At 34.0% G+C, this 72089-nt stretch overlaps 3 protein-coding genes, 1 long non-coding RNA gene and 1 other non-coding gene across 8 annotated transcripts; 2 read left to right on the top strand and 3 right to left on the bottom strand.

Annotated features, from left to right (window-relative positions):
• The first annotated feature begins 10041 nt into the window (after nt 1-10041).
• On the top strand, nt 10042-11604 carry LOC107926638 (bidirectional sugar transporter SWEET5). Its single transcript, XM_016857536.2, has 6 exons — nt 10042-10212; nt 10344-10380; nt 10479-10695; nt 10779-10940; nt 11026-11145; nt 11293-11604. Exons 1-6 carry the CDS (start codon nt 10170-10172, stop codon nt 11419-11421), a joined length of 708 nt encoding a protein of 235 aa, XP_016713025.1. The 5' UTR covers nt 10042-10169; the 3' UTR covers nt 11422-11604.
• Nucleotides 11605-24551: 12947 nt separating this feature from the next.
• On the bottom strand, nt 24552-24658 carry LOC121204074 (small nucleolar RNA R71). The gene has a single exon (XR_005899002.1). It is a non-coding gene; the product is annotated as a small nucleolar RNA R71 (small nucleolar RNA).
• A 14276-nt stretch (nt 24659-38934) lies between these two features.
• Nucleotides 38935-40196, bottom strand: LOC107926675 (uncharacterized). Its single transcript, XR_001692234.2, has 2 exons — nt 40028-40196; nt 38935-39503 (listed from the first exon to the last, which is right to left on the bottom strand). It is a non-coding gene; the product is annotated as an uncharacterized lncRNA (long non-coding RNA).
• A 4518-nt stretch (nt 40197-44714) lies between these two features.
• On the top strand, nt 44715-50596 carry LOC107926695 (ABC transporter G family member 11). The gene is made up of 10 exons (XM_016857589.2): nt 44715-45275; nt 45360-45649; nt 47123-47294; nt 47391-47513; nt 47641-47769; nt 47856-48050; nt 48144-48230; nt 48740-49012; nt 49094-49201; nt 50035-50596. Exons 1-10 carry the CDS (start codon nt 44913-44915, stop codon nt 50377-50379), a joined length of 2085 nt encoding a protein of 694 aa, XP_016713078.2. The 5' UTR covers nt 44715-44912; the 3' UTR covers nt 50380-50596.
• A 4661-nt stretch (nt 50597-55257) lies between these two features.
• LOC107926723 (vacuolar protein sorting-associated protein 26C) lies at nt 55258-64748 on the bottom strand. 4 transcript variants are annotated; one of them, XR_005930289.1, is made up of 13 exons: nt 64558-64748; nt 64382-64474; nt 64214-64278; nt 63057-63111; nt 62463-62552; nt 62285-62369; nt 62104-62199; nt 61735-61919; nt 61536-61624; nt 60228-60327; nt 60114-60154; nt 59028-59127; nt 55258-55542 (listed from the first exon to the last, which is right to left on the bottom strand). XR_005930289.1 is itself a non-coding variant. In XM_041117467.1 (12 exons), the coding sequence occupies exons 1-12, from the start codon at nt 64612-64614 to the stop codon at nt 59097-59099; spliced, it is 987 nt and encodes a 328-aa protein (XP_040973401.1). In that variant the 5' UTR covers nt 64615-64748; the 3' UTR covers nt 58795-59096. The 4 variants fall into 4 exon arrangements, 2 of the variants coding, with proteins under 2 accessions (XP_040973401.1, XP_040973402.1); XR_005930288.1 differs by lacking the exon at nt 55258-55542 and adding an exon at nt 57440-57799; XM_041117467.1 differs by lacking the exon at nt 55258-55542 and having other exon boundaries at nt 58795-59127.
• Between the last annotated feature and the right edge of the window lie 7341 nt (nt 64749-72089).

Genomic DNA, 72089 nt, shown 5'->3' with positions numbered 1-72089 from the left:
TCATTGACATTGCCTATTTTATCGCCCTTACGATTCAACACCAGACGGAGCGGCATCGAAAAGGGGTCATCTCCATTGCCCTCTACGTGACTAGGCTGGCGCGACACTTCGGGCTCTTCAACACCGCGGCCCAAGAATCATCCCTCACCCTTATCGACTAGATTTTTCCACAAGGCATCTCGAGCATGCTTAGCATGAGGATGATCGAGAGGCACCGAGGAACCTACCCTCCTCCAATATCGTCTTGCCCAATCTGCCGAAGAGGAGGCCTACGAGGACATTCCTGATGATGTCCCCCCATAGCACGAGGACCCACCGACTCAGTCGCCACCACCCTCTCGTCCAGTTCATGCAGCGGCTTCATATGCTGACATCTCTGAGCACTTCACCCGATTCGAGCATAAGTGTTTTCAACGATTTGACAATATCGATGCTACCTTACAGCAGATTTGTCAGCATCTCCACATCTCATCGCCAGTCCCACATCGCGAACCATCCAGCGATGAAGATGTTTAGAAATATTTATTTATTATTTTATGTTTTTAATTTTTATTGAAACTACTCTTTATTTTTATTAGATTTTAGAAATTTTATTTTTAATTATCAATTTCAATTTTTCTTTTTGAGTAATTATTTTTCCTAATATCCCCTAAAAAGTTCTTGATTTTATCACAGTTATATAGATCTCTTAAGCTCATCATCACATAGGAACTAAAACTCCAACAGGAAAGGTTCTCCATGACTGTCATGTCCTGCTCGACCACGACCATAGCTACCACTAGATATAATATTCTTTTGGCACAAGACTTATGGCCTAATGAGCCTCTGCGACCGTCGGAGTATCCTCCTCCACTCTTGAATCGATCACTCTCCAAAACTCTAGTTCGAAGAATTCATCATACAGGAAGTTTCACTTCTCTCCCTATCTTATTTTTATACTCTAATATCTATCTTTGTACATTGAGGGCAATGTACATCTTAAGTGTGGGGGGGCATTCATTCATTATCAGAAAAATCCCTGAATAATCACCTTGTTCTCTTGAAAAACTCTCATATCATATTTAGGATAAATTTTAATTGATTTATGATTTTGATTGATATTTCTTGAATTAAACATAGGCATTTATGCATTGATTGTTTAAACTTTAAGACATTAGAGAATCAAGCATGATAAGTTGATTTTTAAGAATTTAAAATTATGGGTTGTTTCCCCAAGTCTAGGTATTACCTTGAATTGGAATTCACGAGTCTAAACATCAAAAAGACATAATTTTTGTGAGATTTTTGAGCCTTTTGAGCATCTATTAATCCTTTCATGCTCACTTTTATTATTACTTTGAGTGCGTCAGTATTGAACTGTTATTCTAGAACTTGCTTGATTATGCATGTCGAGACCACACCATTTGATTTGATATATCAAAATTATTAAGGCAATAGGATTAACCCACTCATGCCATGAAAAGCCTACTTCCACGATTAACCCCTAGTGAGCCTAATAAGCCATTTATTGTATTACCCTTAATATTAACCTTTAACCCATTATTGTTGAAATCCCCTAAATTAATCCATATTTTTGTCGAGATTTGAGTTGAATGGATTACATAGCTATGTTTAGCTCTTAATAGTTAGTTTATATTTATTAACTTGTTCTTTAAAAAAAAACTATGTATACATATCTGTAATTTCATATTCTGAGAAGAAGCTCTGTTGTACGAAAGTGAAGATTAACTCTTTTTCTAGTTAGGCAATTTTTCAATTCAATCTCGATTCTACCTTTTTCTTTCAGCTTATGACCACACCCCCTAACCAAGCCTCACTACAACCCTCTAAAGACCTTTTGATTGATGTATCATCTTAAATTACAGTGGTGGAGATTTGATTTTCATGCAAGCCTATGGTAATGACTTTTCATTATTGACTATTGAGTGTTTCATTTATTGTCCTTAAACACCTCGAGTGATTTGAGTGAATCTTTAGTAAGGATGTGAAACTCTGTGATATTTTGAATCAAAGGTAATTACTTAGATGCGGAGAGACACCTATGTTTGCATGATTAAATACTCAACTTGGAATGTTTGAAACTTTTATGCCCTTTTAATTGAATTCTCAATGTATGACTACCTATGGATTATTTTAAGATATTATCGATAAGAATTATAAGTTGAGAAGAATTTATTTTGATTATGAGTTGAGGATTTTTCTTGAGGACAAGCAAAAGCTTAAGTGTGGGGGTATTTGATAAACCGTAATTTATATATATTTTTACCCCATGTTTAACGCATTTTATGGATGATTTTTCATAAGAATTGGTGAATTCGATGCTCCTAATGCTTTAATTTCATGTTTTATACTTAGGAGAGCGAAAAGAACGAGAAACAGGCCAAAAAGGAGAAAATAGGCCAAGGTACGAAATCAACACGGCCTGGACCTCATCACACGGGCAGACCATACGACTGTGTCAATTTGGCAGGCTCAAGCACGGCCTGAAGTAATCGAACACGGGCATGTGCCATGGGCGTGCCCCTGCCGAGCCTAAGTTAAGTCCAATTCGAAAAAGGCCATTTTTGAGGGCTTCTAGGCATTTCAAAGCCTATAAATACACCCTAGAGGAGGAAGAAAAAGGAGGCGGAGAAGGGGGAGTAAGGAATTACTCGAATGAAGCCAATTGATCCATCTCAGAAGCCGGATTCATCATCAAGAATGAAGATCTCTCCTCAATTTCCCTTCAGGAGTTTTGGGTTTTCTTTATGTTTTGTATTCTTTATTTTTCTAAGATGTTTTCTTATTTAGTTATGAACTAAATCCCCTAAATACCTAAGGGGAATAAAACTTAAGACGAATCTTGTTATTATTTTCTGAATCGTATGATAAATATTTAACTTGTTCTTAATTATGTGTTCTTAATTCTTGTTTTGATATCCCATGATACTGATTCAAGATAAGCTCTTATTCAGAGGAGGAATAGACCCTGTCTAAGAGTACATTTATCATAATTAAGCAGAGTTGATTGCGTGCCTAGAAATAGGGTGACAAGATTTTGCTGGATTAGGATGAAACCTAATAAAGGGATCCATCGAGTTAATGCAACCCTAGAGTGTTAACTAGAGAAAATTTTCGGTTATAAAATCTAGGGATTAGACGTTATTAGTCTTGAATAGGGATAATAACATAACTTAGGGATCTCTACGGAACAAGTTGAATGAATAAATCGTCCGATTCGGAGCCAGAATAACAAGTAAAGTCTAGGTGGATTTTTCCTTAGGTATTATCTTCATTCAATCGATTTCCCAAAAGCAATTCCCTAATTCTTTTCTCTGTGCGTTCTTAGTTTAGATAATTAGTTAATTAAAACAAACCCTATTAGTCTTAGGCTAGATAATAAAAGACAGTCATTACTAGTACTTTAGTTCCTTTGGGTTCGACAATCCGGTCTTGCTAAAACTATACTACTGTTCGATAGGTACACTTGCCTACATCGTGATAATAGTTAGTTCAAAAACGAGTAATTATAAATATTTAAAACCTATCACGAAATAACACGATCATTGTTGTTAGTTAAACTAGTTTTGTAAAGTGATTTTTGATAAAAATGTCAGAAAGGGATTAAATTGTGAAAATGTAAAATTATGTGGGTAGAAGTGTGAATAAATTGCAAATATGGGCTGCTAGTATTATATAGTAAATTCGGCTAAGCATGGGCTGGTACTAAATTGCATGAACTTGCAATTTTATGTGATAAGGACTAAATTGTAAAAAAGTGAAAGTTTAGGGGAAAATGTGTAAAATAGCCCTAAAGTGTGTTTTGGACTAAATTGCATAAATAGTTAATTAAATAAGCTGATTTTGATAATATATAGATCAAGATAAGCTGAGATTGGAATTAGATCGGGGAAAAAGAAAAGTGGACGAATAGTCGATATTTGCTTTCTGAGCTATACGAGGTAAGTTCGTATAATTAGAATCGAACTTTTAAATACTTGTATTTATTTGTAATGAATGTGTATAATTGAGTAATTGATATACTTGGAATACTAATTTTTTATTGATATAGTTTGATGGTTTCCAAGCCTCGTTTGAACTGTAAGAATTCGTAGGATAGAGTGACATGTCACTATGGTTACTGTTTTGGTTGAGATCCTACATGTGTTGCAGACTCACCATAGCTTATATGAGCTTACTAATATATCAGCTCGTAAGAGCTTACTGTTCTTAGCTCGTATGAGCTTACTAATTTAGCTCGTCAGAGCTTACCGTTTTAGCTCAATAGAGCTTACTATCCATCAGCTCAGGAGGAGTTTACTGTTCATAGCTCGAAAGAGCAGAAAATGATAAGGAATTGACGGATTACTAATTTATATATACTGTATATCACCCGAGTATCCCTCAAGATTCTAATAAGTTCAACGAGCATAAATTCTATGATATGATAAAGTACTGTTTATACGAATGAATTACTATTTATATGATCGAAAGTAAAATGTTACAAATGATGTACTTAATGTATGTAAATTTGTTATGATACAATGTATTGAATATTTACATTGAGATAATGGATGATATCATGTATTTAAATGACTAACATGTGATGAATGCTTGTGTTTAGGCAATTGGTAATTGAATTGGTTACACATTGATTAATTGCATTGTTTATGTATAAATGGTAAGTTTAATTCTAAATTATACTGGCTTACTAAGCTATAAAGCTTACTCTGTTTCTTTTTCTATGTTTTATAGAGGTTCGATAGCTCGCTCGTTTCAGACAAGTCAGAGTTTTGCGTCACACTATCTAGTTGCCGATTGGTACTTTTAAATTTGTGGATATATGTAAATATGGCATGTATAGGCTAGTATTAAAGATGATAAGTATGGTTACTTGAGATAATGAATTTTTGGCACATTTTGTGGTATAAGTCTAAGCCATGTGATTTGGCTAAATTTGGTATAGTTTTTTGGCAATTATGGTATGTTTGATAAGTAGTAGATGGAATGGAATTATGCAAATGTTATCTTGATATGTGGTTGGCATATGATTGGAAATTGCATTATGTTAATTAAGTATTTGAATATTATGTTGAATTGGTATCATATATGTATAAAATGTATTGAAATGGCTGCCTATTGAGTTATGAATTGATGAAATTTTATGCTTGTGCATGTATGTGAAAATAGGGTGGAAAAATGACTTTGCAAATAGCCTATTTATGTCCACATGAGCAGAGACACGGGCGTGATGTTACACGGTTGTGTCTTCCCTGGTGTTAAATTAAAATAAAGTCATTATGCTCCACATGATCTCACACACGAGCGTGTGACTGGCCGTGTGGTACAAGTCAGTATACCTTATAGTTTAGCACGGCCTAGCACACAGCTTGGCACATGGGCGTGTGTGGCCACTTCGAAGGGCACACGGGCATGTGGTTGGCTATATGACCCAATTCAGTATGTATGCCCTGTTTCCACACGGCCTGTTCACATGGGCGTGTGACCCCTGAAATGTTGAAATTTTTCTAAGTTTCCAAAATTTTCATATGTTATCAGTTTAGTCCCAAATCATTTTTAAATCATGTTTAAGGACTTGTAATTCCTTATAAGGGACAATATGATTGTATTGAATGGTATTTGATTATGAATGCATAAATGTATGAGTTATGTATGTTAAATGATGTGTATTGATCGGTAGTACCTTGTAATCCTATTCCGGCGATGGATACGGGTTACGGGTGTTACAGAATACATGTGTATTTTGACGTTTGATGATAGAAAATGTATGCTTGCTATTAGATAAGCAACATTTGTAAAGTGATTTTTGATAAAATTGTCAATTAAGGGCTAAATTTTGAAATATTTAAATTTTGTGGTTAAATTGTGAAATAAATGAAAAATATGGACTGCTAGAGACCTCATTGAAATTTGGCTAGCATGGGTTTTGGTTGAATTATATGAATTTGTGATTTTATGAAATAATGACTAAATTGTAAAAATGTTGAAATATTAGGGGAAAAAATATAAAAGTGCCTTAATGTGTGTTTTGGATTAATTGAATAAAGAGATTATTAAATAAGTTAATTTTGATTACATTTAGATCAAGAAAAGTGAAATACAGATTTAGATCGGGGAAATAACAAGGTTTCAGATTAATCGACTTAATTCACTATTTTGCATTCGAGGTAAGTTCGTATGTAATAAGCTCGTATGTAATAAGCTTTGTTATAATTGTATTTTATATGCTTTGATATTGTATAAATTGTAAGTACGACTTTACGGACATGTTCGACGACGATTCAGCAAGTAAGAAATCCCGGTTGAACCTTAGGAATTGTTTAGGATATGAATGACATGTCATTAAGGGTTATGTGATTTGGGTGCTAGTCCGTACGTCCTACCGGTGGCTGAGTTATCCAACATGTGTTGCTGATACTCGTCAACTTGTGTGAGCAGCACCGTGTAGCTTCGTCATGACCGTCAGCTTGTGTGAGTAGACCTGTTGATAGCTCTAGTGTGAGCATTGTATGTGATATGAGATTGAGATAGCTTTGGCTATATTTGTAGCACTTAAGGTGCGAGATTCCCAAGTATCCGATAGTATTCCAAATGGTTCAACGGGTATGTCAAATATGTGGATAAGTATGAGTTTGATACAGAATGGTACAGGTTTGTACATGAACTGAGCAATACATTGAAATAAGGAAAAACTATGAAAGTTACATCTAACTTTGTGAATGCAAATGTGGTAGATTGGTGATTGATTATAAGCTACGCTATGTTATGTTTTTATTTGCTTAATTTGAGCATATATGATAAGTTAATTTAAATGCTATATGAACTTACTAAGCTTTATAACTTACATTGTTGAACTTTTCGTGTTTTATAGTGAATTCAAAGCTAGCTTGGATTTAGGGACCATCGGAGACTTCATCACACTATCCATCTCTCACTTGGTACCTTTGAACTTAAGTATTTTGGGTATATGGCATGTATAGGATTATGGTCATTTTGATATATAGTTTGATAATGAAGTTAGCCATTTGAATTGGCTTGTAAATGTAAATGTTTTGGCTTTGTATAAAGCCATGAGATTTGACTTAATTTGGTTGTTTTGGTTGTGTATACATATGTGTATATGGTTTTGGTTAGATGTTTAAATATGGTTATGTTATGCTTATTAAACATTTGGTAACTATTGGCATTAAATGGTTGAGAATTGAATTTGGTATGCTTGTGAGATTAGGCTAAATGATGCAAAATTGTATTGATGATTTGAGATTATGAGTTTTAGTATGAAATTGAAATGGCATATTGTGGTATTGTTATGATATGTATTGGTTGGCACTGAAATGGTAAAATTTATGCTTGGTTGAGAGTAGATGAATGCCTATATATGCCATGTTTTGATGTCAAATGGATTGTTTTAGGTATGTGTAAAGTTTGGTGGCAAATTGGCTTGGTAAATAGTCTATTTTTTTCCACACAGGCAGAGACAAGGGCGTGTGTCTCAGCAGTGTGTGACACACGATTATTTTACACGGCTGTGTGTCCCTTGGTGTTGAATTAAAAATCAAGTCAGTATGCTTCACACGGCCTAGCATACGGGCATGTGACTTGGCCGTGTGGCATAAGTCAGTATACCCTATAGGTTTGGCAGAACCTAGCACACGGCCTGGCACACGGGCGTGTGTGGCCATTTTTAGGGCACACGAGCTAGTCACACAGGTGTGTGTGTTGGCCGTGTGACCCAAGTAAAATAGTTACACGGGGTCAGACACGGGCTAGAACACGGCCATGATCCCATTTCGAATGTCCATACGGCCTGTGACATGGGTGTGCCTTTGGCCGTGTAAGACACATGTGTGTCCCTTGTAGTTGAAAATTTTTCTTAGTTTTGTAAAAATTTCCTTAGTTCTCAGTTTAGTACTGAACCATCCCGAATGCATGTTTAAGGTTTTGTAGGCTTGTATTAGGGACAATGTGATTGAGTTTGAACGATGGTTGCATGAAATTTGAAAATGTATGTGAAATGAATGTTTAATCGTTTTATAAGTCCAGTAATGCTCCGTAACCCTATTCCTGCATTGAATACAGGTAAGGGGTGTTACACCTACTGTGATACTTCTCATTTGAAAGCAACGAAGAGGATGTTGAGATATATCAAAGGAACAGTTGATTTTGGTGTTTGGTTCGTAAAGGCAAACACGTTGAAGCTTGTTGGGTACATTGACAGTGATTAGGCTAAATTAGTGGATCATATATGAAGTACCTCCGAATATTTCTTTTCGCTTGGATTTGAGGCACTCTCTTGGAGTTCAAAGAAACAATCGACAGTTGCTCAATCTACAGCTGAAGCAGAGTATGTAGTTGCGACAACAACAGTCAACCAAACAATTTGGTTGAAAAAACTTTTGCTTGAATTGAATCTTGTGCAGGTTGAAGCAACCCAAAATTTATGCAACAACCAGTCTGCTATAGCAATTGCGCAGAACGTAATCTTCTATGGAAAGACAAAACATTTCAAGATCAAGTACTATTTTGTGAGAGAAGTCAAATAAAGGAAAGAAGTGACTTTGGTTCATTGCAGTACTGAAGCTCAACTTGCAGACGAGGAAGCTAAGAAACAAAATTGGTGTTTGCAGCATGAAGGCCAAGGAGGAGTGCTGTGAGATGACCATTCATGTAACATGCACATTTGGTGAACCCTTCAAGATTGGCGAACTCACGGTAAGTGGCGAGCTACCTCAAATGAACAGTAAGTAGCGAGCTCATTACTTTGGCAAACTAGAATGTGAACTAGGGTCGCGGGAAAAATGCAAACTAGGATCATGAAGAAGATGCAAGTTGTCTAAAGCTAAACTATGAAGCTATGAAGCAACTGGATTTGAATAACTTACGTGCAAGTTATGTTTTAATATTATGTTTTCCAGATTTTTAGGAGATTTAGTATTTATTAGCATAGTATATTTGATGTTTATTAGCATAAAATCTTTGCTATTTCTTTCCAGAATTATGAGTCTTTTTTTGTTGTTATAAATACCCTTGTTTCATTGTTCAAAAAGTGTGTAATATATGAAACTTTAACAGACAGTTTTGTTGCTAAATTTCTTGCTTCTTCTCTACAATTCTTCTTTTCTTAGTGTTGAAATTTCAACATCAACCACTTGCCCGCCAGAATGTAGCCACCATTCAATCTTCTAGGCATTTAATCTACTGTTAAAAGCATAATCCTTTTGGTCACAAAACCCCCACATGGGTTCAACTACTTCGTACCTCAAATCAGAAAGAATGACACCTATCATAGACATCCTCGTCCTATTAAGGACATCTACCTCATGTATCCTATAATGATGGTCTGATAACGAATCTACCACGCAAATGCTACCCAACACGAGACCTCATCTATAAACACTCCCCAAGATAATGAAGTGGGGATCGACTCTTTAGCACACTTACCTACACTCTTCCAGTTTATTCCCAACTTCCACCTCCACCACCTTCACTTTTTCTACTCTCCAATTCTTTCGCTGGACAGGGTGAATCGATCTCCGTCAGCACCACCACTTCCTCTTCCTTGTCTCCTCCTTGTTGATCCACACATCAACAAGAACCAATTTGATAGAAAATGTAAATATTGAGGGTAAAATTTTTCATTATACCTTATTTTTAATCAAGTTCGGATCACTCTCATATTAGATTTTAGAGCTAAAAAAGATATAATTATGTTAGGATAAAATGAAAGTAAAAGGTTTAACTTGTAAACAATGAATTAGTTGAAGGCGTTTTTAGTATTTTTAACCATTAAGTTATTATATCCAAGGCAAAGCAAACGCACCGCCATCCTTCTCGGTTAGAGTGGAGCTCGCATGAAACTCATTAAAATTAGTTGAATGAAAAGCAACTAGTTCGACGTAAATTGCGTATGACCAATCTTTTCTTTTCTTTTTTTAACCTATATATGGAGAAGTCAAGAGTTTTCTCTCGATCCACAGTTCTAGCAGTACAGCACAGAAATAATCTTATCTAACAACTACTATTTATGCAATTTGTTCACTAGCTAATTTACTCCTTCACATAATCCTACATTTCTAAGCATCATTGCATTCAAAAAAACAAAATAAAGGTTTCAGTCTTTTGTGTCCTAATTTTCTCGACCTACTTTCTTCTCCAAAGTTGCAGTCAAAATGTTGAGTACAAATGCGATTAGAACCATCGTTGGGATCATCGGTTCGTACCCAAATCACCATTAAATCAAATGCTTAGTGAATACACACACACGCACACATATATATATACACGTATGCATGTATTTTGTTATTATTTTTCTAACTTATAGTATATTATCTCTTTTTATTCAGGAAATATCATCTCCTTATTCCTGTTTCTCTCGCCCGTGTATGCAAATTTATGCTTCTAATTTTTACATTTTGTCATTTCTGTTTTTTTAGTAATTGCTAAAATTATTCTTGTTTGTTTGTTTGGTTTACGATTAGCCCCACATTTATTAAAATATTTAAATTGAAATCCGTGGAAGAGTTCAAGCCGGATCCATATGTAGCAACAATCTTGAACTGTGCCATGTGGGTGTTCTATGGTCTCCCCATTGTCCATCCCGACAGTCTTTTGATCATTACCATCAATGGTGTTGGCCTGGTGATTGAGGGCGTCTTCGTAACCATCTTCTTTATCTTCTCTAACAACAAGAAGCGAGTTAGTATAATTACATACATACATATATATTCACCATAATTTTCCATATATTGAAAAGAAATCCCATTCTTTTCCTTTTGCAGAAGAGGATTTGCTTTTATCTTTTGATCGAAATCATCTTCATGGCAGCTGTAGTTTTGATTACTTTACTTGTGTTCCAAACAACCCAAAAAAGGTCCATGTTTGTTGGAATTTTGGCCATTGTCTTCAACATTGGAATGTACACTTCACCATTGACAGTCATGGTACGTATCAATTTAGTTTTCTTTTTATACCTTTCCATTAGCTAAATAAAATTCTCATATTTATTGAATTATTGACGTTTGGCAGCGTATGGTGATTAAGACAAAAAGCGTCAAGTACATGCCCTTCACTCTCTCCCTTTTTAACTTCTTAAATGGAGTTGTTTGGGTGATTTATGCATTACTCAAATTTGATATTAACGTCTTGGTAAACTCTCTGCAAGCTCCTCTTATATATATTTGGAATATATGATACAAGAGTATTAACTTTTATATACAAGGGAAGTGACCATAATCACGTATGTTACATGTCCATGTCTATGTCCTTAATCGACACTTTGTTTTTTTTGTGTAGATTCCGAATGGCTTGGGAACCCTGTCAGGTTTGGTGCAGCTTATACTTTATGCATGGTTCTATAGAACTACCAAATGGGATGAAGATGATAAAGCACCAGCTCAACAAGTTCAACTTTCCGAGATTTGATGATGACGCCATCAAATTTTATTTCTCTTTATCCTCCTTTCAAGTGGATTTGTCGTTCTTGTTTGTCTATCATTCCCAGGTTTTTAGATTTTCGTAGACAAAAAATCTGTACAACAAATATTTTCTTGCCAGTATTTCGATTCCACTTTAATTGCAGAAAATGTTTGGTTCCCGTTCCTACAATATTGAGTTCAATCTTGTTCTTGTTTCTTATTAGTTTACTATAATTCCTCGGCTTCAAACAGGTCTTATATGTGTGTGTGTGTGTGTGTGTGTGTGTGTGGCCTAAGACTACAATCCACCATTTGCAGACATGTTCTTCAACTTAGGCTGTATCCTTGCAGAACATCTTATTGTGCATATTTCAATTTTGAGTGTTATGCAAATTTTATTGTCAGACCTGAATATCTCAAGAGCCGTGTAACCAAAGGTTCCAATCTCTCTTGTCATGTCATTAACCCAAAATCAACAATCCTCACTGTACGTTTCTTGTCTAGCTTATTTACATCTATGTGAATGAAGGTAACTCAACCTACAAAATCATAGACCCCCTCTTAAGCATAAAGCTCAAGAAAATTACAAGACACAGCAGACATGTAAGTATTATGCTTGAGCTATGAAACCATTTCACTACAACACAACAAAGAAAAGAAATTACAAACAACAAAAACAAGACATAGGTACTCTCTTGCAATATCAAGGGAATGTTGAGCAACCACTTTAAAAGCTAGCTTTCTTCTCCTATTCTTTATAAGATAATAGTTCAGAACACCCCTAAGAAGATAATCAAGAACAACACAACACACGCTACTTGGCCTGTATATATAGCCTTGATGAGCTCATTGTTGCCCCTATAAACTATAACGTTTGAACCAGAATTAGTGAGATTAAAAATAATAAGAAACTACAAAGATGATCAACGACCACAAAAATAGTATAATTAAAACTTACAAGCATGCTAGTCTCTTTTAGGATACACAAAACAGCCAAGTCCTTATAAATCATCTGACATAAACCCCAAGATAATAACCCATAGTAACTTAGAACCACTGAGGCTAATGAACTATGAGACGAAGGGACCTCAAAGCATCAATAACGAGATCAAGTATTATAATAGCCCTTGTCTAACATTGCATCAAAAACTAGAGTAAACCTTAGTAGAAACACCTGATTTTACCGTCTGCTTTCAGCTGTGAAATCCTATTAAAGAATAACCTTGATTACACAAAACTAAACTGAAATATTCACTAATGCAAATTATGTGAGAATCTAAAACTTAAATTAGTCAATTCGTCTAAAAGGTAGGGGGGGAATAGCCTTGAAAGAACACAATATTAAGGGAAAAAAGAATTATTTTGCATTTGGGCACTCTAAAAAGATTCTAACCAGCAACATCCTGGCCATCATATTTTCCACGGTGAACAGTACCAAAGGTACAATGAGCAATGATAGTTTTGATGATGAACTTGGAAGATCGATCCCCCACCAATGTCTCCCCTTCTCTAAAGTTGCCTTCTTAATGGTGCTATATTTGGGAGCAAGCCTCATCATCATCATCTCTCTTTCTCTTGTTGTTGCCACTAGTCCTAAGGCCTAACCCTGTAAAGATGCCTGTCAAGTATCTAATCGGCTCTCACAAACCTATCAGAGCTATCCTTCATACTTTTGAAAAGGTAAAAACTTTTTACAGAAACTAAAGGAAGAAAAAACAAATAAAAAAGTGAAAACTGAGAGAGTTGCTCAATAATAAGTGATGGGTGATTGTTACACTGGGATAAAAAAGACCAGCTTTTTAGTCCTTGTTTCTTCTTGTTTTTTCTTCTTTGTTGTTGAAGTTGTTTCCGAAAGAGAAAAGAAAGAGAGGGAAGGCCACATGGACACATGGAATTGCCTGAACATAAGGTGTGTAGCTCACCCACTTTCTTTCGTTTTTCAACATTCACCCTTTTTTTTTTCATTTTTCACTCTACATATTTTTACTTTTCTTTCGTTTTTCAGAAAAAGGCCGATTTCTAAAAAAAATTACGGAAATGAGCCATTTTGCCTGGTATTTAATGGAATGGCCCTTTTTTTATAAAACACGTTGAGCTGGAATCGTTTTTAGAGAAAAATTAGAAAAGCGCCTTTAGCTCAACGCTTTTTTCTCCTCTTACCTTGAAATAGCATCTATGTTAACGCGCTTTACTAAAGCGCTTCCACTTAAGCGGGCTTTTTTCCCTATTCCAACAGTCATTTATAACGACAAAAAAAAGAGAGTGTATAAACCCCTAACATATTTCGTAGCCCGCCATCGTGTAATTTTATCCACTGATCAAAGAGTATGTTAGTAAGGCATGTTGCCTCTACCAAGTTAGTTGACTCTTTAATTTCCAACATCTCATGAAAACGGTTCTTCATGATCTCATACTCTGTCAATATAAGTGAGGCGACAATTACATACCAAAAAATATTTTAAAAAAACAAACGAAATATTACAAACCAAATAATATTGGTGGCGATTAATGTAACAGTCCAATTTCAGTGAAATCAAAATAGTGGTTTCGGGACCACAAGTCCGAGTTTAAAAAATGAAATTTTTTAAATTTCATAAAATGATAGGTATTATGATAGGAATATTGCATGAAAATTTTTATCGAAAAATTTTATCAATTATGTGTATAATTGCAAAAAGGACTAAATTGAATAAAATGTCAAAGTTGAATTCTAGTAGTTATTAGGATTAAATAGCTATAGAATTCAAAATGTGAGGTCCTTATATGACAATTAGGCCATTGATGAAAAATATGTAGATATTTTTAGTGATTCATCCATGAAAAATTGAAAAGATGCAAAGACAAAATTGGAAAGTGAATAAATTAATATATGATAAAAGATTAAATAGAATAAAACCCATTTTATATCATCTTCTTCTTCATAAGATAGATGGAAACCCTAAGAGAGAGAAAATAAATTTCTCAAGCTTGATTTGGTAAGTTCTATGTCCCGTTTTTAGTGATTTTTATATTTTTTAGATCGGGAAAGCTTAATTTCTTTATTTGGGTGATTAAATTGAGAGAAAATCAAAGTTTAGAAAATTACCTATGGATGAATATGCTGTAAATTTAAAGTTTATGATAGGAAATGAAAGGTTATTAATAGAGAAATCACTTTTACAAAGTGATTTTTAGTGAAAGCATGTGTAGGGACTAAATTGCAAAGTAGTGAAGTTCTCGGAAAAATTCTGAAATTTATGAAATACATGTGCTGTAAATTTATATTGGAATTTTGAATAACCTTGGAATAACGAATTTTGAATAAGATTGGAATAAGGAGTAAATTGCATGAATTTCAATTTCCAAGCCTAGGGATGAAATTGGAATTAATTAAAAGTTTAAGGGCAAAATGGTAGTTTTTCCTAAAATATGAAATGGGCTTGATTGAATGTAAAAATCATAAAATTGATGATTAAATTTATTTATATAGATCCAAAAGTGTCGAACAAAGAAAAAGATCGAATGAAAGAAAAAGTCTCGGACTAGTAAATACGATCAATTGTCAAGGTAAGTTCGTATAACTAAATTAAGCATGTAAATGTGTTGAATTGATTGTTGAATTATATGCATCATGATTTGTAATTGGTATGTACTAGTAATAAACCAATGTTGATTTGTGATTTACATGTAAATAATGAAATATTATTGAATCCGTTTGAATATTGATTTCTGATTGGACATGTGATTACCGTGAATATGAGATCTTCCATATGCTGCAATAAAAGTTGTCCCTAAAGGATAATATTTTGATCTCATTATGAAAAGGAAATGTATCCCGAAAGGGTACAACTTGAAAAGGCTATGTACACTTTATGTGTATAATTGAAAAGGTTAGGTATACTTTGTGTATACCATATGAAAAGGAAAGATATACTTTGTGTATACCACTTGAAAAGGAAATGTACACTTGAAAAGGTTATGTGCATGATAAACCATAATTTATACATATTTCTATCCCATGCTTAGCACATTTTATGGATGATTTTTCCTTAAAATTGGTGAATTCGATGCTCCTAATGCCTTAATTTCATGTTTTATACTTGGTGAGCATAGGAGAGTGAAAGGAACGAGAAATGGGCCAAAAAGGGAGAAAATGGGCCAACGTACAAAATCAACACAGCCTAGACTTCCTCACACGGGCAGACCACACGGCCGTGTCCCTTTGGCAAGGTCAAAGCGAGATTTACACGGGTAGATCACACGCCCGTGCCCATTTAACAGCCTTGACCACGGCCTTAAGCAATCGCACACGGGCGTGTCCCTGCCGAGCCCAAGTTTAGTCCAATTCGAAAAAGGCCAATTTTGAGGGCTCTTGGGCATTCCAAAGCTTATTTAAACACCTGAGGAGGCACTTAGACAGGGGACGCAAAGGAGGAAGCAAGGAATTGCTCAAGGGAAGCCGATCGATCCATCTCAGAAGCGTGATTCACCATCAAGACTGAAGATCTCCCTTCAAATTCCCTCAAGAGTTTTGGGTTTTCTTATGTTTTGTTATTTTTATTCTTTTGAGATGTTTTCTTTCATTAGTATGAACTAAAACTCCTAAATACCTAAGGGGAATGAAACCTAAGACGGATCTTGTTATTATTATCTAAATTGTATGATAAATATTTGACTTGTTCTTAATTATGTGTTCTGAATTCTTGTTTTAATATTCCAGGATATTGATTAAAGTTAAGCTCTTATTCAGAGGAGGAATAGACCCTGTCTAAGAGTAAATTTGTCATAATTAAGTGGAGTTGGTTGCGCGCCTAAAGATAGGGTGACAAGATTTTACCGGATTAGGGTGAAACCTAATAAGGGGATCCATAGATCGAGTTAATGCAACCCTAGGGCGTTAATTAGAAAGAGATTTCAATTATTCAAACTAGGGTTAGACGTTGTTAGTCTCGAGAGAGATAATAATATAATTTAGGGATTTCTACGGAACAAGTTGAATGAATAAATCGTCCGATTCAGAGTCAAATAACAAGTGAAGTCTAGGTGGATTTTTCCTTAGGTATTGTCTCAATCAATCGAGTTTTCCAAAAAGTACTTTCCTCAAAATTCTTTTCTGTGATTTCTTAGTTTAGTTAATTAGTTAGATAAACAAAACCCTTTTATTTTTTAGGCTAGATAATAAAAAGAAAGTTGATACTAGTACTTTTAGTTCCTTTGGGTTTGATGGTCCGGTCTTGCTAAAGCTATACTACTGTTCGATAGGTACACTTGCCTTCATCGTGATAATAGTTAGTTTCAAGAACGATTCATTATAAATATTTAAAACCTGTCACGAATATCACGTATCAGTGCACTTTGTGTGTACAAATTAAAAAGGGTATTCACACTTCGTATGTACTACTTGAAAAGGGATTGTGCACCTCGGGTGTACAACTAGAAAAGGAAAGGTCCATTGAAAATTCAAAGATTCAACGAAAATGTATTAACAAATGAAATAAGAAGAAATGACATGATGAGCTCATCTATGCAAAATAATGTTTTAGCTAACCAATTTAGTTGAATAATTGTGTATAGGCCATATTTGCTAGTTTGCTAAGTTGATGGATAAATTGCCTTATGTGTGATTTACTTATTATATATTTATGAATGGTAAGTGTAGTTTGGTTATATGAACTTACTAAGCATCAATGCTTACTAGGTTTATATTTTTCCTATTTTATAATGCTCAAAACTCGTAAAGGTTGCAATTGGGTCAGAGCTATCATCACACTATAAATCCCTTCATTTTGGTAGAAATGATAAATCTATTTTGTTATAATGGCATGTATAAGATTTTGAGGTCAAATGATAAAGTAATATGTTTGTTTAAAATCTAACCATTGGAATGGCTAGTAATATATGTATTTTGAGGTAATATGGTATGTTCATGTTCAATAAAATACAAATCATCTTTCATAAAATATGATTTATAAATCAATGTAAAGGTAAGCTTTAAGGCATATTTAAAAGTTGGAAATGTTAGATTGAATGATGGAAATTGGTTAAATTGGTTGGTATATACTTGTAAGTTTTCATGCAGGAAAATGGTTAAGTTTGGGTGAGAAATAGGGCTAGGAAATGGCCTTATTTCATCCACACGGGTAAGATACATGGGCCTGTGTCTAGGTCGTGTGTGACACACGGACAGCCCACGGGCGTGTGAAATGACCGTGTGTCCCCTGCATCCTTAAATATGAAGTCAGGATAATACACTGAAAAAAGACACGACCGTATATCTTGGCTGTGAAGAACACGAGTTTCAAGCATGGTCGTGTGTCAAAATCAAGTAAAAATGGTTTTAAAATGATGAAAAATCAGTGCACCATACGGCCTAGCCACATGGGTATGTGCCCAAGCCGTGTGCCCCTATGATACTTAAGAAATTGCAAGTCAGAATTCTACACGGGCTGGCCACATGGCCATGGGATCCCCACAGGCTGGCCACACAGCCATGTCCCAAGCCACACAGGCATGTGCCCTTATCTTCAAGGATAAATTTCCAAAGTTACCAATTTAGTCTCGAACCACTTCCAAAGCATGTATTGGGCCCCGTAGGCCCATATTAGGGACTTTTTGATGAAATTTGAAAAGTTTTGATTTGAAATGCAAATTTATGACTCGATTTTGGTACAAATTCTAATGTATAAGTTTAGTAATGCCTCGTAACCCTATTTTAGTGACAGATACGGGTTAGAGGTGTTACATTTAGTAGTATCAAAGCTATGGTTTAACCGATTCTCGGACTAACGTAGCAAGTGTGAATTTAGCTGTACATGTCATTATATAATTGATGATAATATGATATCTCCTGACCATTTTAAATGTGTTTTTCATATATTATATGTCTTCCAATCGAGTAAGAGCAGAATCTGAGGAAGCTGAGAGTGCTTCTCAAGCTTCCGTACGACGAGCTATAAATGATAGTAGTAGTAGAAGGTCCGAATCAGAGGGCCGAAGCGAATATGCTAAAGAGGCTTTTTTTTGAAATGTTGGATAAATGGTTTTCTGAATATTTGAGAAGAAATTCTGCTGCTTTTCAATCACAACCTCCCCCACCAAATACTCAGACTATTATTGAGAGACAATCGGGTACTGAAACTGTTAGAATTAGTAAGGCTCCAGTGGATAAACTTAGAAAATATGGGGTTGAGGAATTTAGAGCTACAATTGATGATGATCCGGAAAAAAGCTAAATTCTGGCTGGAAAATACTACCTGAGTGTTGGACGAATTATCATGTACTTCAGCTGAATGCTTGAAATGTGCTGTATCTTTGTTAAAGGACGTAGCTTATCACTGGTGGAAAACAGTAAGTTCAATGGTTCCAAAATAAAATATTACTTGGGAATTATTTCAATCTGAATTTAGAAAGAAATACATTATTCAAAGATTCCTAGATCAGAAAAGGAAAGAATTTCTAGAATTAAAACAGGGGAACAGGACCGTTGTGGAATATGAAAGGGAGTTTGTACGGTTAAGCTAATATGCTAGTGAATGGGTCAAAACAGAGGCAGAAATGTGTAAACGTTCCAAGGAAGGATTAAATGAAAATATAAAATTACTGATTGGTATTTTGGAAGTAAGAGAATTTGCAGCACTTACTGATCGTGCAAAGAAAGCTGAAGAGCTAAGTAAAAAAAAAGAAAAAGGCATACCGAGAAGCCCGATCCTTTGGGAAAAGACCTATTGGTAGGTCTCAATCATTTTCTTCAAAGAAATCAAAGAGGTATCAAGAAGGATTTACTACTTCAGCTGGGTATTCCGGTAAAGAGCGTGGTTCTCAACGCTTTGATCTTAGGTCATCATCACCGTCAGTGACTAGTGTTGGAAGTGTGGGAAACACGAAGCCAAAATGTAAACATTGTAGCAAATTTCATCATGGGAAATATCGAATGAAAACCGGTACATGTTACAAATGTGGTTCATTTGATCACTTTTGGAAAGATTGTCCAGAAATAGTAGAAAGAGACACTGAACAGACTTCAAAACCAGGTAACACTACTTTAAGAGGCAAACCACCTAGACACCCTGGAAATGTTAGTGGTAGTCGAAGCATTACAAAAGATTCAAATGTTAAATCTGAGGCTCGAGCTCCTGCAAGAACATATGCCATACGAGCCCGAGAAGATTCTTCAACGCCAGATGACATTACTAGTACTTTTTCTTTATTAGATACTGATATTACTGCATTAATTGATCCTGGTTCCACACACTCGTATATATGCACAAATTTAGTAAATGTTAAAAATTTACCTGCTGAATTCACTGAATTTGTGGTGGAAGTTTCAAATCATTTAGGCCAATGTGTGAAGGTGGATAAAGTTTGTAAAAACTGTCCACTTATGGTAAATGGTAAATGTTTCTTAGCTGATTTAATGTTACTGCCTTTTGATGAATTCGATGTGATATTGGGAATGGATTGGTTAACCCAACATGATGTAGTGGTTAATTGTAAGAAGAAGTATATTATGTTGAAATGTCAAGATGGTGAGTTACTTCATGTTAAATCTGACAAGCTAGATGGATTATTTAATATGATTTCAGCAATAGCAGCACAGAAATGTATGAGGAAGGGATATGATGCTTATCTTGCATATGTTTTGGATACTAAGGTAACCGAGTCAAAGATTCAATCTATACCAGTTGTATGTGAGTTTCCAGACGTGTTTCCGGAAGAATTACCTGGCTTAATACCTGTCAGAGAAGTGGAATTCTGTATAGATCTAATTCTAGGAACAACACCAATATCGATAGCATCTTATCGAATGGCTCCTGCCGAGTTAAAGAGTTGAAGGCGCAGTTACAAGAATTAATTAACAAGGGTTTTGCTCGACCTAGTTCCTCACCATGGGGTGCTCCAGTGTTATTTGTAAAGAAGAAAGACAGATATTTGAGGTTGTGTATTGATTACCGGCAACTCAACAAAGTCACTATAAAGAATAAATATCCACTGCCTCGAATTGATGACTTATTTGATCAGTTGAAGGGAGCTACTATATTTTCAAAGATTCATCTTCGTTAGGGTTATTACTAGCTTCGAGTGAAGGATTCAGATGTTCCAAAGATAGCTTTCAGAACTAGATATGGTCATTACGAATTTTTGGTGATGCCATTTGGATTAACAAATGCACCAGCAGTGGTTATGGATTTAATGAATAGGATTTTCAGACCGTACCTTGATAGGTTTGTTGTAGTATTCATAGATGATATTTTAGTTTATTCTTGAAGTGAAGATGAGCATGCTGAACATTTGAGGATTGTGTTGAAAACTTTACAGGAAAAACAATTGTATGCCAAGTTTAGTAAATATGAATTTTGGCTACGAGAAGTTAGCTTTCTTGGTCACATTGTACCTGTTGAAGGCATTAGGGTTGACCCGAGCAAAATCTCAACAATTATTAATTAGAGTCCACCAAAGAACATTTCAGAGGTCAGAAGTTTTCTAGGCTTAGCCAGATATTATCAGAGGTTTGTTAAAGGATTTTCAATAATTGCTTCTCCGATGACTCGTTTGTTGCAGAAAGATGTAAAATTCGAGTGGAATGACAAATGTCAGTAAAGTTTTGATACACTGAAGACTTTGTTGACTGAAGCACCTGTATTGGTACAACTTGAATCGGGTAAGGAATTTGTAATTTTAATTTACAGTGATGCATCTTAAATGGTTTAGGTTGTGTTTTGAAGCAAGAAGGTAAAGTGGTTGCCTATGCTTCAAGACAACTTAAACCACATGAAAGAAATTACCCGATACATGATCTTGAACTGGCAGTCATAGTGTTTGCATTGAAAATATAGCGACATTATTTATATGGTGAAAAATGTCATATTTACACTAACCATAAAAGTCTGAAGTATTTAATGACACAGAAAGACTTGAATTTGAGGCAACGCAGGTGGCTCGAGTTAATAAAGGATTATGATTTGATTATTGACTATCACTTTGGAAAAGCCAATGTAGTGGCAGATGCAGTGAGCAGGAAATCTTTGTTTGCCTTAAGAGCAATGAACACTCAGTTATCTTGTTCAAATGATGGTTCAGTTATAGCTGAATTGAAAGCTAGACTGACATTTATACAACAAATCTATGAAGCACAAAAGAGTGACAACGAGTTGCAACTTAAACAGGAGTAATGTCAAAAGAATTATGATTCAGAGTTTCAAATTGGGTCTGATGATTGCTTGTTGTTTAAAAACAGAATATGTGTTCCGAAGAACTCAGAACTGGAACAAAAGATTTTATATGAAGCTCATAATGGTACAATGTTAATTCATCCCGGTAGTAATAAAATGTATAATGATTTGAAAAAGATGTATTGGTGGCTGGGAATGAATAGAGATATTTCTGAATTCGTAGCTAAATGTTTAATATGTCAACAAGTGAAAGCTGAGCATCAGGTGCCTTGAGGGTTATTACAGCTAATTAATATACCGGAGTGGAAATGGGAAAAGATTACCATGGACTTTGTAATGGGATAGCCTATGTCACCAAGAAAGAAAGATGTCATTTGGGTAGTTGTTGACTGGTTAACAACGTCGGCACAATTCATACCGGTACGTAAGGACTTTTCATTTGATAAATTAGCCGAATTGTTTGTCTCTGAAATTGTTAGATTGCATGGTATATCGGTTTCAATTATCTCTGATAGAGATCCTCGGTTTACATCCCGATTTTGGTATAAATTACAAGAAGCACTGGGGATACAGTTGCATTTTAGTACTGGATTTCATCCCCAAACTGATGATCAGTCAGAATAGGTGATCCAGATTTTAGAAGACAGGTTACAGTGTTGTGTGCTTGAATTTAAAGGTAACTGGGAAAGGTACTTACCTCTGATTGAATTTGCTTATAATAATAGCTACCAATCCAGTGTTAACATGGCACCGTATGAAGCTTTGTATGGTCGGAAACGTAAAACACCATTGTACTGGACAGAGCTCAGTGAAAAGAAGATTCATGCGGTTAATTTAATTTGGGAAACTGAAAAAAAAAGGTAAAGGTGATACAAGACAGCCTGAAAGCAGCTTCAGACAGACAAAAGTCTTATGCTGATCTTAAAAGAAAAGAAATTGAGTATGAGTGATAAACCGTAATTTATACATATTTTTACCCCATGTTTAACGCATTTTATGGATGATTTTCCATTAGAATTGGTGAATTCGATGCTCCTAATGCTTTAATTTCATGTTTTATAATTAAGAGAGCATAGGAGAGCAAAAGCAACGAGAAACGGGCCAAAAACGGAGAAAATGGGTCAAAGTACGAAATCAACACGGCCTAGACCTCCTCACACGGGCATACCACACGGCCGTGTCAATTTGGCAAGCTCGAGCACGGCCTGAAATAATTGCACACGGGCGTGTCCCTGCCGAGCCCAAGTTGAGTCCAATTCAGAAAAAATGCTAATTTTGAGGGATCTTAGGCATTCCAAAGCCTATAAATACACACTAGAGGAGAAAGAAAAGAAGACACACAGAATTGGAAGTAAGGAATTACTCCAAGAAAGCCGATTGATTTCTCTCAGAAACCGGATTCATCATCAAGACTGAAGAGATCCTCAATTTCACCTTCAGGAGTTTTGGGTTTTCTTTATGTTTTGTATTCTTTATTATTCTGAGATTTTTTCTTATCTAGTTATGAACTAAATCCCCTAAATACCTAAGGGGAATAAAACCTAAGACGAATCTTGTTATTATTTTCTAAATTGTATGATAAATATTTGACTTGTTCTTAATTATGTGTTATTAATTTTTGTTTTGATATCCCAGGATACTGATTCAAGATAAGCTCTTATTCAGAGGAAGAATAGAGCCTGTCTAAGAGTACATTTGCCATAATTAAGCGAAGTTGTTTGCGCGTCTAGACATAGGGTGACAAGATTTTGCCGGATTAGGGTGAAACCTAATAAGGGGATCCATAGATCAAGTTAATGCAACCCTAAGATGTTAATTAGAGAAAGGTCTCAATTATTCAATCTAGAGCTTAGACGTTATTAGTCTTCAATAGGGATAATAAAATAATTTAGGGATCTCTACAGAACAAGTTAAAAGAATAAATCGTCCGATTCGGAGCCAGAATAACAAGTGCAGTCTAGGTGGATTTTTTCCTTAGGTATTGTCTTAATTCAATCGATTTTCTCAAAAGTAATTCCCCAATTCTATTATCTATGAGTTCTTAGTTTAGATAATTAGTTAGTTAAAACAAAACCTCTTTATTCCTAGGCTAGATAATAAAAAGACAGTCATTACTAGTACTTTTAGTTCCTTTGGGTTCGACAATCTGCTCTTGCTAAAACTTTACTACTGTTCGATAGGTACACTTGCCTACATCGCGATAATAGTTAGTTTCAAAAACGATTAATTATAAATATTTAAAACCTATCACGAAATCACGCGATCAAGTTTTTGGCACCGTTACCGGGGAACTAAAATATTAGGAACACTCAATTTTTATTACTTTAGCCATTTATTTTTCTTGTAGTTTAATTTTATTTTTAATTTTATTCTAATTTACTAATTTTTTTCTTTCTTCTGGCAGGTTTTTATAGTTTATGACTAGAAGAAACCCATCAGGACCACTACTTTTTGACGAAGAAATCGATCGCACAGTTCACAGAAACCAAAGAGAAATAAAGCGAAGCCTAAAATACATAAAGAACGAGCAAGAAGACGATACTCAACCCCCAACCGAAGAGATGGCCGAAAACCAACAATCAGCTACCTCCTGTGATTGCGGTTAATCAAAATCCTGCTCCACGCACTATGTATGATTATGCTAAACCTTCTTTAACAGGAACTGAGTCGAACATAGTTAGGCCTGCTATTGCTGCAAATAACTTTGAACTAAAACCTAACACTATTCAAATGATACAGCAATTTGTTCAGTTTGATGGGTTGCAGGATGAGGATCCAAACAATCACTTGGCCAATTTCCTGGAATTCTCCGATACATTTAAAATTAATCGTGTTTCTGAAAATGCGATTCTTCTTCGGTTATTCCCTTTTTTTATTGAGGAACAAAGCTAAACAGTGGTTGAACTCGTTACCACTAGAGTCAATTACTACTTGGGAACAAATGACCGAAAATTTTTTACTAAAATATTTTCCGCCGGCTAAAACGGCTAAATTACGTAATGATATCTCTACTTTTGTACAGATGGATTTAGAAACATTCTACGATGCATGGGAGAGATACAATGATCTTTTGAGAAAGTGCCCTCACCATGGGTTACCGCTTTGGCTTCAGGTTCAAACATTCCATAATGGCCTGAATCCTTCGACTTGGCAAATGGTTGACACAGCTGCTGGCGGAACCAGCAATAATAAAACACCTGAAGATGCTTATGAGTTTATGGAGGAGATGTCATTGAATAACTATCAGTGGCAAGTCATGAGGACAAAGCCAACGAAAACAGCCAGTGTTTATAACGTCAATTCGGTCACCATGCTCTCTAATCAGGTAGAACTCTTGAATAAGAAAATTGACGGTTTTATTGGTTCTTCACAGGTTCACCCAGTAATGCAGTGCGAAGCAAGTAGAGGTGGAACAAGCTATTCGAAATATCAACCTGATAGCCACAACATGGATAACGAGCAATTAAATTACATGGATAATAATCTTTGACCTCAAAACAATCCATATAGTAACACTTGTAATGCAGGTTGGAGGAACCACCCAAATTTTTCATGGGGAGGCCAAGGAAATCAGCGACCACCTCCGGGCTACCAACAACCACCTTATCGACAGGAAAAGAAGCCGAACCTTGAAGAGATGCTCTCAAAGTTTATATCGGTGTCAGAAACTCATTTTTAGAACACCGAGACAGCACTTAAAAATCAACAAGCGTCGATCCAAGGGCTTGAAACTCAGATAGGCCAACTGTCCAAACTAATTTCGGAAAGACCACTAGGAAGTTTACTTAGTAACACCAAATCAAAACAGCATGTAAAAGCAGTTACATTAAGGAGTGGGAAAGTGTTAACGAAATCTGAAAAGAAGCTAGTACAAGAAGTCGTGGTAAGCGAAAGGGAGGAAGAAAAACCTGAAAATAGTGATAAACCAGTGCCGAAGGAATATAAACCACCAGTTCCATACCAAGCAAAATTGAAAAAAGATCGCATTGATACACAATTCGACAAGGTTCTTAAACTTTTTAAGCAATTACATATCAACTTACCTTTTGTTGAAGCCATCTCGCAGATGCCTACATACGCAAAATTTTTGAAGGAGCTTCTAACAAATAAAAAAAAGTTCGAGGACTTATCTACAGTAGAACTCAATGAGGAGTGCTCAGCTATACTCCAAAACAAGTTGCCAACTAAACTGAAAGATCGAGGAAGTTTTACTATCCCTTGCTTAATTGGTAGTCTAAATGTTGAGAAAGCATTAGCTGATTTAGGCGCTAGCATTAATTTGATGCCATATAAAATGTTCAAACAACTTGGTCTTGGGAACCTAAACCTACTAGGATGAGTATTCAATTAGCTGATAGATCTGTTAAATACCCTAGGGGTATTATAGAAGACGTACTTCTGAAAGTAGATAAATTCATATTTCTTGTTGATTTTGTTGTGCTTAACATGGATGAAGATGTGGAAGTACCTTTAATTTTAGGGCGCCTATTTTTAGCCACTGCTAGGGCTGTAATCGATGTGGGTGACGATAAATTGGTACTTAGAGTAGGTGACGAGGAGATTATCTTTAAAATTTATGATGCTATGAGGTTCTCTAAGGAACAGGATGATTCATGTTATTTTATTGACTCTATAGATCATATTACTCAAGACTTTTTTTAGGAAATTGTACAGAATGAGACGACAGAACTGTATCCAGCTCAAGAAGAGGAGACAGATAATAAACCTACTGAGCATTCGTCAAGACAAGTAGAGTATGAGTGCATTAAGATAAATGATGAACTTAAGTAAAAACCTTCTATTGAGGAGCCTCCCAAACTGGAACTTAAACAATTAACAAACCACTTGGAATACGAAATAATTCTACATTACCAGTTATTATTGCTTCTAACTTGCAACCCAAGGAGAAAGATGAATTAATCCAAGTATTAAAAGAACATAAAAAGGCCATAGCTTGGAAAATTTCTGACATTAAAGGAATCAACCCTTCTTTTTGCACCCATAAAATTTTGATGAAAGATGAATATAAGCCGTGTGTGCAAGCTCAAAGACGACTAAACCCCAACATGAAGGAAGTTGTTAAAGCTGAGGTAATTAAACTTCTAGATGCTGGAATTATTTATCCTATTTCTGACAGTTCTTGGGTAAGTCCAGTGCAGGTTGTCCCTAAGAAAAGAGGCATGACGGTTGTGACCAACGAGAAGAATGAATTAATCCTAACAAGGATAGTTACAGGATGGAGAGTTTGCATTGACTACAGGAAACTGAATGATGCCACAAGAAAAGATCACTACCCCTTTCCATTCATTAACCAAATGTTGGAAAGATTATCTGGGCATATGTACTACTGCTTTCTAGACGGACTCTCTGGTTACTTCCAGATCCCAATAGCTCCTGAAGATCAAGAAAAAAACGACATTCACATGCCCATATGATACGTTTGCTTATCGTAGAATGCCTTTTGGATTATGTAATGCTCCTGCCACTTTTTAGCGCTGTATGATGGTCATCTTTGACGAACTCGTGGAAGATATCATGGAAGTATTTATGGATGATTTCTCGGTATTCGGTAACCCTTTCCATCTCTGCCTTAAAAATTTAAAACGAGTTTTAATAAGATGTGAGGAAACGAACCTTGTCCTTAACTGGGAGAAATGTCACTTCATGGTTCAAGAAGGTATTGTATTAGGGCATAAAATTTCCAGTAAAGGGATTGAAGTGGACAAATCTAAAATAGAAACAATCGAAAAATTACCCCCTCCTAGTTCGGTTAAGGCTATTAGAAGTTTTTTAGGACATGCTGGTTTTTATAGAAGATTTATTAAGGATTTTTCTAAAATAGCTAAGCCTTTAACCAAATTGCTAGAAAAAGATATACCTTTTAATTTCAATCAGGAATGTTTATAAGCATTTAATACTTTAAAGGATAAATTAATTAATGCTTCAATCATAATTGCACCTGACTGGAACTTACCATTTGAATTAAAGTGTGATGCGGGTGATTTTGCAGTAGGTGCAGTATTGGGACAGCGAAGAGACAAGCATTTTCAACCTATCTATTATGCTAGCAAAACTTTGACAACTGCATAAGAGAGTTATACTACTACGAAAAAAGAATTGCTAGCTGTGGTTTTTGTATTTGATAAATTTCGATCATATCTCATATTGTCTAAAGTTGTTGTTTACACTGACCATTCCGCCCTTCGCTACCTTTTAACTAAAACTGATGCAAAACCTCGACTTATTCGATGGATTCTCCTATTGCAGGAATTTGACTTGGAAATTTAGGATAAGAAAGGAGCTGAAATCTCACGGTTGATCATCTGTCCAGGCTTGAGAACTCCAATACCAAAAAACTAGATGAAGTTGAAATAAATGATTCGTTTCCTAAAGAACAAATTTTCACTATATCTGACTCCAAGGTACCTTAGTTTGCAGACATCGCGAATTTTTTAGCCCTACCATTATCCCAAAAGGGTTAACACACCAGCAAAAGAAGTGATTCTTTAATGATGTGAAAAGCTACTTTTAAGACGACCCCTTTCTTTTCTGCAGATGTGCAGATAAAGTCATTAGAAGATGCGTTACAAGATCAGAAACATCAAAAATACTGGAACATTCCACTCAGGGCCAACTGGAGGACACTATAATGGAACTAAGACCGAACATAAAATACTTGAATCAGGTTTTTACTGGCCCTCATTATTTAAAGACGCTAATAGGTACGTTATTTCCTGTGACAAATGCCAACGGACAAGTAACATATCTAAAAGTGATGAAATGCCTCAAAACTATATGCTTTCATGTGAAATATTTGACGTTTGGGGTATCGATTTCATGGGCCCATTCCCTAGTTCATTTGGGAATAAATACTTCTTAGTAGCAGTTGATTATATGTCCAAATGGGTGGAAGCCCAAGCTCTACCTACTAATGATGCTAGAGTGGTAATACATTTCCTTAAGAAACTCTTCTCGAGATTCGGAACGCCTAGAGCAATTATCAGTGACGGGGGCACTCATTTTTGTAATACCTAATTTGAAAAAACTCTTAAGAAATATGGAGTTCATCATAGAATAGCCACCCCATACCATCCTCAAACTAATGGACAAGTTGAAGTGGCAAACCGAGAAATCAAACAGATCCTTGAAAAAACAATAGAATCAAACAGAAAAGATTGGGCAATGAAAGTAGATGATGCCTTATGGGCTTATAGAAATGCTCTTAAGACCCCCATAGGGACATCACCGTACAAACTTATTTATGGAAAAAGTTGTCATCTACCATTCGAACTAGAGTATAGAGCTTTTTGGGCTATTAAATTTCTAAACCTTGATCCCAAACTTGTAGGAAAAAACAGGTTGATGCAGCTGAATGAACTTGATGAGTGGCGAGCCAATGCATACGAAAACTCACGCCTATACAATGAAGCAATAAAGCAGCGCCATGACAATCGTTTAAAGCAACGAAAACAATTTGAAGTTGGAGATCTTGTCCTCCTATACAACTTAAGACTCAAATTGTTTCCTGGGAAACTTAAATCACAATGGTCAGGACCTTTCGTAATTCAATCTGTTCTGTCATATGGCACAATAGAGGTAAGTCACCCATCACACGGTACTTTCAAAGTAAATGAACCCCGTTTCAAACTTTATAACAATGAGAATTTTAAACACGATGGAGAGGAGCTACGACTCCACAAATCGCCCTAAATAAACCAACAAGGTAACAGTCGAGCTTAGACTATAAACAAGCGCTTCTCGAAAGGCAACCTGAGTACTAACAGTTTTAAATTATTTAAATTTCAATTTTTAAACATCTAGGTCACTAACAGAGTCTTTGAAGCACAGGTTCCCAAATCTATACTGCCGATCACACAGCCGTGCTTAAGGTCGTGTGACCAACACGAACGAAAACACGGTTGTGCGAGACGGCAGTACGAAAACAGGGTAAAAGTTATCTTTCCTAACACGGAATGCGATAAGTGGCCACGGGCGTGCGACCTGGCCGTGGTCAAATCTACCAAATGCACATTGGCGTGCAACACGCTCGTGTCTACCACCCGTGGACAACACTGTCAAAATAACACGGGCATGCTCAAAGCTACACGACCATGGGAGAAGCGAACTACATAACACACGGTCGTGTAACATGATCATATAGCCACACGGCCTAGACACACGGGCGTTCCCTAAGGCCGTCTGACGATATCTCACTTCGCAACAAACACGGGCTAGACACGATCCACACGGGCTGGACAAGATCCACACGGGCGTGTGAACTGGCCGTGCCACTTGAAAAAAAAAATTAAATTAGATTATCTATCTTCTTTTATTTTTCTTTCATTAATTTTTGAAAATTCTTTTGTTTTTTTTAACACGACTTATCATTATGATTACTACCAAATTATTACCCCAATTCTCCTTTTGTTCTTCAGAATCATGTTTGTCCTCCAGCTTTATTTCCAACAACTCGCTCTCGCTAATCCAGGAATTTCATCCATTTTTCACTCAGGAAGTTTCACTTCTCTCCATATCTTATTTTTATATTCTAATATCTAGCTTTGTACATTGAGGGCAATGTATATCTTAAGTGTGGGGGGTATTTATTTCATTATCAGAAAAATCCCTGAATGACTGCCTTGTTCTCATGTAAAGCTCTCATATCGTATTTAGGATAAATTTTGATTGATTTATGATTTTGATTGATATTTCTTGAATTAAAACATAGGCATTTATGCATTGATTGTTTGAACTTTAAGACATTAGAGAATCAAACATGATAAGTTGATTTTTAAGAATTTAAAATCTTAGGTTGTTTCCCCAAAGTTTAGGTATTACTTTCAGTTGGAATTCACAAGTTTTAAACATCAAAACGCCATAATTTTTGTGAAATTTTTGAGCCTTTTGAGTATTTACTAATTCTTTCATGCTCACTTTTATTATTGCTTTGAGTGCGTCAATATCGAACTGTTATTCTAAAACTTGCTTGATTATGCATGTCAAGACCACACCATTTGATTTGATATGTCAAAATGATTAAGGCACTTAGGATTAACCCACTCATGCCGTGAAAAGCCTACCTCCACGATTAACCCCTAGTAAACCCCCTTGAGCCTAACAAGTCATTTCTTGTATTACCCTTAGTATTAACTCTTAACCCATTATTATTGAAATCCACTAAATTAATCCCTATTTTTGTCGAGATTTGAGTTGAATAAATTGCTTAGCTATGTCTTGTTTTTAATAGTTAGTCTATGTTATTTGACTTGTTCTTAAAAAAAATGTATACACATTAGTAATTCCATATTCTGAGAAGAAGCCCTTTTGTACGCAAGTGATGATTAACCCTTTTTTTAGTTAGGCAATTTTTCAATTCAATCTCGATTTTAACCCTTTCTTTCAGCTTGTGACCACACCCCCTAACCAAGCCTTGTTACAACCTTCTAAAAACCTTTTGATTAATATTTCATCTCAATTTATAGTGGTGAAGATTTGATTTTTATGCAAGCCTATGGTAATGACTTTTCATTATTGACTATTGAGTGCTTCATTTATTATCCTTAAACACCTCAAGTGATTTGAGTGAATCTATAGTGAGGATGTGAAACTCTGTGATATTTTGAATCAATGGTAATTACTTAGATGAGGGGAGATACCTATGTTTGCATGATTAAATACTCAACTTGGAATGTTTGGAAGTTTTATGTTCTTTTAGTTGAATTCTCAATGTATGATTACCTATGGATTATTTTGAGATATTATCGATAGAAATTATAAATTGAGAAGAATTTATTTTGATTATGAGTTGAGAATTTTGCTTGAGGACAAGCAAATGCTTAAGTGTGGAGGTATTTGATAAACCGTAATTTATACATATTTTTACCCCATGTTTAACGCATTTTATGGATGATTTTCAATTAGAATTGGTAAATCCCATACTCCAAATACTTTAATTTCATGTTTTATACTTAGGAGAGCATAGGGGAGCAAAAGGAACGAGAAACGGGCCAAAAACAGAGAAAATGGGCCAAAGTACGAAATCAACACAACCTGGACCTCCTCACACGGGCATACCACACGGCCGTGTTAATTTGGCAGGCTCGAGCACGGCCTAAAATAATCGCACACGGGTGTGTCACACAGGTGTGTCCCTACCGAGCCCAAGTTGAGTCCAATTCGGAAAAGGCTAATTTTGAAGGCTTTTAGGCATTCCAAAGCCTGTAAATACCCCCTAGAGGAGGAAGAAAAAAAGACACACGGAATAGGGAGTAAGGAATTACTCCAAGGAAGCCGATTGATTCATCTCAGAAGCCGGATTCATCATCAAGACTGAAGAACTCTCCTAAATTTCCCCTTCAGGAGTTTTGGGTTTTCTTTATGTTTTGTATTTCTTATTATTCTGAGATGTTTTCTTATGTAGTTATGAACTAAATCCACTAAATACCTAAGGGGAATAAAACCTAAGACGAATCTTGTTATTATTTTCTGAATTGTATGATAAATATTTGACTTGTTCTTAATTATGTGTTTTTAGTTCTTGTTTTGATATCCCAGGATACTAATTCAAGATAAGCTCTTATTCAGAGAAAGAATAGACCCTGTCTAATAGTACATTTTCCATAATTAAGCGGAGTTGTTTGCGCGCCTAGACATAGGGTGACAAGATTTTGCCGAATTAGGGTGAAACCTAATAAGGAGATCCATAGATCGAGTTAATGCAACCCTAGGGTGTTAATTAGAGAAAGGTCTCAATTATTCAATCTAGGGATTATACGTTATTAGTCTTGAATAGGGATAATAACATAACTTAGGGATCTCTATAGAACAAGTTAAATGAATAAATCGTCCGATTCGGAGCCAGAATAACAAGTGCAGTCTAGGTGGATTTTTTCCTTAGGTTTTGTCTTAATTCAATCGATTTTCCCAAAAGCAATTCTCCAATTCTATTCTCTGTGAGTTCTTAGTTTAGATAATTAGTTAGTTAAAACAAAACCTCTTTATTCCTAGGCTAGATAATAAAAAGACAATCATTACTAGTACTTTTAGTTCCTTTGGGTTCAACAATCCGGTCTTGCTAAAACTTTACTACTGTTCGATAGGTACACTTGCCTACATCGAGATAATAGTCAGTTTCAAGAACGATTAATTATAAATATTTAAAACCTATCACGAAATCACGCGATCAATGAGATTGGTGATAAGCTATTTTTGAAAGTATCACCCTGGAAGAAAGTTCTCCGGTTTGGCCGTAAAGGAAAAATTAAGTCCTCGGTTTATTGGACCATATGAGGTCATTGAAATAATTGGACCGGTAGTTTATCGGTTAGCTTTACCGCAAAAACTTGAAAGAATTCACAATGTTTTTCATGTGTCAATGTTAAGACGGTATCGATCGGATCCATCACATGTTATCTCTCCAACAGAAGTAGAAATTCAGCCCGACATGACATATAGTGAGGAACCAATTAAAATCTTAGCACGGGAAACAAAAGAGTTGAGAAATAAAAAGATAGCATTGGTAAAGGTTCTTTGGCAGAAACATGGAATTGAAGAAGCTACTTGGGAACCTGAAGATATCATGAAAAGACAGTACCCGAATCTCTTCACTGGTAAGACTTTCGAGGACGAAAATCCTTAAGGGGGGAGAGTTGTAACAGCCAAATTTTATTGAAATCGGAATTGTGGTTTCAGGACAACAAATCAGAGTTTGAAAAATGAAATTTTTTAAATTTCATAAAATAATAGGTATTATGATAGGAATGTTGCATGAAAATTTTTATCGAAAATTTTTATCAATTATGTGTCTAATTGCAAAAAGGACTAAATTGAATAAAATGTCAAAGTTGAATTCTAGTAGTTATAAGGATTAAATAGCTATAGAATTCAAAATGTGAGGTCCTTATATGGCAATTAGGCCATTGATGAAAAATATGTAGATATTTTTAGTGATTCATCCATGGAAAATTGAAAAGATGCAAGGACAAAATTGGAAAATGAATAAATTAATATATGATAAAAGATTAAACAGAATAAAACCCATTTTATATCATCAACTTCTTCATAAAATACATAAAAACCCTAGGAGAGAGAAAATAAATTTCTCAAGCTTGATTTGGTAAGTTCTATGTCCCGTTTTTATTGATTTTTATATTTTTTAGATCGGGAAAGCTTAATTTCTTTATTTGGGTGATTAAATTGAAAGAAAATCAAAGTTTAGAAAATTACCCATGGATGAATATGCTGTAAATTGAAAGTTTATGATAGGAAATGAAAGGTTATTAATAGAGAAATCACTTTTACAAAGTGATTTTTAGTGAAAACATGTGTAGGGACTAAATTGCAAAGTAGTGAAATTCTTGGAAAAATTCTAAAATTTATGAAATACATGTGCTGTAAAGTTATATTGGAATTTTGAATAAGCTTGGAATAAATAGTAAATTGCATGAATTTCAATTTTCAAGCCTACGGACGAAATTGGAATTAATTAAAAGTTTAAGGGCAAAATGGTACTTTTTCCTAAAATGTGAAATAGGCTTGATTGAATGTAAAAATCATAGAATTGATGATTAAATTTATTTATATAGAACAGGAAGTGTCGAATAAAGAAAAAGATCGAGGGAAAGAAAAAGTCTCAAACTAGTAAATATGATCGATTGTCAAGGTATGTTCATATAACTAAATTAAGCATGTAAATATGTTGAATTGATTGTTGAATTATATGCATTATGATTTGTAATTGGTATGTACTAGTAATAAACCAATGTTGATTTGTGATTTACATGTAAATAATGAAATATTATATGAATACATTTGAATATTGATTTCTGATTGGACAAGTGATTACTGTGAATATAAGATCTTGCATATGTTGTAATAAAGGTTGTCCCTAAAGGATAATCTTTTGATCTCATTATGAAAAGGAAATGTATCCCGAAAGGGTACAACTTGAAAAGGCTATGTACACTTTATGTGTACAATCGAAAAGGTTAGGTATACTTTGTGTATACCATATGAAAAGGAAAGGTATACTTTGTGTATACCACTTGAAAAGGAAAGGTACACTATATGTGTACACTTGAAAAGGTTATGTGCACTTTGTGTGTACAAATTGAAAAGGGTATGTACACTTCGTGTGTAGTACTTGAAAAGGGATTGTGACCTCGGGTGTACAACTAGAAAAGGAAAGGTCCATCGAAAATTCAAATATTCAACGAAAATGTATTAACAAATGAAATAAGAAGAAATGACATGATGATCTCATCTATGCAAAATAATGTTTTTGTACTAACCAATTTGGTTGAATGATTGTGTATAGGCCATATTTGCTAGTTTGCTAAATTGATGGATAAATTGCCCTATGTGTGATTTACTTATTATATATATAAGAATGGTAAGTGTAGTTTGGTTATATGAACTTACTAAGCATCAATGCTTACTAGGTTTATATTTTTCCTATTTTATAGTGCTCAAAGCTCGTGAAGGTTGGAATTGGGTCGGAGCTATCATCACACTATCAATCCCTTCATTTTGGTAAAAATGATAAACCTATTTTGTTATAATGGCATGTATAAGCTTTTGAGGTCAAATGATGAAGTAATATGTTTGTTTACAACCTAGCCATTGGAATGGCTAGTAATATATGTATTTTGAGGTAATATGGTATGTTCATGTTCAATAAAATACAAATCACCTTTCATAAAATATGATTTACAAATCAATGTAAAGGTAAGCTTTAAGGTATATTTAAAAGTTGGAAATGTTAGATTGAATGATGGAAATTGGTTAAATTGGTTGGTATATACTTATAATTTTTCATGCAGGAAAATGGTTAAGTTTGGGTGAGAAATAGGGCTAGAAAATGGCCTTCTTTTGTCCACACGGGTGAGAAACATAGGCATGTGTCTAGGTCGTGTGTGACACACGGGCAGTCCACGGGCGTGTGAAATGACCGTGTATCCCTTGCATCCTTAAATATGAAGTCAGGATAATACACGGGCAAATGACACAGCCGTGTGTCTTGGCCGTGTGAAGAACACAGGTTTCAAGCATGGTCATGTGTCAAAATCAAGTGAAAATGGTTTTAAAATGATGAAAAATTAGTGTACCACACGACCTAGCCACATGGGCGTGTGCTCAGGCCGTTTGCCCTTATGATACTTAAGAAATTGCAAGTTAGAATTCCACACGGGCTAGCCTTACAGCCATGGGATCCCCACGGGCTAGCCACACGACCATGTCCCAAGCCACACGAACGTGTGCCCTTATCTTCAAGGATAAATTTCCAAAGTTGCCAATTTAGTCCCGAACCACTTCCAAAGCATGTATTGGGACTCGTAGGCCCATATTAGGGACTTTTTGATGAAATTTGAAAAATTTTGATTTGAAATGCAAATTTATGAATTGGTTTTGGTACAAATGCTAATGTATAAGTTCAGTAATGCCTCGTAACCTTATTCCGGTGACAGATACAGGTTAGGGGTGTTGCAATTAAATAATCATGTTGGTCACTTGTCGTCACTCAGAGGTCATGTCTCATCCATTAACTGAGTGTCATGCAAGGGTCATGTATTCCATTCTACCACCAAAACCCAATGGTTCGATGTTCTGCCTCCCGTGATTGAAATCTAAGACTGATACTGATAAGTGTATTCCCATTGATGATTCTAGGATATCATAATGAGAACTTTCTAATAAAGTGGTTGGACTATCAACATTTTCAATAGCTATAGCCTCTCGAACAGGAAGAGATGTTGAAGTCGCAAGTCTTTCATCCGGCCTTGAAAATTCCACATATAACTCAAGAGACAGTGATCCACTGTCGAGGTACGTCTGCACCATTGCCTCCAAGTGCCGAGCACCTTTGATATCAAATAAGTCATATCTCACGGGATCGACCGAAGCACAAAAACAATACTTAATAGACAAAACTCTCATTGTCATAGATCCGAAGATTTTTTGCCTAATTCTTTTACGAAGTTGTGCCAACTCTATGTTCTGGTTAAAAGCCAGTTGCGCTATGTTCTCCAATAAAAAAATTACGCCATTCTCGGTGTCACAGATCTTACCGTCGTAATAAATAATAGCATTAATTCGTCCACTCATTTTCAACCAAATTATCTATCAAGAGACATTTGAAACAAAAACATTATACAAAAAATATAATGCTTCATATAAATATTAACACGAAAAATCAACTTATAGCTTCCTTACGAACTTCTATTCTTCTAAACTGCTTCAATCTCTATTGTTCTAACTTTTGCCACCAGAGGCTGAAATATGGGTCATTTAGAGCCTAAGGGATAACATCCCACTCCTTTCTGTAAAATGCCCTAGATAGTGGGGGTCGAAATTTGTAGAGGAAAAACGCTCCAAGTAGAACGCACTATCAACAGTAGTACTAAAAAGGGCATCCAGTTGGAAGCGTTTTCAGTACTTTTGCTGACAAGTCATCCTGCTTACAACGTTTTTCTTCTACAAACCTCAACCCCCACTAGTCGGGGCATTTTTCATAAACCTTTTAGATATCTCGAGAATCTCAGGATATTTTTTTAGAATCATCTCTTCAAATTTATTTTTTTAGAAGCAGTAGTACTGAAAAGGGTGTCTAGTTGGAAGCATTTTCAATAGTTTTGCTAACTATGCATCCTGCTTGTAGCTTTTTTTTTCTTCAAAATTATTTCTTCAAAACTCAACTCGTCAAATTATTTTTTCAGAACCCATCTTGTCAAAATTATTTTTTTATAACCCCTAAACCCTAAAAATTAAATAAAGCACTACAACCCATAGTTAATAAACACCTAAAAATAAATAAAACCCTAAACCTAAACAATTACAAATTAAAAAACTCTGAACTCTAATTTAAAATTCCCACAACCCTAATTTCATAAACCCTAAGCCCTAATTAATAATTAAACCATTGAGAAAATACGGACAAAAGCATACTTATGTGGAAGCATTTTAGTAAAACGCGCTAACGTGGACGCTATTTATAGGTAAGAGGGGAAAAAAGCACGGAGCTAGACGCGCTTTTCTAGTTTTCCCCTGAAAATGACTCCAACTCAGCGCGCTTTACAAAAAACAGGCCATTCTAGTAAATATAGATGGCTCATTTCCATAATTTTTTTTGGAAATTGGCCTTTTCTGGTAAATTAGTCCATGGTTCACATTCCAATTTCCATATATCTAGTAAATTTGTCCGAGCAAATCTATTCTTTGAATTTTAATTTTTAAAATTTTATATTTTATGTATTATATAATTTATATTGTATGAAAAAAATAAATATTAAACATATATTAGTTTGTCTATGTTTATAAATTTAATAAATATATATGTTTATAAATTTAATAAATATATAGACAATTGTATTAATTTATTGTAAGATTGAGGCATTCAAAACTTTGAGATCTTATGTTCAAGTATCATCTCGTGTAAATTATGTGTAATTTTTCAATGCAGATTTATTTTGGCTTTTTCGGATTACTGATGAATGTCTAATTGATATACATTTTTTACCATATTCGTTGAGTAGTTTTTTAGTAAACTAACTAAACATTTCTAGTGTGTTTATGGGAATTGAATAGTTATTTGGATGGAAGTTGAATAGAGATGTAATAGTTATTAAGTTATTTGGTTGATTGAATGGAATGATGAAGGATTAGTATTGTTATGTAGAATAATATCGAATAATATGTAAGTAATATGTTTAAATGATAATTTTACCCTTATAAAAATATTTTAATGATATTATTAGTATCTTGTAAAAATTTTAAATAATATCATATTTGTTAATATAGAAAATAACATGATAAATTATTTTAAAATTTTTACATATGATTTTTTAAAAATATATAAAATAATACTATATTGGATCTAGTGCCCTAAGTGTAGTATATTCGTTTTATATACTTGTATTTTTCGAAAAAAATTGGTTTAATAAAATATTCTTTTTTTTCATTTTTTGTATAATGTCATTAACAGTTTTTGCACGCAAAGTAACACAGAAACAAATATTGGCTCATTGGTTATCTAATATTTAACTAATATTAAGCGGTATTATATGGCCAGACCTTAATATGAAAAGATAGATTGTATTAGTAAATAGATCTAAAAATGTCCTTAGTCTAATCAGGAATGAGCAAATCACTAATATGCTGCCTATCAAGTCCAAATGGGAAAATGCTTCTCTTGGGCATCAGCTCGGATGACTCCCTGAAGATAGAAACATAGATGTGACTAACTGGATTGATAGTATATTGGATATGACCTAAGCAGAATAAATTCTAGGTCTATTTATAAATTTATTCACTTGTGACGTTCATAGCGTAGCGTACATTAATCCTGAGTGTTCACAATGATATCCAACAATTTCAAGTGTTCACAATGCCAATATATCCTTTTTTTTAACACATTCACCACTCACATTACAATAGGGCTCCCAATACATATATGGGTTCGCATATATTCAGGGCTCTCATTCAGTATATGGCTCGCACACAACATGGAGCTCGCGCTGTATATAGGCTCGCATAATACAAAGCCTCGCACACATATAAGCTCGCACAATTGTAAAGGTTCGCATAATATGCGATAGGGATATCACATGCAAGGGGTTCACATAAATCATACAAGTTTGCACACAATGTATGGGGTTCGCATGTCACTTAGGGATCGTACATATCAATACCTCGCATATCGGATAGGCTTGCACACAATATACATAGCACTCACACTTGATATCAAGGTTCGCAAGTCACAAATCAGGGCTCACATAAAAATATAACAAGGTTCGCATGCCTATCTTGGACTTTCTTGAACACGCGAACTGGTGTTTAAATGCGATATGCAAACACACTCACTTGCAATTCGTTGTTGATTCCTGAAGCTACATCACCTTCTGCTTGCCCTTATCCTTGCTCATGGACGCACCTTTGCATTTAGAGGCTTTGCATATAACATGAAACACACAAATTACTAGCATTCACAACAAAATAACCTCCTAACAACCCAACAGCAGCTCAGCATTCTTAAAAACTGGCGAGCTCACCTCGCCTAACTTTAATCTTAAAATTACTTTGTTTTTAACTCAGTTAAACCCCTAATTCTTAATTCCTAATCTCATAACTAGTGTTTAATTGCAAATATGGACCATTAATTCCATTCAATTTCACAAATCAACTTTTTTTCGAAAAATCACGTTTGTCTTCCATCTCAAAGAAGAAAATCATTTGATCCATGAAAATTCTTTAAGGTTTTGTTAAATCAAGTTTGTAAACCTCTTAATTACCTCAAAATAAGTTAATAATTGTTTTAAAACCATCTTTTAGCTCATTACTAAAAGATCCACCATTTTTAATCAAAATCAAGCTTTAAAACCTTAGATCTTAGATTTTCTTGATTAGATCGGTAAAAGTTTGAATTGAAATCACATAATAAATATTTAAACCATAAGAAATCAAAATGTTTACCTTTAATTTGAAGATCTCCATGAAATTAGATCAATTTGAGCAAAAACGAGCAAAATGTTAATAGAAAATTAAAAGAGAAAGAATGGATTTCTTTTGAAATTGAAGAAGAAAAGGTATTTGGATACTAAAAAAATCAAAAGGATGGGGAATTTTGAGGGGAAACTCTTGATTTAAAATGGGTGAAAATGAGGAGGGAAAGGAAGGTAGGTGGTCTTATATAACCAACCAAAATTTAAAATTTGACCTACTTACCTCACGTCCCCTCCTATTTTCTCTCTTGTTCTAATAGCTCCATTTTCAATTGGAACTCTTAATTTATACATTTGACTTCTAATTTAGAATTGGTTCAATTTAATCCCTATTAGCATTTATTTATTAACCTGATTGTTTTTATTATTATTGACTAATTAATTAATTTTATTTCTAATTACTACAATTTTAATATCGATATATCTTTCGAGCGCACGATTTAATTACTTAATTCTGCTAACCCAATTTTTGGGATGGGACATGCTACATTAACATAAGATATATGTGGCACACTAGTTGTCATTGTTTTGGTTGCTTCATTAGTTACATCATCACTTAAAAGTATAAATAGATTACATTTTTAACATAAAATCAGTTTGCTTTTTTATCTAAGGAGATTAATTTGCCCAATTTTTTATTAGATAAGCAAAATACAATCTAACTCCAAATAGAGGAACCTTTATGATACTTTTACTTCATTGTTTCATTTAAGGTGACCTAGATAAAAAAATTTTGAAAAATTAAAATCTTCATTTAACAAAATATATAGATGAATTTTTTAATGGAAGAGTCAAATAGTATTTTTTTTCTATCGTACAAAAATTAATTTGTCCATTTTTTATAAAAAAAAACACAACCCGTCTCTTAATGTAGGAACCTCTATAAACATTAGTCCAAATGAGAATTCAACCCTAAAAATTTTGGAGTTAAATGAACTCAAATTGCAGCTCGACCTGCCTCTATTCTAGTTTATTGTGGAACAAGGTACAATTGAGGCCCAACCTGAGCTAGAATGTCCAAATTCAATCCACCAATACATCTTTAGAAGCCAAATCGATTGTTTTTCCTTAATTGGAAATACACTAGTTTGATGAGCCATGTGAGTTGAGTTAGACCCAAGTGTTCAACAATTTCTAGGAGCTAAAAGATGACCAACAGTTGCAGTTTTTGTAAGGCAAGCTAAATTGAATATGACAATGAGTCCAATTCCCACAGCTTTAAATTGAATATCACTTGCTTCAATGTTTAAGTCCACATTCAAAGTTGGAAATTGGTTGTTCAGTTTGCATGATATTTAATCAATTTGATAATCAAATTTGGAGGGGGGATGGCCATTCGGCCGAATTAATTATGCTGTCATCATGGTTGACAATTGACAGCTCTAGTCTTTGCCCCCACTTAATTGCCCTCTCCTTCAACCCCATGTGTGTGTGCTATACATGCCCAATGTTTAAGCCACCTTTTTCTCTGCTTCATTTTCTATCCTATCACGTTTTGTCTTTCTAACTTTATATACTACATTAACCTTTTAGTTCTGGTAAATTTGCACTGTGGCTACCAAAATGGAAAATCTATTTTAGTTGTTTTAAAAATAATGAAATTATAAATTAATAAATGATAAAATTATATTTTAATATTTTAAAATTTTATAATTCAATCCTAATTTTTTTTAAAAAAGATTGAATTCACCCTTGCAAAAAATAAAAATAAATTTATATAGTGAATTATATTTTAACATATAGAAACCTTAAAATTTTGTTATGTGTTGTTAAATAAATGCAATTTGTTTTATTTAATGTAATTTTAATTTTAAAATAATAATAAACCCAAATTGATTATATTTTATTTTCCTTTTTATTTACTTTAAATATATTTCAATGAAAATTATATTAAAGATAATAAATTTTAAATTTTATAACTTTTTGATTATAAATATTCAAATCTTAAGTTATATTTAGTTTGATATTCACTGTACAACTTTGTCTATAGTTACTTCTTTTTTACTTTAATGTGTAAATACATTTATTTAAAAAATAAATGAATAAATTATTGATTTCTTTTTTTAATTTTTAACCACTGCATGCTGTAATTATTTTTTTCAAAAATAATAAATGTAAAAAAAAAATCCATTCTTCCTTGTTGATACAAGGAGGAGGTTATGATGGTTCACCTCGAAGGGCAAAAAGTTATGGAAGAATTAAGATGACTGAAATTCGAGTGCTCGAAATATGGTTAGTGTAAGAGAGAATTGGAATCTTGTTAGGAGAGAAAGTGTTTTGGGTTTTTTCCTTGATTCCTCAAAGTCTTTTTGTATTACATAAAATCAATAAAATCTTAAATATGATGATATTTGATAGACACATATTAACTTTTAAATATTTATCTTTACCATATCAACGAAAGCCTCATCTTATTTTTACATAAATATTTAACAAATATATTTGTTACATAAATTTTTTACTCACATCATGGGAATGTTGTAAGCTACTTTCATTTATAGTTTTATATATTCTTGTAAATATTCAAATTCTCTCATGTAAAAAACTTCCACAAATAATACATTCATAAATTACATCAATATTATATATTAAAGAATATTCATTTATAATATATAAATCTATAAACATAAATTTAGGGTTTTATTTTTTAAGATTTGGTAACAAAGCTTTTACATGTAATTAAATTAGAATAACTATAAGCAATTAATTTAAGGGAATAGCTGTCCTTGTTAAGGTTGGGGTTGAAAGAAATTCAATGTTGTCAACATGGTGTTAGAAAAGGCTTCTGATTTTAATTTATAATGCTATGTACAATTAACTCCAATCTATTAATAAATTATCTATTTTTTTTAAAAAAATAAAGTATTTATGATTGAAAGAAAATATTTGTAGTAATATATATAATAAATTAAAATGTGAAATAATGAAATTTTTAAAAATAAAATCAAGTAAATTAGACCATGGCACGATTTAGATGATCCACATAGCTCAATTTCTTCTTCTTTTGTCAAAGATTTTGGCTTTAATATATATAAGATTCTGAAATTTGATTACTTGCTGACGATTTATAAAATATTTAAGCAAAATTTCCTATGGTTTTTTAAAATAAAGTTTTGCATTTTTAGATAAGTAAAATTTTTAAGAAAATAATATATAATTACTTTGAGATTATATATTTTGATGTATTTATATACATACATCAAAATTATTTTTTTCTAATTTGATTTTATATACGTATAAATAATATATAATTATACCAATTTTTAAGTTATTTAATTTTATTTTTGGAAGTCTTTATTTTTTTTTAGTGCTATAAATTATAATATTATTCTCGTTTCATTTTTATTAAATCAAAATATTTCAGATATAAATAAAATAAAAATATTATCTTTGTGTTAATGTTAAATATAACACCTATTAAACTATATAATATAATTCCATGCATCGCATGAGTTTAAAACTAGTTGCTATTTAAAATTGTATTCTTTAATTTTGAATTTGTATAGTCTATAATATATATATATATAAATAAAAGTATGATTTTGAAAAAAAAAATTTAAATCGATGAGAATAGTTTTTTAGTTTTTATCATATTACTAAATTAATTTTAAAAATAATTATAATTTAATTTAAAATTATTTATTTTTGAACAATCTTATATTTTCTTTTTGCACAATACTTAAAATTACTACCATTAGTCCTTGTACTTTACAAAAGTTGTGGATTTAGCCCCTATATTTTAATTTGATAAATTTTAGTTACGAAAGTCGCAAGTTTTGAAATGTACAGGGACTAAAAAGTACCAAATTAAAGTACAGAGACTAAATCCACCACTTTCGTAAAGTACAAGGACTAATAGCACAATGTAACCTAGGCATAATAACTTATTTGACCCTCCAACTTTATAAAAAATGTCATTTTAGCCATACATTTAATTTTTTGTCTTTTTTAACCATTGAGCTTGTATTGTTTGTTAAATCACCCCAAAGCAAATGAAAAAAGTTAACAACTATTAACTTTACTAACGTGACATCCACGTGACAATCCAAGTTTATGACATGTTAGCACTTAATTACTTTTTTAAAAATTAAAAATATTATTTAATTAATCTTAATAAATTTAATTTTTTTTAAAAAATATTTTTTTATTTTTTACTTTGAATTTTTAAAATTAATTAATTAATTTTAGCAAATTTAATAGACGTTAATTTATCTATTTATTTTGGAATGATTTGATAAATAATATAAACTTAAGAGTTAAAAAAGATGAAAAATTAAATAAAAAGTAAAAATAATTTTTTTTATAAAATTAAAGGGGAAAATTAATGATTATACCTTTAACCAGTTGAGTTGTTAAAACACTAGTAATAAATATGTAAAATTAATGAGTAAAAAGAGAAACACTTAAAATTTCAAAAAAAGAAATCATAAACGTATTCTTCCCATCTCATACTAAAATTAATATAGAATATAGTTTTGTATATTAGTATATAAGCTAGGCATGATAAATATAATTCAGATGTTGCGAGTGGATATTTAAAACAAGTAGCAGAGTAGCATGGGTCAATTACTCCTATTAAATGCATCCACCAACAACCACCGGAATGAATTTAATGGTTTTAGATAAAAAGGTAGTGACCTTCAATTATCCCCCATACTTTTTTTCTTTTTAATCCCTTTTTCATTATCTATCTAATTCTTCTGTGAACACCAAGGCAGCTCTCAAACAAGAAAACTAGTTTTTATTTCAATCCAAGTTTATGAGTATAGGTTTTGCATGGGGTTCTATTAAAAACCTAAACAAATTTCATTCAATAGCTATTTGATCTCATCATAAGGAATTCAGCAAGCAATGTTATGATGGAGATAGAATCCAATAAACCAGCAGGGAATGGGATGGTGATCGGTGGTTTAAGTCCTTTAAGTGAAACCTTATGGAGAGAGAAGACTAACACCGAGTTTGTAGGAGATGTATCAGCCAGACTCACTTGGAAAGATCTCACCGTAATGGTAACTCTCAACAATGGTGAAACTCAAAAAGTACTTGAAGGACTCACTGGTTATGCTGAACCAGGTACTTTAACAGCTCTAATGGGTCCTTCAGGCTCTGGCAAATCAACCCTTCTTGATGCGCTTTCAAGTCGTTTAGCTGCCAATGCTTTCCTATCAGGAACCATTCTCCTCAATGGTCGTAAAACCAAGCTTTCCTTCGGGACTGCAGTAAGTAGTACTTGTTTAATCGTTCTACTCCCTCACTTATTATGTCTTGAATCTTGAATTTCATTTACTTCTGTGTGTGTTTAGGCCTATGTGACTCAAGATGATAACTTGATCGGTACACTGACTGTTCGAGAAACAATCTCTTATTCGGCTCGATTACGTTTGCCTGATAAGATGCCATGGTCCGAGAAGCGAGCACTTGTTGAAAGTACTATTATCGAGATGGGGCTCCAAGATTGTGCCGATACCGTCATCGGGAATTGGCATTTACGTGGGATTAGTGGAGGAGAAAAGAGGAGGGTTAGCATAGCTCTTGAAATTCTAATGAGGCCTAGATTGCTATTTCTTGATGAACCAACCAGTGGACTTGACAGGTTTACTTATATCTCTTTTTTTATAGATTCTGTGTTTCCGACATAATCTTTTGTTTCAATTGGCTTAACTCCCTAATATAGTAAACTGTTCTTCTTGTTGATTTTGCCCTTTTTTTCTATTTCTTTCCTTTATCACTTTTTGTAATGACCTGGTAAAATGTTTGTTGGTTTTTTACTAGTTTTTGGAATCACTTGTTTAAGGTAAGCTTTTGTATTAAGTTATAGATTGCATCTTATCCCACTTACTAAAAAATAGATAAATTAATCTTTATATGTTAGATCAAATGGTAAAGTAATCATTCTGTTAAAAAAATCTTCTATTTTTACGGTTAAAAATTAGTTTATATATATTAGCATAAAGTATACATGGCACATCATGTGTCATTATTTGGTTATTTTGTCAATCATGCCAATTTTTAACCATACAAAAGAATTTTTTTTATTAAAAAGGACCAATTTATTTTGTGATCTAATATAGAAGAATCAATTTACTCAAGGCCAAAAACAATCTAATACCTAATATGAGGTCCATATGATATTTTTACCCAATATAGATATATTTTGGGCACATATCCTCAATATGTTTATGATAATGCAATATTTAGTTTGATGATGCAATATTTATTATTGAACTTTACCAATTTATTATTTTGATTTTCAAAGTTAGTGTTTGTTTGATATGTTCTAAAAAGGAATCTTCTAGGTCCTAGAGAACCTTTTTAAGTTTTACCCTTATGGTTTAATTGCTAAAAAGCTTAATTACCATTTAAAGCTTCGTTTGGAAGAATGGAAAGGAGTTCTCATGTTAATTTTGAAAATAAATTCCTTTATCTATGTTATTTAAGTAATTGATTAAGTTAAATATTACAAGTTAATTTAATACTAATTTAATTTAGAAAAATATTAAAAATAATATAATGAGTCAAATACTAATTTGACTAAAGAAAATTTTTAAAAATTAAAAATTAAATGATTAATATATATTATTATAAAGTATTTTAATCTTTTCATACACTTACATATTGTGAAGTAGAAGATGCTTTTAAAAATTTTGATAATATTTATCATTGTTATTAAAAAGTATTTTTGAGAAGATGTCTATTATAGAAATGATATCGTAAAGTAGAAGATCTAATAGTTAATAGAAAAAAAAGGTAATTTCATTGAAAATCATTTTTCCTAAAATTAAAAGCTAAATATTTTGACTTGGGTTAAATTTCCAGTTTAAAATCAAGTTTTAGTTTGAGAAGCTACTTATTGATCAATTTTTTTTATTTGAAACCATAGTTTGGGTAAAATATAATTTTGAATGTGAATGATAAACAATGCATACTCAGCCTACCATTTTAACCAAGTTATATATAATATTTAGGGTTTATTTATCACCGGTTGTGTCGTAATACAATATTTATTAAAGAGCTTTTAATGAGGTGTATTCCATTGTCTTAATACATTATGTATACAAAATGGCAGTGCTTCGGCATTTTTCGTAACCCAGACATTACGAGGGCTGTCAAGAGATGGTAGAACAGTGATTGCTTCAGTCCATCAACCCAGTAGTGAAGTGTTTGAGCTATTTGATCAGTTGTATTTGCTGTCAGGGGGCAAAACTGTTTATTTTGGTCAAGCATCTGAAGCATACGAGGCAACACTTTTCTTCTGAACTCTGCTTCCTTCTTTATAGATATATATTGCATATTTACTAACATACTCTTTATTGAATTGTGGATAATGCATGCAGTTCTTTGCACAAGCTGGATTTCCATGCCCTGCCTTGAGAAATCCATCTGATCATTTTCTTAGATGTATCAATTCTGATTTTGATAAGGTTAAGGCTACTCTTAAAGGTTCCATGAAATTACGGGTATCTCCTTCATTTCCCTTTCTTTACTATTCCTTCCTACTTTGCTACATTCCACATTTATATGACTGAAATCCCTTTCTTTACTTATAGAAAGCCTTATTTATGTTGGTAACTGCTTTATGATCAGTTCGAGGCAAGCGATGATCCACTTGAGAAAATAACCACAGCCGAAGCGATCCGAACACTTACTGATTTCTACCGAAGATCTCAACAATGTTACGCTGCAAAGGAAAGGGTTGATGAGACATCCAAAGTTGTAAGTAGTTTAACACCCACCTCTCTTTGCATTGGTTTCCATTGATAGTTATTGGCAGTTAAATCATGTTTTTTGGTATATTGCAGAAAGGAACCGTGTTAGATTCTGGAGGCAGTCAAGCTAGCTTCTTGATGCAGTCATACACTTTAACCAAACGCTCATTCATCAACATGTCCAGAGACTTTGGCTATTATTGGCTGAGACTACTAATATATGTTGTAGTCACTGTCTGTATTGGAACCATTTATCTCAATATTGGAACCAGCTACAACTCAATTCTGGTACTTTCTTATAAGTGCTAGTAGAACAACAGCTTTTTGTTTTTTTTTCTAGAAATTGTGCTTATTAATCAGCTTTATTATCTTATGTACCAGGCAAGGGGTTCATGTGCATCTTTTGTTTTCGGTTTTGTCACATTCATGTCAATAGGTGGGTTCCCTTCTTTTGTAGAGGACATGAAGGTGAGTACTTATATGATCTACGGTAAAAGTACCATGAAGGAACTAAGGATGGGATTGCAATTTGTCCCCTCTACTCAAAACATGAGTAAATTAGTTCATATACGATAGATGAAACAACAAACTGGTGATTCTATTAAAATTTCGTCCATTTCTACTGTTAAAAACTGGTCTCTATTCGTCAATAAGAGGTACATATGGCACACCATGTGTAACTATTAGTTATTTCATCAGCCACACCAGTTTTTAACACTTGACATGGATGAAAAAATTAACTAAAAGGATTAATTTATGCTTTGATTTAACGTACAGAGAATATTTTATTAATTTTTTTAGCAAAAAAGTCATAGTGAAATCTGACTTCCATGACAAAGGGGCAAAAATGGTAGATTTATCATTGAGTCCCTCAAGTTTTAAAAAAAATTATATGTTAGTATAATAATAAAATTATACTTTAGCTCCCAATAATTTATGATTCATCATTGGACCGTGGCTTCATCTCTGTTTTGTAGGTTTTTCAAAGGGAAAGGTTAAATGGGCACTATGGTGTCACCGCATTTGTTATTGGGAATACAATCTCAGCTATGCCATTCCTCATTATGATCACTTTCATCTCTGGAACTATTTGTTACTTCATGGTTCGTCTTCACCCGGGTTTGGAACATTATTTGTTCTTCGTATTGTGTCTTTATGCTAGTGTTACTGTGGTTGAGAGCTTGATGATGGCCATAGCCAGTATTGTCCCTAATTTTCTGATGGGTATTATCATAGGAGCAGGGATTCAGGTTTGTCTCACTTTCAGAATTATCCCTTTTTTTACTAACGTTTATTAGGAAGGATTACATAATAGTTGTGTTTTGTTGCAGGGAATATTCATGCTTGTTTCTGGGTACTTCAGGCTCCCGAATGATATCCCAAAACCTGTCTGGCGTTACCCAATGTCCTACATCAGCTTCCATTTCTGGGCTCTACAGGTGAAGTACCAAATGAAATTGTCCCAGTGGAAAAATAGTACTTTTTCCCCTTTAAGTTTTATAAAATTATAAGTTAGCAAATGGTTAAATTATATTTTGACCCCTTAAAAATAATAAAATTTAATTTAATCTTTTAAAAATTAGAAAGATATAAAGCTAATGCAACATAAAAATACATATCTTAATTCTGCTCCTCAAAATATAAGTTTTGGCTTTGCCTTAGTTGTTAGGATTTAAGAATGGTTGATGGAACAAGGGTGAAATTAGAAATTATTTTTTTGGGTTGCAGAATTGAGTAAATTATTCTTATGAAAGCTAAAATACAATTTCATCATTTACTAATTTATAATTTTATAAATTGAAAGGAGTCAAAGTAATATTTTCACTTTTACCATTTATTAACTTATAATTTTATCATGAGTGTTTCCTTAAAATGGGAAATATCACTTTAGCCCTTTTTACATTTTATAAAATTATAAGCTAGTAAATGGTCAAATTGTAATTTATCTCTAAAAATGATAAAATTTTAGTTTAATCTTTTAAAAATTATAAAGATATACCATAAAACAATGATGAAATTACATTTTAACTCTCATAAAAATACATAACTTAATCTCACCCCTCCAGAATAATTTTTGACTTCACCCCATTTGTTAGGATTTAAATACTGGTTGATGGAACCCCAATATTTGGCCTATTGGCCGTGTTTACCCCATAGCCATAACTCACATCGTGGGTTTGAATAATAATGTGTTCAGTGATTTACTTCTGCCATGGTTGCTTTGTAGATTGATGCAATTGGCTCATTACTAACATTGGTTTTTATTTTTCAGGGGCAATACCAAAATGATCTAAAGGGATTGCTATTCAAGAACCAGTCCCCAGAGCTTCCCCAGATCCCTGGTGAATACATACTGGAAAACGTGTTCCAAATCAATGTAAGACGGTCCAAGTGGATCGATCTGAGTGTTATATTCAGCATGATCATAATATATCGAATCATATTCTTCTTGATGATAAAGATCAGTGAGGATGTTACACCATGGATCAGAGGTTTGATAGCCAGGAGAAGGATGCAACAGAAGAACGGAATACAGAACACGACAGTGGCACCTGATGGTCTCACCCACTCACCTTCCTTGAGAACATACGTAGCTACCACGAGGGATAAAAGATAGATTTTAGGTTTATGCTTCGCATGCTATCCTCACATGATTAACATCTCTTCCATAGGCTTTACTTGTTCTATTTTTTTTTTTGTTATTATCTATTCTATATATAAAACGGTGGGTTAAATTAATATTACGAGTCAACTAAATACTAATTTAATTGTGAAATTATTAAGGTACTCTTACTTTAAGAGGTAATTAATATTATGATGAGGATATTTTTATCTTTTTATTTTTTTTATATAATTTTTTAATAAAACAGCTAAAAGACTTTATTTGAGAATCATTTATAAGAGATGATAAAACTCAAATTGCCCATTGGATTTTGACTTGATTTGCTACAAATGGATGTGAGATGTAATGTGGTGGGGTAAATTTTTTTTTACACCTCATTTTTCATTATATGGAATTACAATTTTATAATCGCATATATATATATAATTATTAAAAAGTTAAAAATGTAATAATGTGTTGTAGAAAAATTCGTATGTTTTATGTTTTGATTTTTTTATGAATTATGTTTAAATATTACTTGCCTTGAAAAATATTGAAAATACTAAAGATAAGTAGTAAAAATTTAATCGAAGCGAAACAAGGTGGGGTGGAGATGGATTTATCTAACATCCATGAATGTGATAATAGTTTTCTAGTTTATACATCCATAATGGAGTGGGTGAGTGGTGGAACAAAGTGATGATCGTGAAGCAATGATGGATTTAGCAACATTCACTTTTGCCCCGCTCTATTATCATCCTAACCAATAAATTTATATAGAAATCTTTTACTACTCCACCCATAGCCATTTGTTGAAATAACTTTATAAATATATTTTTAATATAGAATATTTATGTTGTCTAACTTAATCAAATTGAATTTCAAGTCTGAATCAAAATTATCAAATTTACTTTTAATTATCAATACATATTTAAATTAAATAAATCAATAAATCATATGAGTTTACATTTGATGCACAACAAGTCTAACTAAATGACCTCATCTTAGTCTCATGGCAAAAACGAGGACAAAGAGGCTGGCTTGAGCCTTAGCCCTAAACAATATACAAGAAAGGTAAGAGGGATCATTTAAAGAATTTGAACAGTGAAGGGTTGCAAATCAATGAGAAGAAGTTGTCTGATTTGTATGACGATTCGACTATTAAGAAGTCATAAAAAAGTTAGAAGTCTAAAAGTTAGAGTTGGATATTGTGATTTCAGAGCACTTTCTGAAAAAATAAAGGCCAAAATTAGATTTAATGGCTCGAAAGTTGCAAGTAATGAAGTTTGCAATCGATTGAGGCTTTGATGCACTGATATTGGCATAATAGGTTGTGTTAGTTGCCTTAGCGCTCGAATGATGACAAACCTTAAGTTGAACATCACATAAGACTCTATTTCGTTGTGGAACTTTCAGTGTTAAAACTCAATGAATAATACTTATTTAATCATAGAAGGTTGCAAATTCACCATTCTCGAACTCCTTCCCATAGTCACTTCTGATTCTGATCACCTTACCAATCAACTAATTGTTCTTATTCATGAGTTTGATGCATTAACTTCTTTATGACTCCAATGATCTTTGACATTTCCTTAAAAAAGTCAACTCGTGTGAATTAAGAAAAGTCATTAAGATAGGCAAATACATAGGCTTTTTGTTTGAATAGGACCCATTAGATCCATATGAAATAACTATATTGATATGTTGCAGCATTATGTGTCACCTAATGTTGTTTTCCATTCATGCAATCTCTACAAGGATTTGTTACTACTCCATCAAGTTTAGGTAGCCGTCGCATTGCATCATATCTAACTATTCATTCAAGACTTTTATAATTCACATGGTCGAGTTGTTGATGCCACATTTCAAGGTCTTGTTTACACTTCATGGAATCGAATGTCCCAGCTTCTTCCATGATTTGCCTACTGGTTTGATCTGTTACCTCACATCCTTCCTTTGGGAACTTTACATGAAGCCATTGATCATACGAATGAATGATGCTAATCAGGGTTTTTTTTATTCCTTTGATAAAAACTCAATAATCAACAAATTCTAAAGAACTCAAAGAGAAATATCTGAAGGTATTATTCAGAAATTCTTAGATACCTCATCTAGTCCATAGACATGGTTTATATTCATGATAGAGATAGGCTTAATTGTTGTTAACAACTTTAACAAATAAAAACTTTATCAACTGCCTAACCACCTGATTATTTACTGGAACGTGTATTATTTACATACTGTAACATTCATCTAGCTTCCTCGAGGGGCACGACCTGAAGAATACGAAATCGAGTAAAAATAGAAACAGACAATGGTTTAGTGGGAATATCCGCCATCTGGTCACAAGCTGGCACTTTACCAACAACCAAGTCTCCGCTAGCCACCTTTTCAAGAACAAAAAAAACAAATCAAGCTCAACATGTTTGAACTTGGAATGCAGTACCAGATTAGCCGCAACAACTACAGCACTAGAATTATCACACCATATTGTAGGAGGATCAACAGAACATACTTTGAGTTCTGATAACAGAGAGACAAACCACGCAATCTCACTTGTGGCTGCGGCTAAACTTCGATATTCAACTTCAACTGTAGATCGAGAAACAACTTGTTGTTTCTTAAAACACCATGATATAGGTGTATGACCAAAATACACACAGTATCCCGTTGTACACCGGCGATCATCAAAATTAAGACCCTAGTTTGCATCAGCATAATCGACCAAAGACAATCGATCAAACCGTTAAAACATCAGTCCATGAGAAAGAGTGCCACGTAGATACCGCAAGATACATTTTAATACTACCATATGTATTGTAGTGGGAGCATGCATGAACTGACACACTCGATTAACAACATATACAATATCTGGTTGCGTTAAAACAGCATACTGAAGTGCTCCAGCAAGACTGTGAAATTCAGTTGGGTCATCAAGACGTTCACCCTCATTTTTAGACAACATGGCCGAACTCACCATTGGCGTATGAACATTTTTTTATTAGTCCTAGAACACCGATCAAGAATCTCTCCAATGTATTTGTGCTGACATAAATGAAGACTGTCATAGAGAGATCTATTGACTTCAATTCCCAAAAAATAATGAAGATTACCCATATCCTTTAAAGCAAAATTATTGTGTAACTCTGAACAAAACAATTTATCTCGTCAGTTGAACTGCCAGTAATAACAATGTCATCCACATAGACTAGAACATAGAGTGTAACTGCAGGAGAAACTCTGACAAATAATGAAGCATCAGATTTAGACAGAACAAAACCAGTGGACAGTAGAAACTGCTTTAGTTTGTCAAACCAGGCACGAGGAGCTTGTCGTAAGCCATATAATGCTTTCGTCAGACGACACACTAGCTTTTCACCATATGGATCATTTTGAACAAAGCTAGGAGGTTGCTGCATAAAAACTTCATCAGTCAAATCTCCATTTAAAAAGGCATTATTGACATCAACTTGCCGGAAAGGTATTATTGACATCAACTTGCCGGAGATGCCAACCACATGACACAACAATTAACAGAATGATTCGGACAATGGTAGGTTTGACCACTGGACTGAAGGTTTCTTTGAAATCACAACCGGGCACCTGTGAACAGCCCTTGGCTACCAACCGTGCCTTCCATCGATCAACTATCCCATCAGGATTCTTCTTTACCTTAAAAAGTCATTTGCAGCTAATCACATTTCGGCCAGGAGGAAGAGAACTAAGTTCTAACGTAGAGTTAGCAAGTAATGCATCGTATTCAGCTTGAACTGCAAGGCACCAGTCGGGATGAGCAAGAGCCTCCTCAACAGACGTCGGCTCAAAATCAACCTTATTCACAGACAAAACCTTGAGCTTAAAAACCCCAGCCTTAGAACGAGTGACCATAGCATGAGTATTAGTAGTAGAGACAGTAGGGATGGTAAAAACAATAGGAACTGTGGTAGAGGAAAGTGCCTCCTGTACACCAGTCCCCAAACCAGCCATTGAGTCAACTGACACATATTGTAGCGGACTACATGTAGCGGCGGAATCAAGATGAGTCAACTCACATTTATGACTGGGCAAAGATACCCCAGTTGTAGGGTCAAAAACTCGGCTAGAGTCTACAGTAAGAAAAGACCGAACAACAAGACCATACGAAGAAGTACACACCGACGACGGATCACTAGTAGCAGCAGATACAGAAAATAAAAACCAATACTCATAAAAAATAACATGCCGAGAGATAACTATCTTGCCACCTGGTGTTAAACAGTAATAACCCTTATGTTACGAGCTATATCCTAGAAATGTAGATGGTTGAGACCGAAACTCAAGCTTATGTTTACCAAAAGAACGTAAGTATGGAAAACAACAACACCGAAAAACCCTAAGGTGATCATATGTTGGTTTACAATCGAACAAACTTTTATACGGTGTCTTACCTTTCAACATCGGAGTGGGTAGGTGATTAATAAGATGTACCGCACTGCAAAATGCATAGACCCGGTAAGTCATAGGTAAATTTGCCTAAGCCAAAAGAGTGAGACTAGTTTCCACAATATGTCGATGTTTACGTTCAGCAACACCATTCTGTTCATAAGTGTGAGGGTAGAAACTATGATGAAGAATCCCCTAACTAGCTAGAACTGAGGCAAAGGCACGAACTCACCGCCCTAATTACTCTAGAATTTCTTAATACTCTTCCCAAATTATGTGTGAATCATCTTTTGAAACTGTAGAAAACATTCCACAGCTTGAGACTTGCGTTTGATCAGATAAACCCAGGTAAATCGACTATACATGTCAATGAATGAGACATAATGCAAATTCCCTTCACATGGAACAGAAGCTGGGCCCCACAAATCAGAAACAACTAATTCAAACAATTCAACATATTCAGTATTAGACTGTGAAAAAGGCAATTTATGTGATTTTCCTTTCTAACAAGCTACACAAAATTATCAAGAGATCGTTTATTGGTAACAATCTAACATTTGTCAAGAACAATTTTTACAATAGCAGGAGAAGGATGACCGAGTCTTTTATGCCACAAGGAAAAGATATCAACTCCCATAGACGAATCTTGAAGAGCAGTGGTGTGAGTAGAAAGATATGGAACTACCGAATCAGCTGAAAAATGATGGAGCTCATCACGAACTTGGCCCCCATTAAGATTTTCTGTGTCTGAATGTCCTTAATCACACAATAAGACAGGTGAAATTCAAAGAATACATTATTGTCAATAGCAAATTTAGACACAGATAGCAAATTTTTTCGGATGCTTGGTACACACAAGACATTTGATAAATGTAGTAATTTTTGCTTTGTAGGTAAAATAGTACTCATGGACGAAATCTTAGTGGAAACCTCATTACCCATTAAAAAAGAGGAATCACCTGTATATGGAGAGGATGTATGTAAATTAGAAGCATTCTGACACACATGATGAGTAACCCCTAAATCTGGGCACCAGAATGTGCTTCCTACCAATAACGGAACATAGGAATCAGTGCTATTAAAATTGGAATCATACTCCGTGGCATCAGAGAAATCAGAGGCATAAAACTCAGAGAGCCTGGGTATTCCAACAAATTGAGACGAGTCATATTGGGACGAGTCAACATCAAAAACACGAGCACGCGATTTTGTCTGCCATGAAACCTCAAGCGCAGCACTCGGCATAGACCGGGCAAGATTAACAAAATTGGCATTTGGCCCAGAAACACGTGGCCCATCATTGAGACGAGGCCGAATAGATCCACTAGGCCCAAAATTCTGATCGGCACCTATTGGCTCACCCGCCCGATTACCATACGAATAGCACAGGTCATCATCATTCGAGTGTTGACCCATAGAACGGCCAGAATAGCACCTAACAGTATTTCCAAACGCATGCCCAGATAGTCTATAAGTAAATTTAGCCCATGATTTGTTGACCGACTACCAGGTGACACAAAAGAATTTGGCCCAACTAGCATGGCTGCATGCGGCGCACGTGTAGGTATGGCCCCTACATTTGGTCTAATATACTGATTCATAGCACCTTCCTTAGGAGACACCAACCAATTTTAACCATTGAATAGCCAATTTTGACCACGCCCCCATACGTCTCTAGTCCATACCTCTACATTCGAACTAGAAGCAGGCCCTCCTTAATGCACCGTTAGAGCAACAATTGGTGGCTGCTCGTCACGGTGGTACCTATAGTAACAGAGCTGTGCAAGATGCCCATACCTAGCACAGATCTGGCATTGGATCCTAGTGCGAAAGTTCCATCCACAACCACGAACAGAGGGACGACCACCACGAGAAGACTTGTCCACCATATGCGACGGAGAACCTTCCACAAAATTCGTAGCAACCAGCACATCTTGAACAATTCGTATCTGATGGGCTTCGCACCCAAGGAGAGCATCAACAATACGTTGAAACGGTAATGGATCGGAGGAGAGAGAGAGAGGACACAACGGCATCAAATTCAGACGACAAGCCAGCAAGCAGAACCGCCGTCCTCTCAGCCTCTGAGATCTGAGCACCAGACGCTACAATAAGGGCATACAAGCCTTTGACTTTATCAACATAAGAACGGATGGAGAGACCACTTTTCTTGAGAGAATGGAGTTCATGGCGAAGTTGAGACTGTTTCGCGCAAGTGTGAGCCGCAAATAAGCTTTTCGCCATCATCCACACGTCACATGTTGTTCAGACGTCTGTGAATGAGGATAGAAATGACGAACTAATCGTAGACAGCAGCCACGAGGTAAGAAGGTTATCTTGTTGATTGAAGATTGAGGCAGACGGATTTGCAACAAGCGTGCCATCGGAGGCTTGAACAAACCTCGCCGGAGCAAATACTGTGCCATCAAGAAACCCGATCAAATCATAACCAATAAGAATAAATCGTACTTCTTGTTGCCATTGAATGAAAGTGCCCTCGTCCAGCTTTACAACGTCATGCCGAGGAAAAGAGGTGACAATCCGATCACTGGTGAACATAGAGCCATTTGGCTCAACAGAGTCGGAATCAGGAGAGTGCGTGGTAGCCATGCCCAAGGATTACATAGAAACTAAATAATCAACAAATTCTAAAGAACTCAAAGAGAAATATCTGAAGGTATTATTCAAAAATTCTTAGCTACCTCATCCAGTCCATAGACATTGTTTATATACATAATAGAGATAGGCTTAACTACTATTAACAACTTTAACAAAATAACAACTTTATCAACTACCTAACCACCTGACTATTTACTGAAACGTGTATCATTTACATACTGTAACATCCTTCAACTGGAAACATGTTCTTCAACTCAAGAAAATCCATCAACATTTAGAATTCCCTTACCAAGAATCCTTCCTTTCTTCTCATCATCAAATGTGGCTCTTTCGTAGTGATTGTTGTAATTCTTTTAGGACTTCTTTCCCTTTAATCATATGTCTCGAAAATTTGCTATCAAAAAAATATAAGCACCAATCAGACATTCTGTATTTTTTCTATCTTTAATCTTATTTCTACTGATATCCCCTCGTTGTTCTTGGTTTTTTGTAACATAGTTGCAACATCTTAGAACATTAAGTAGTTTGTAGCAATTTGGTTTAACGTGACCAATTATACTAGAATAATGGCATATTGGTTCTCTTTTATACTTGATCTCTTTGGTCTGAGATATTTCTTTCTAAAGAGAAGTTTTAGCAACTTCTTTGTCTCTATCCTACTGGAAGCAAGAGTTGCTAAAACAGATTTTACATAACTTATCATAAAAATTTGATGTCTAAAATTTTCGAACCTACTTGTGAGCATACGAAGTTTAGAATCCTCCAAGCCTCTCTTGTAAAAACAGATTTTGAAATGTGCATGAATTCTTGAAGATCTACTCAATTGAATATTGCTTCAAGGCGTTTTGAGTGAACTACGTCCCAGAAAAGCTGACATTCTTGTAGATCTACCGATTCAGGAATTGTTCCAACCTTAATCTAATACACTTTTAAGTGAAACTACATCACAAAATCAGTTCTTCCTACACAGAACAAATTAATCTCTCTAATAAACAACTCAAAATGCTTCTGATTTTGCACTCAAACAAAGGTTCCTCTAAGAACATATTTGTGCTCATTTAATACACGCCCAACAATGAGAGAAAAACATTCTTTTTATAAGCACTTAATCCAGTTATTGTGATTGTGTCATCCTTCTTGATTGTAGGGATGAAGTAAGCTTATAAGAATTTCCAAAATACACAATATTAATTCCTTTACCATCTCGGTCAATCTCCACAATTTACAAAAGAATACCACTCCCATTTTATCAGATTCCTATATCTAGTTTCCATTTTTACAAACAAATCACCTATCTTTGCTGCCGCTAAAAAGATAAAACTCAAAAGCTCACAATTCAAAATTGGAAAAAATTAGAAAACTCGAAATACCCAAAATATTACATTGCAATGATGCAACATACAGTGTCAATTTTTTATTTTCAACAAACTGCACAAACATAAATTAATTAAAATAACAATTTCAGCTGCTAATGAGTTCTGAGATATGGTCCATTTCTCTACATGCTTAAGCAACACGGTGTTTATTGTTTTATATACCAAGGGAAATCAGTGGTAAAAGGTCATTTCATTTCATCATTAAGAAACTATGATAACTACTAAATAGTTCCAATGTCCAATTACCTTCCTACGGTTCCTGGTGGTTCCCAGCCTACACTGCTCAGTTCTTATGTAGTAGATCATAGAAAACCTTCAGCTTTCTACAGTCCAAGATGCATAAGGCCTGCATAGCATATATTTATTTTTACCCAAACAATTCAGTTCTTATGAAGTAGATATAGAAAACCTTCGACTTTCTATAGTCCGAGATTCACAAGGCCCGCATTGCATATACATATATATATATTTACCCGAACAATTTTTCAGTAAAACAAATACAAACAATTTTTTTTTTAATTTGTTCTGATCACAAAAAGTTGTCATACTTGATTCACTTGAAATGTTCCATATTTGAAAGATCCAAATTCAAAAAAAAAAAAACACACACACACACAAAAACCCAACTTTTATCCACACCGAAAATGAAACAAAAAGTTTAAGACTGAAGACCAACTCTATCCGCACAATTAACCAATTGACTTCATCTTTCTCTGTGACTATAAGAACAAAAAATTGTATCAAATATCTGCAGTTCTGCACCTTTAAAAGGATCTTCACACCTATCTCATTCATTCTTATGAGAATTTACTTCAGTATATTTATAAGTGTGTTCAGCAGAGATGTCAGAAAAATAACACAAAACGGTGTAAGAATAGGATAATGTAATTTTAAACCCTTTTATATATTTACTTGGAGAGGATAGGGTTAGAAATTAGATTAGTTATCCTCCAAGTATATATAGGATGATCATATCCTGTTGAAAAACGTTTTATTTATTATTTATTTATTATGTTTGGCATAAGAAAAGGCCTCAGACTGATAAAGGGAAGGGATGCAGATACTGGAACTCAAACTCCAAACCTGCTAAATACCACATCTTAGGAACCAATTGAATTAAGCAACAGTTTAAACATGTTTTATTTCAATCCTATGGAATAGTAACATGTACAACCATATTGAAGTTCCCGATATTTTGGAAGCTGCTTACACATTTAAGTTTATAACTAATCAAGCACATGCATGTTATCAATATGAAGCATAAATATGCATAAGTTTCTTTCTTCAGCTATACTGGGTAATATCGATATTCAAAAAGTTTGTGGAGCTCACCTTGCTCGAACAAGTTCAAGTGGGAGAGTTTCCATTGCCATCTGAAATTTGAAAAGACAGATTTAAATGCAGCAAAAAGATTCACTTTGGAAAGAAACCTGGAATAATGCTTACCCATAATCTTGGAGTTAGTGGATCAGATTTTGGATGTAATCTGGATAATTCAGACTGAAAGATGATGACTATTGCAACTTTGAATTCGATAGAGAATGGACTGCACAGAAAATTTCAGAACATATACATAAATTACATAGAAAATAGTTATAAGAATGATATCAATTGTGAAAACTATTATCATGAAGAAATGTGAACACATAATTCTTGTTTCCTGCTTAAAATTATTGATAAATTAACTAATATTGCTGTAACGACTTTATTGAAATGTCTACTTTCACATTCATTTTTAATTGCAAAACTGTATTTCTATGCAAACACGTCAGGATCTGCTAATCTACTGTAAATTTTAACAAGCATGATTGAATTTATCAAGGTAAGATAATCTTTAAGCAGTCTCTATCAGATTGACAATGACTATAGTGAGAATATGTAAAGGTTTAAAATGACTTAATAAATATTAATATTACTAGGGCCTTGGCAGCAAAAAGAAAAAGTTATCCTAGAAAGGAACTTGGATGATGAATTCCCAAGAAAGATTAATAGATGTATTGCAATCAGAATAATCTCTAAGAGATTATTAGAAATTAGATTAGTTTGTTCCCAATATTTTATAAACGAAGTTCCTCTTCGTTGAAAGATTTCTATGCTCACAGCCAGATATGACCTCGGCATACACTCCTAAGCAACCTCCAAATAGAAGGAAGCTTAATTCTAGGGTGAGGACCTGGTTTATCAGTTAATAAGTTCACAAAAATTTGTAAACTATCTTTAACGAAACATCTGAAAGCTGAAAAAGCCCTGCTCCCCAGAAAATTAGGTCGTCTACAACTGGTTGATGTTCACTCATCAAATTATATTCCACACAATGCGGAACAGGTCTGCATCAAGATATTAAAGATAGACCACACCAATGCAAAAGGCCTTATATCCTAATAAGGGGGGAAAATAGCCAAGAAGATGCTTTTTATTTTTTTCATCTAAATTTGTTAGTTTTGCATCATTTTTCAGTGAAAGATATTGCAGAAGTTATCAATATCTGCCACATTCCAACCTCTTAGTTTTCAGCCCCTTTACCTTGATATGCAGTATATCCATTATTTGTAAACAAGCAGAAAATATCCTATTAACATAGAAAGCATACTCTAAAATATGGTAATTTATCAAGTTAGCATGCCAAGAAGTTCCCTATAATTTACTTAACATTTTCATTTAGAAGTCATAGATAATGATACTCATTTGATCACTGGTTAGTTACAAAGTTTACCAGGATAAAACACAGTCACTTTGCATGCATTTGAAACTTACCCAGCTAAGACAGTTGGACAAGTCAAAAGACGGGGTAATACAACATATATTGGCAGAGTCATATTGCGACAGACATCTCCATCTGCTATCTAGAAGAGAATAAGTGAAAGATGTTACATGATACATCAACTGATTTTTTTCTTTTCATCCGAGATATATCACATGAATAAATAGTTACAGTGAGTGAGAAGAATTGCACCTGTGTAGTCTGTATCAAAGAAGTTTCAGTGATGATTTTTTCCCCAAGAAGAACTGACTCTACACGAAGTAAGTGAATGTCAATAGAACAAATGGGAAGCACAGATGCTTCCACTGTTAGTTCTCCACTGAGAGGTTCAAGCATCGAACATTGCGTGGATATTCTTCCTGTGATACGAAAGCCACCTATTGAGCCAAACATCTAGTCAGCATGGGTCAATGAAATCACCAAGTAAGAATTCAAATGCAATGATGTTGAAGTTCTACATCATCTGATCTCTTATAAATGTAACTATGAAAAATATACCAAACATTCCCTGCTTTAAATTTTGAATGATTCTAGAGCAAGAACATGGGAAATAGCAAAAACCTGATTTCAGTTCTGGAAGTATAGGATGTCTTTGAGTGTCCTGAGTAATGTAAAAGATAACCATCTCAGGAGAAATTGGTGGATTAAGAAGATCAGCTGCAAAGATGTCACAAAAGACAAAGCCCATTTAATTTATTTCATGTTGATATAATTGAGAAGAAGACTTTAAACTGAGCCATGCCTTTATCACTTTCTACTATGAATTCCACTGTAGCAGATAATGATTTGTGCAGATATCCTCTCATGACATCTACAGTTGCCAAATACTGTAACATGATTGATTAAAATAAATAAAGAGTCCAATAGTGACTGAACAACAAGATTAAACAGAGAGATTTCTAGGATAAGAAAATAGTCACCTGGATGCTAATATTGGTTCCATGGAAGGTCTCATAAAACCTTTCTGAATTATCTTCTTTAGGATTCCGCAGAGTTATAGAGAACGGTATCTGTCACAACAAACAAGCATGACTTCTAATGGACATATGTGGTACTTGCAGTTGATAAATGTTATGAGAATCAACCATCAAGGGCAGAAAACTAATTAAAAGATAGTTGCATCAACCGTGTTTTGTTAAACTCTTTTCGCCAGCACAAAAACCAGAATGCAGCCCTTTAGTTTTTAGTAGAAATGTGGTGTTTAGGTCTCTCAGCTCTCTCAAAGGTTAGAATTTATGGTAGGGGCTGTGATTCATGCTCAAGTACCATTATTACAAAGTTGTATTTTGCCATTGGACTTGTTAAACTCTCACATAAGCATACAGTAGTTGGCGCGAGTTGTCTTTCTCTTAGTTCAAAAACTAAAAATGAATAAACATATGTAAATCCTGTATACTGCAATAATATACATTGCAAAGGAAAAAAAAGAGTAAGAAATAAAAGGGAAAATTTACTTACAATTTGCACAAGTACACAAACATAAGGGAACTATAAATTTTATGTTGATGTACTACCTCTGTTGTACCTGAAACAATTTTCCCAGATGGTCTAATCTCAAGGGTCCTACTCCTGTAAAGATACGAAGAAGAATAAGTTCTAAATATATTTGCATAGGTTCAACATAAGAAGTGCTTGAGAAAATTAATATAATTCATACACACATGATGAATTTGGGATAACCCTTGGGTTATTTTGAGAAATACCACAAGTAATAGTCTAAGTAAAAGGATTTCCATAATGCATGTAGCGAGTACACCTCCAAGCTTCGGTAAGAAAATAATGCAGAAAGAAAGTGAAAATGCTACCGTTACTATCAAAGAAGTGCTTCTAATAAAGACTTCAAGCACCCTATGTTGAAGCCTAACACCTATGCAGGACAAGGTTTCCTAGGCACAGTTGGTCTAGAACCAAAAATATGGGATTAGGAATGAGAGCTTCAAATAACATGACTAGCTCCTAAGCCATTTCAGCTGTTAAAGAGAAGTACAACCCATTATTTTCCAAAGCTAACCACAAAAATTGTTAAAGCATCGAGAACAATACCAACTCTCTTAAGAACACCTGAAGCCTTATACAAAGACATTAGACCAAGGATCATGTATACACTGTAACTATCGAAGGTGTGAGGCCTTGAGATCGAAATCCCAAACTTTCTAAATCATAAGAACCATCCCCTATTAATTGTTTCATTTACCAATGTTCCCAACACCAAACTAGCTACCATTTAACTGTACGTTACTTAGAAGTTGATTCCTCTCTCTTGACTATATAGACTTGATATTAAATTTCAACATCATCTGCTCAATTATTTGAAATACAAAATAAGACACTGCTATACATAATTCATCTTTCTTCCCATCCATCCTAAACAAATCAAACGCCAATTTTTACAACTTAAGAAAATGTCTGGGTCAGTTAGCAATTATAGTTAAGTAGGAATGATGATAGATGATCTAAAAAATAAATCTACTTAAAATACAAGCGAACGTAGACAAACTGAGATTAGCTAAACGCTTAAAGGGATTCAGGCACAATTCGAAATCAGATTTTAGTAAAGAAGGCTGCATATTGTTGAGGTAAACTTTCATGTTTGATTTCAATTAGCCCACCTGTGTTAGAAATGGTGATTTAATATCATAATCATAAGTAAGCAAAATGAAAATAAACGTACAGGATGGTAATTGGTTTGACAACACCATAAAAGGACTCGATGACTCCTGCCGATCCTCCGCGAACCTTCAAACAGGAAAGATGAGGAAAAGAAAGAAAGAATAGTCCCATAAAACTCTGGTAGCGTGATATCTGGCAACAAATAAAGTGGTTACAGAAATTGTAAAACCTGGAGGTTGACTGAGCCGTTGAGGGCCATGCGAATTCCATAGTGGGAAATGGAAGATGCAGACTTCACCACGATTTTGCCTTCAAGAGGCTCCTATAAGGCAACATAAAATCCATCGTTAATCACTCTAGCTTTAATCCATTGCGGAAAATAGGGAGAGAAAGAGAGACACGCACGGAGGGGCGATAGATGCGGTTGGGTCGGGAGAGTGAGAGGTCTATTTTTGTTGACATCGCATCTATGGAAGCTTTAACAAGTCCTGTAGAATAGATGAAGGATACCCAAAAACAAAAAAAAGAGAAACGGTATAACAAAAAGATTGGAAAGGAGAAGCCATAGAATTGGTAACTTCTAAGCTTTTTCAACGTGGGTAAATTCCCACATACTTCCCTAAACTTTGTTTAAAATTACTATTCAATCACCCAATTCTTTTAAGTTATTAACTATCAATAACATTATCGGATTGTTATAAAATGAGACTCAAATTAACCATTAAAGTTACAATTGTCAAGCATCTCCGGACGATATGCATGCATTGTTGGAACGGTTGTGAGCAATAACATAACTAGCATACTGTCTTATAGGTCGTGAATATCTACCATGAAAGAGTGATGAGTACAATGTTTTGAGTAAGGTTCACTAACATTCATCATTGATTCAACCTTCGACATTATTGACGCCTAATTATAGAAACCAAGATAAGTGCCAATAATATTCAGTACTTTCAAATTCCCTAGCATTATGGAGGTCTAGGTATAATATTCGTGGAAAGGACTCGAACTACCCGATAGTGATTAAATATTTGATCCATATGCATGCTTCGGAATAGCCAATGTTCTTGCAAATTGGATACCTATACACAATATTATAGGCATACCTTCCACCTCCACCAACAACTCCATAGAAACATCCTCACTTTTTTCGATGCTTAAACACCATTGCCTCAACATCTTCATTATCGTTCAAATCCACTGCAATGTATTTACAAACTCTTCTAGTGGACCTCAAGAATCTAGACTCCATGCTAAAGATGCACTTAATACTCTTCCTCAGGACCTTCATTTTAATGTTATCTAGAGAAGCATCATTCTTATGTTGAACCTCATTCCCGATTGGAATACAACTTCTTCATCAGTCAAATACACCTCTTCATTCAATTTTGTGCCAAGAATCGATCCGCCATCTTTAACCTTCCAAAAAGTAATTTTCAAATATTACCATAAAGTTTACTAATTTATACAATTCTTAATAACAATGAGTCCAACTAACTCATCATCAACTTACTACTGTGACAACTATAAACACAAACACAACTTCCTCATACCAAAAGTGGAACTTTTACAATAAAATAACTACATAATTTACTTATACCAATGCATAAAACATATACAACAACTACGAAAGCTTTACTAACATAACAACACTTAGAATTTAATTTATCTAGTATGGGAAAAGAACATTTAACTGATTAACTTAGTTGATGCACCTTAACGTGGAATTTTGGATTTTTGCAACAAGTTTACGGATGTGAATATTTTCAAAGACGTCCCACATTTGTATGTTTTCCTAATTATACCTTCAAACTAAAAACCACAAAATTTATATGACGGGAGAGGGTTTAAGGTTGCTGAAAGTTGACAACCATGGATATCATTCATGTAAAAATTGATTAACAACTAGTCATTTCAGCATTGCTAAACCTAAAGAACTCGATAACTAAAAATGTCGTGTTTAGAACCTATTTTTTTAGAGGTTCCTAAAGCCTCGCCCTAACACTGACCTCGACAACATGAGTCGGGTTCAACACTTTTTTTAGTGATTCTTGGTAACCCTAATCCTATCCCTACTATCTGAACTCAGGGAAAATATTGTATGAAACAGTGACGCCGCATCATCTGTATCCCTTTCCAATAGTTTTATGCCACATAAGTATTCTTATCCTGAATTTCAGGATTTTATCCTGAAAAAATCAAATCCAAATTAAAATACTGAAATTCAGGATAAGAATACTGATGTGGCATAAAACTATTGAAAAGGAATACAGATGATGTGGCGTCACTGTTTCATACAATCCTTTCTCCTGAACTCAACAACGATAGTTATTGAGTTTAATGTTATGTTTTCGCCGATTGTTGACTTATGCAATTTCATGACTAAAAATAAATGTCATAGGTTAAGCATTGAGAAATAATGTAAGTTAGTATATACGATTACTACTATAAGGGTTCAATGTTTTCACTAATTTGAAATGACACATGGGAGGGAATTTACTTTTTTTTAAATATTTCATTCATCAATAGCACAATTTCAATCTCATTAAAGGTTAGGAAAAAGGGAAAGCACTTTCTACCAGGCAAAGCCATTTCATTGGGTTTAATCTAATGTGGGAGCATTTTTACAAAAGGTCCTCGCTCTTGTGAAATATGGTTTCTAGTGGTTCTATATGGTTATTGCCATAACCATATTGCATCGAGTAGTCACAAGGTTACCACACTCAGTGGGGATAATTATTTGCTTGGAACTAACAATCATCGAACAGGAAATATATCATGATTTAGTGGCCGCATTCACACATGTGCATAAAACAAATAATTTATAAAAAAATTTTAAAGTGCGACTTTACTGCAATCATACAGGTTAGTTGTAATATTTGTAGTGTTACAATAAAATACCAAAGTGTTCCAAAGATCAAACCCAAAGAAGATGATGATTGAGTGATAGATAGCATATGCTATAGAGTCTAAGCGGCTACTGATACAATTTTATAGTAGGACAAATCATAACATGAAATTTGGGAAGAAAATTAAATATGCTAATTTTGGGACTAAATTGTAAAGAGTACAAAACTAAGAAATTAACCAAATGAATGACTAACGGTGGTTGGTTGATTTCGATGTGGTTTGCTAATTCTCGAACAAGTGACTTAAATTGCTTAAATTACTAAATGGCTCCATTTTATCTTTCAATTTAAATTTTACCAACTTAGTTGAATTAATCTGATTTATCTCTCGATCTCACCGATTAATTTAGGGCTAATGAACGGGTGCGAAACAAGATTACCTTTCAGCCTCACTTGTCTAGATATTCCTTTAGGGGCGTCACTTTCTAAGTTTTTAGGTTTATTCAATTTAGTCTAATTCATTACGATTTAGTCCTTTATCGAAAGATCAACTTACCTATATCAACCAACCCCCTTTTTAAGTTTAGCTACTCATGTTGAAAATAAAGAGAATGAATACGGAAATGAAAAGCAAAGAAGCCATCAAAGTAAAACTTAAGAAATATATAAAATTTTGGATTTTTATGCAATAAAACTTAAAAAACATGAAACTAAATGCATTCAACAAGAAAAGCTAAAGCAATAAATATAAAAGGAACAAAATTTAGCTGGTTGAAAGTAAAAAAAATAAATAAATAAATAAAATACATTAAACTAAAGCTAGAAATGCCTTACAACCAAGGTACATGACTGAAAGTGTAAATAAACCTAAGTTATAGTGATAACTAACATAACTAACACTAAGAATATCAAGAACAAGAAGTAAATGCATAGAACTGAACTCTAAAACTAAGAAAGAATAAGAGAAAATATAAACCCTAGAAAAATTGCAGAAAAAACTAAGAGAAAACCTAGAGAAAACTAAAGCCAAAACTAAGCTAATGTGTGTGTGTCTCCTCCTCAGCCAAATTTGGTTGTTTTAGGCTGAATTCTAATGAATTTCGTTGCCATAATTTCCCCGGGCCTTAGGTGATTGGTGGATCGGGTGGACAAAGACTACCCTTTTTGTCTAATTTTGTCCTCCTCACGATGTCAATGTCGCAATACCCAGAAGAGGATATCATGACACCTTAGGCAGTTTCAAGCCTCAAGGTCTTCTTTGAAGGATGGATATCGCGATACCTAAAATGGATATCACGATACTACTGAAGGGTGGTCTCCAATCTTCCATACTGTTGGAGGTATTGCGATTCCAAGGTGTGGATATTGCGATACCCTTTCCTTTGGTGTTATTTTCCCTCGTTTTCAACCTCCAATACGTCCCTACACCACTCAACCACATGTTAGGCCTTTCAATGACACTATTGACCAAATTGGGTCACAAAATGAGAAAAAATGAGACATTTTCATTTATTAACTTAAAATCTAAAAATTACGAAAAACTATGCAAAAGACGCTAGCTTGAGAATAAGCTCCTTAAGTGTATAGAAAAAGTCTAATTTATCATATCAAATTATGGCAGACCACTTAGTATTCATGCATAGAGAAGGCAATGACCATACCAAAATTGTTTTAATTGTTATTCCCAACAATCATCAAGTGGAACTTTAAGGTGGAATTGAGGATCTGGTTTATAATGTTTCATCCTTTAAATCTATCGTTATATTTAATGCACATAATTACATTAGTTAACATATAATATATGTTGTCAACTTTTGCAATTCATATGGATGTTGTATAAATGAATGATAGAATTAAATAGATTTGATGTTTATTTAATCTAATCCTAATACTCAGGAAAAACGGTTACACAACCGAATACAAAATTTTAAGGGTAAATTGCACCTTAGGTCACTAAACCATAAATAAGTCTATGTTTTGGTCACTCAACTTTAAAAAGTTACAAAATGGTTATTGAATTATCCAAAAGTTTTCATTTAAGTCACTGGGCTGTTAAAATTGTTATTGTATAGCCTTTTTTGTACGCACTGTAACACCCCCACGCCCGAAACCTGTCACCGGAGTCAAGCTTGAGGTGTTACTAAACTTATCTTACCTTTTAAACAACTCTAAACCACTTATTTTAATTTTCGAAATAAACTGTTTTTCTGCGTCATGGTTGCTTAAAAATTCATTTCTCAAGTTTCAAAACTCGAAATTAAGATCCGTAAATTTTTCCTGAAACTAGACTCATATATCTATCTACTAATTTTTTTCTAGAATTTTTTACTTAGCCAATTAGTACAGTTTATTAGTTAAAGTTACCCCTGTTTCAGAATTCGACTGCACTGGCCTCTACTTACTACGAACCACTTTTATCTCTTTACAAAAATTATATGACTATACCGTTTGTTTCTATTAAAACTAGATTTAATAAGGATTCTAACCATATAAAGTACATCACCTAATTATTTTTTTAAAATTTATGGTGAATTTCTAAAGTTGGAACAGGGGATCCAGAAATCGCTCTGGCCCTATTTCACCAAAACTCAGATACCCTATAAAATACAAAACCTTTACCTGTTTTGCTTATTTCATATGAAAATAGACACAACGAGCTTTAATTTCATATATTATTCACCATCAACCCATGTCTCTACAATTTCTTGTGATTTTTCAAAATCCCGTTATTTCTAATACTTGAATCTGTTTTTAAGTTACTTTCACATTTTTCTTAGTTTTCATGTGATAGTTACTACTTAATCATACATACTATTAAACATGTATATCATCAGCCACTCTATTAGCTAATTACTAGCAAGTATTTACACATCATTCATTGATCATATCATGTCAAAAGAAACCAAGTTCCTATACATGCCATACACAAAACGAAACGTCTAACTATACCAATGTGATTTCTTCGATAGTGTGATCGGGTCTCCGACGTTTCCTTTGATCCCTGAGTGGCTTGATAAAAACTATTAAAAAAAAAAGAAAATAAAGAGAGTAAGCACTAGACTTAGTAAGCTTACAAGCAAATAAATTACAACATTCAACATAATGAATAATTATACATAATGTCACCTAGCCTCATAAACTGTCTTTACTTCTCATTTTCTACCTTCTTCTTTACTCACTTACCTTCTTTCTTACCTGACCTTTCACCATTCATAAATATAATCTACATTCCCTTTTGCTGATAATTCACTGTAATTTAATGTGTACAATGACCCGTTGAACCACTCGGAATACTAAGGATACTAGGGTCGTTCCTGTCTATCAATATCCTGCCAATGTCATATCTTCGACATGGACTTACATGAATTATTCCTGTCTCCAATGCCATATATATATAATATGGGCTTACATGGCTCGTTCCTGTCTCCAAAGCCATATAACTGATATGGACTTACATGGCTCATTTCTGTCCTGTCCTGTCCTGTTCTGTCAACCCCAATATCCTAACATTCCTAAGGTTCAAACGGGGCTTCCTAATGCTTTTTCTCTGTCACTTCGCCTTTAATTCGACTTTAAATATTCAAAGAAAATAAATATATAAATGCTGGAAATTGACAATAATAATGTAAAATAAAAGAATATTGCATTTATTTACTGTAAACTTACCTCGATACAAAATGTGACTAAACTTTACAATTTAGTCTTTTACTTTTTCTTTTCCCCGATTTACTCCCGAATTTCGCTCTTCTTGATCTATTATAGATCACATTTATCAAAACAGTCCTTTACCCAAACTTTGGAAAAATTACATTTTTGCCCCTAAACTTTCACATATTTGCACTTTTTCCCCAAGGCTCGTAATTTAAACTTCATCCTATTTTCTTATGTTTTATGACATGCTGATCATTTTTCCCTTCTATGACAACATCAAATTCACACTCTAACATGTACTTATGACTATTAGGTATTTTTACCGATTAAGCCATTTTACTCGTTTTCACTTAAAACCGAGTAGCACAAGTTGTCTAACATAATTTAAAACCTCATATTATATCATAAAACATCAAAATAAACACTTTTCACCTATGGGTATTTTTCCAAATATGAACCCGAACTTAAATTATTGCTAGCATAAGCTTTATCGAGCTATCGGGACTCCGAAAACGTAAAGAACATTAAAAACGGGGCTTAGAATCACTTACTATGGAGCTTGAAAGCTTGAAACAAACCCTAGATATGGATAACCCTTGAAATTTCGTGCTAATGAATAAGATGATGAATTTTGTGTTATTTTTCCCTTTTTATTTCATTTAATATCCAAATGACCACAATGCCCTTCCTTATTAAACTTTCAAAAATTCCATCCATGTCCTATGTTGTCCATGAACTTAGAAATTGGTCAAATTCTTATTTAAACCCTCCTAATTAATATTCCAAAGCAATTTCATACTAAAAACTTCTAGAATGCAAGTTTTGCAAATTATTCGATTTAGTCCCTAATCTCAACTTAAGCACTTTATGCATAGAATTTCATCACGAAATTTTCACACAATCATGCAATCATATCATGAACCTCAAAATAATAATAAAATAAATTTTTCTACCTCAAATTTGTGGTTTCGCAACCACTGTTCCGTTTAAGCCCTATTTTGAGATGTTACACGCACCACCAACACCAATTGAAAGCTCCTCTTCCCCTTCACTTTGCAAGTCAATTTTCCATTAAATAACTTTGAACATCACAAATCTACGAACCAAAATCCAAAAAACTTTCACCTTTGATCTCCGACACTGACTGATTCATGCATCAAGGTCCAACAAGAATATTGTGGACGTTATTGGCTTTTTTTACCTCAATGCCCAATAGCGAAGTCAAAGATGAAGCAAATCAAGGCAAGATAGAATGATACTGTCCAAGACTTCGTTACAAAGGCCTTAGAAGTGCATATAAGGAAAAAGGAAAATTAATATTCATTTTCTTGTTTTCAAGAAAATCAAGAAATCAAATTTTAGTCCAATTTTGTTGTTTTGGATGATTTCAAGAATCAAGAAAATCAAGACTTCAAATCTTGGAATTCCTGGTCTAGG

The sequence above is a fragment of the Gossypium hirsutum genome, chromosome A07 (assembly GCF_007990345.1).
Source record: "Gossypium hirsutum isolate 1008001.06 chromosome A07, Gossypium_hirsutum_v2.1, whole genome shotgun sequence".
NCBI lineage: Eukaryota > Viridiplantae > Streptophyta > Magnoliopsida > Malvales > Malvaceae > Gossypium > Gossypium hirsutum.
The sequence above is the reverse complement of the archived record's forward strand: the minus strand, read 5'-3'. Positions and strand labels throughout refer to the sequence as shown.

Excerpts from the sequence above, each read along its gene's own strand:
- LOC107926638 (XM_016857536.2), top strand. The coding sequence starts at position 10,170 with ATGTTGAGTACAAATGCGATTAGAACCATCGTTGGGATCATCG. Across the intron at positions 10,381-10,478 it reads TTCCTGTTTCTCTCGCCCGT|CCCCACATTTATTAAAATAT; the intron begins GTATGCAAATTT and ends GTTTACGATTAG. Across the intron at positions 10,941-11,025 it reads CTTCACCATTGACAGTCATG|CGTATGGTGATTAAGACAAA; the intron begins GTACGTATCAAT and ends GACGTTTGGCAG.
- LOC107926695 (XM_016857589.2), top strand. The coding sequence starts at position 44,913 with ATGATGGAGATAGAATCCAATAAACCAGCAGGGAATGGGATGGTGATC. Across the intron at positions 45,650-47,122 it reads CCAACCAGTGGACTTGACAG|TGCTTCGGCATTTTTCGTAA; the intron begins GTTTACTTATAT and ends ACAAAATGGCAG. Across the intron at positions 49,013-49,093 it reads TCATAGGAGCAGGGATTCAG|GGAATATTCATGCTTGTTTC; the intron begins GTTTGTCTCACT and ends GTTTTGTTGCAG.
- LOC107926723 (XM_041117467.1), bottom strand. The coding sequence starts at position 64,614 with ATGTCAACAAAAATAGACCTCTCACTCTCCCGACCCAACCGCATCTAT. Across the intron at positions 62,553-63,056 it reads TTGTTTCAGGTACAACAGAG|ATACCGTTCTCTATAACTCT; the intron begins GTAGTACATCAA and ends TTGTTGTGACAG. Across the intron at positions 61,625-61,734 it reads CTTTGATACAGACTACACAG|ATAGCAGATGGAGATGTCTG; the intron begins GTGCAATTCTTC and ends ATTCTCTTCTAG.